The sequence below is a fragment of the Microtus oregoni genome, unplaced genomic scaffold (genome assembly GCF_018167655.1).
Source record: "Microtus oregoni isolate MIOR12 unplaced genomic scaffold, Mior012 000021F_ref0000039, whole genome shotgun sequence".
In the NCBI taxonomy this organism is placed as follows: Eukaryota; Metazoa; Chordata; class Mammalia; order Rodentia; family Cricetidae; genus Microtus; species Microtus oregoni.
The window spans coordinates 5,524,496-5,596,051 of NW_024543080.1; the positions used below are offsets into that span (position 1 = coordinate 5,524,496).

Consider the following 71,556-nt stretch of genomic DNA (forward strand, 5'->3'; position numbering starts at 1 on the left):
CGCGAGCCGAGCAAGTGCCTGGAAATTGACACACACACATACACACAGAGACAGAGACATGGGTCATCCTTGAATTCCCCAAGAATGCCAACTTGAATCAAGAACGTCCCTTTATTGTGTTCCAGGGCAGCTTATATAGTGCCCTCCCTGACCAATGCCCACACCCTAGCTCTCAGGATTTTCAGCTGCAGCCACCAGAAACCACTCCCCTGTCTCGTGCTCTGAGCAGCTGCAAACACAGGAAAACAAGCTGTTTTGCTCAGAGCAGTTACAAGGGTAGGAAAATAAGTTGTTTACAGGAAATTCAGGGTTTGGGAGTCCTCAGTCCCCAACAAGCCATAATGACTTCAAAGTGTGTGTTTGTGGCCACTACTATGTACTGCCTCTGGGGACCTACAGAACTACCTGGAAAGATGCCAGTCACAGACACGGGACATAGTTACTTCCTTGAGGTAACCAAAGCTCCACTGTAGAGTTTCTCTTTGACTAGAAAAATCTGTTTCTTAATAATGAAATTGTCAATACTTATTTTATTATGAAAAAGTCACTGAGAAGATACTGCTTTATAACTGAATGACCAGCAGAGTCAAAGACATCTGGATTCTCACATCTGCATTTCCATAAACTATACTGTGATAATCAGCTGTCAGTACAACCTCCAGGGAACTCCACTCTATGTCTTTCAGAGACTGAGACTAGAGTGTGGAACAAGTCATTTTTTCTTTAAAAAGTTTTACATTTAGTGTGTGTGTGTGTGTGTGTGTGTGTGTGTGTGTGTGTGTGTATCAGAGAACAACCTGTGGGAGCCAGTTTTCTTCCTGCACTATTTGCCCAGGGATTGAACTTAGGTCATCAAGGCTGGCAGCAAGTGTCTTCCCCTGCTGAGCCATCTGGCCAGCCTTCATACCATTTTCCTTTGCTGTAGCTATAGTCTTACAATCTACCCCTTACTGTTGTTCTCCGGCAACTCAAAATTACTATGAAATTGATAGTTACCTCCAATGTTGCACTTACATAACTTATCTCTTTAATTTGTGTCCTGCATACTTACTTCTATGAATAAAACAAAGCTAATGGCATCCCTGTGTTAGTGACAGTCATTGTGAAGACTGAGACTGTTTCCACCCACTGATGAGATTTTGTATACTTGTGTTATTAATGCTGAGTTCTTGTTACTCTCTGGTTCCTTCTGTTTCCTTTCTTGTTATTTGTTTGTCATGTAGCCCTGGCTGGCCTGAAACTCAGCTTTCCCTGCCTCAGCCTCAAGTGCAGGGCTTACAGGTAAGAGCATCCACACTCATCTGGTTTCTTCACTTTTAAATAAGTAATTAAAATTGCAACTTACAGAACATACGAGAAAATGACTTGTATTTATAATTATTGTTATAGGAAAATTAATTTTCTTACCAAGATTCTATTAATATAATTTGTCCTACAGCACTTTAGTGAATGGACAGGGGATATAGCTCAGCTGTTGATAGAGTACTTGCCTAGCACGCTCAAAGCCCCACATAAATCTGCCGTGGTGGTATACATCTCTAATCTCAGCATTCAGGAGGTATAGGTAGGAAGTTCAGAAGTTCAAGGTCATCCTCAGCTACACAGGGAACTGTAGGTGTAGAGGCTAGAGACCCTGTCTCAAAAAAGGGAAAAAGATCATTCTTGAATACAAAACTATAATATAACTTTATGTTTCCCATTACAGTATTTCAGAACCCTAAAACTGACAGTTATGATTAGGCATCTTAATATTTCAGGCTGTCACACTTACCTGGATTGGCTTGTCTTGGTCCCTGTATCTTAGTGCTGTGCCGAAGAAAGGACATGTTTGCATTGGCATTTACATTAGCTTCTCTATCTGAAAGAAACAGCATAAGGAGGAAAGTTTTATTTTGCCCTGTGGTGGTTCAGGCTGTGCTGGGCCAGAACTCCATGGCAGGAGGCACAAGTGGCAGAGAATAGTTGTCTGTCTCATGCAGAGGGGGAGTCGAGATGGGGAGAATGCTGGAAGGGATTCCAAAGACAAGCTTCCAGTGGCTTCCTTCTTGTGACCAGGCTCTGCTTCGTCCCCCCCCCCCCCATCCATTCAGAGCCTGCATGGTCTTACCATCTGTAGAAACATCGCAGCCGTCCCACCTCAGCCCTGCGCCTTGATACTCACCTAGGTGTTTATCAGTCCAGTTAGATTGGCAGAATAAATCCGCACACTGTTCTTGTTTCCAGAGAGCCAGTCACGCTGCATGCCGGGGAGCTGGAAGATCCGTCTAGTTGCTTCACGTTCACGTCTACAGGTGAGTGTTCCATGAAATCTTCAGAGGTTCCTCACGCCAAGAGAATAAAGACAGAAGTGTTTGAGCTCCCATGAACTCTACTCTCACTTCTTACAACCACCCACTCCCCCACCCCCCATTCTGGTCACTCTGTTTTACCCTCCTGGAACTGTTAATTGAACCTGCTATGCTGTCTCCCTGTTGGGGCTTTTGAGCCTACAGTGCCACGAACATTGCTAATCACCTCATCCTCTTTCAAAGGTCACTTTCCCAGCAACACTTAACTCCCATCACTCAAAAAAATCACAACCTTCCCACACTTTCCAGCTCCCCCTGCCTTTTCCACTTGTATTACACAGCATCCTCTTACATAACTTACTACTTGGTGTTGTTACTGTATGCCATACCACAGCCTGGGAAATAAAATCCTGCAGTCTCTGGTTTCCTGGCACACTCCAGGTATTTAGAGCCTTCTTGATGTAAAGTAGGTGCTAAATAAACGCTTATCGGATGGCTGTAATAAAAAGGAGAATTGAGGCTCTCCGTGTCATTTCCAATGAATTACAGGGTTGTTACAAGGAGAGCAGGCCCTTTGTTTGTCCTGGCTGTCTGGCTAACTTACACCCAAAATAACCACACAGAAACTTTATTAATTTAAACACTGCCTGGCCCATTAGCTCTAGTTTCTTATTGGGTATTTCTTACATCTTAATTTAACCCATTTTTATTAATCTGTGTATCGCCACATAACTGTGGCTTACCAGCAAGATTCTAACCAGTGTCTGTCTCAGGCAGAAGACCCATAGTGTCTCTCACTCTGCCCTTCTTCCCAGCATTCAGTTCTGTCTTCTCCGCCTACTTAAGTTCTGCCCTATCAGGCCCAAAGCAGTTTCTTTATTCATTTAACCAATGAAAGCAACACATGAACAGAAGAACTTCCTACACCACAAAGTGATTTCCATGAAAACAAGCTTCTGAAAAGAAGAGCCAGGAGAGTCAGAAATCTCAATACTGTAAACGTTACAATACTCAGACTCAGGATGGGGAAGGGAAATAAAATTGCTAGAGGGTGACTTAAAACAGAGCCAAAGAACAAATTACAGAAGGCACACTTAACTAGGAAGAAAAATTGTAGCTTATGTTAGTTTTAGAAAGCAAAGGCAAGAGTGGTAACGATTTACAGAAGAGAAAGTTATTGGGAAAGAATGAAAGTGACAGTTATTTAATAAAAACATAGTTATAAATCTGGCCAGTCCTAATGTAAATAAGGAAAAGTAAAGTATAATGTAAGAACTTCATTTATAGAAGAGTGTTGTTATAGTTAAAATCAAGACAATATATGTGTGTGTATGACTCTTTTGTGTGTGTATGCAGGTGTGTGTGTGTGTGGAGAGTGAGATCAACCTTGATTGTCATTCCCCAGGATGCCAGCCATTTTGGTTATGAGTCATAGCTTTTCACTGGTCTGGAATTCACAAATCGGGCTAGGCTGGCCACCATCAACCCCAGGGATCCTGCTTCCTCTGCAGCACCAGTGCTGAAATCTCAGTCTCATGCTACCACTTTTTTCAAACTCAGGGACTCTTGTTTGCACAAGCATTTTGCCAACTGACCTATTTCTCTAGCCCTTTGTCACTGCTATCTTAATGATTAGCCAGGACACGAGAGCAATGCTCTTGCCTTTTTAGACTGCTCTAAATGAGAACATTTGCCTTTTCTCACACATTCTGAATACCTTAGAATACTTTAACCCCATTCGGTATCCTTTTAACTTTTATACAATTTTGTTAACATAGGTTAATTATAAATATAAACACAGTTGGTTATGTCTTAGTTAGTTTTCTACTCCTGTGATAAAACATGGTTACCAAAAGCAACTTGGGGAAGAAAGAGTTTGTTTGGCTTACAGCTCCACAGCACAGTCCTTCATCAAGGGAAGTCAGGCAGGAGCTGAAGCAGAGACCCTGGAGGAGTGCTGCTTACTGGCGGTTTCCTCATGACTTGTTCAGCCTGCTTTCTTACACAATTCAGGACATCTGCCCAGGGTTGACATCACCTACCGTGATTTGGGGCTTCCCACCTCAATCATCAATCATGGTAATGCACTCGAGGCTTGACCACGGGTCAGTCTGATGGAGGCATTTCTCAACTGTGGTTCCTTCCTTTCAAATGACTCTAGCTTGGGTCAAGCTGACAAAAAATCAAACAGGACAGGGTTTGTTTGCTTGCTTTTGTTTTGTTATTTTGAGACAGAGGCTCTCTATGTAGCCCTGGCTGTCTTGGCCCTCACTCTGTAGACCAGGCTGGCCTCGAACTCACAGATCCTCTTGTCTTTGCCTCTCAAGTGCTCAAATTCAAGGTGTTTATCACCACCACCTGGCTTTTCACCACACTTTTAGTGTGGATAGTTTTTACCCCACTTAGAGTCTCTGTTATGTCTACTAAGAAGTCATCTGTAAATTTAATTGATGCCCATTTAAATGTAACATGCTTTTCCCTTCTTGTCTGGTAGCTGTAATGTTTTTCCTTTTGTTTGTTTGCTTGTTTTAGCAGTTCTTATCCATGTATCCATTTTTTCCACAAGTAGAACACATTTGGTGTTTGAAGTCATATGGTTTGGACCTAAGGAAGTCCCTGCCTGAGAGCTCCATTGTCTGGTCTCCCTGTTTACTATTAATCTATTATTTGCATTTTTTTCTTGGTTTTCTACCATGCCATCATTCCTCCTTATATGCCCCGTTAGTTTTTATTATATGACACTTCGTGGGAGATTGTACATCTGGGGTGAGACTCTTCTTCGAGACAGAATTTGTTGTAATTTTGTTATTTTATTTTATTTATTTATTTAAAATTTCTGTTTCTTCCCTGCCACCACCTCCCATTTCCCTCCCCCTCCCCCAACAAGGTCCCCCTCCCTCATCAGCCCAAAGAGCAATCAGGGTTCCCTGTCCTGTGGGAAGTCCAAGGACCACCCACCTCTATCCAGGTCTAGTAAGTTGAGCATCCAAACTGCCTAGGCTCCCACAAAGCCAGTACGTGCAGTAGGATAAAAAACCCATTGCCATTGTTCTTGAGTTCTCAGTAGTCCTCATTGTCGCTATGTTCAGAGAGTCCGGTTTTATCCCAGGCTTTTTCAGACCCAGGCCAGCTGGCCTTGGTGAGTTCCCAATAGAACATCCCTATTGTCTTAGTGTGTGGGTGCACCCCTCGCAGTCCTAAGTTCCTTGCTCGTGCTCTCTCTCCTTCTGCTCCTGATTTGGACCTTGAGATTTCTGTCCGGTGCTCCAATGTGGGTCTCTGTCTATGTCTCCTTTCATCGCCTGATGAAAGTTAATATTCAGGAGGATGCTTTTCTTTGGGTTCTCCTTCTTATTTAGCTTCTCTAGGATCACTAATTATAGGCTCAATGTCCTTTATTTATGGCTAGAAACCAAATATGAGTGAGTACATCCCATGTTCCTCTTTTTGGGTCTGGCTTACCTCACTCAGGATAGTGTTTTCTATTTCCATCCATTTGCATGCAAAATTCAAGAAGTCCTTGTTTTTTACTGCTAAGTAGTACTCTAATATGTATATAATCCATACTTTCTTCATCCATTCTTCCATTGAAGGGCATCTAGATTGTTTCCAGGTTCTGGCTATTACAAACAATGCTGCTATGAACATAGTTGAACATATACTTTTGTTGTATGATAGGGCATCTCTTGGGTATATATTCCCAAGAATGGTATTGCTGGGTCCAGGGGTAGGTTGATCCCGAATTTCCTGAGAAACTGCCACAATGCTTTCCAAAGTGGTTGCACAAGTTTGCAATGGATGAGTGTACCCCTTTCTCCACAACCTCTCCAGCAAAGGCTATCATTGGTGTTTTTGATTTTAGCCATTCTGACAGGTGTAAGATGGTATCTTAAAGTTGTCTTGATTTGCATTTCCCTGATCGCTAAGGAGGTTGAGCATGACCTTAAGTGTCTTTTGGCCATTTGAACTTCTTCTGTTGAGAATTCTCTGTTCAGCTCAGTGCCCCATTTTATAATTGGGTTCATTAGCCTTTTACTGTCTAGTTTCTTGAGTTCTTTACATATTTTGGAGATCAGACCTTTGTCAGTTGCGGGGTTGGTGAAGATCTTCTCCCAGTCAGTGGGTTGCCTTTTTGTCTTAGTGACAGTGTCCTTTGCTTTACAGAAGCTTCTCAGTCTCAGGAGGTCCCATTTATTCAACGAGGCCCTTAATGTCTGTGCTGCTGTGTTGTAGTAGGAGCGGTGAGGCTGCGTCCCCGGCACACGGCCGCCCGCATGGCTAGCTTATGCCCCGAAATAATTACATGGAAACTGTATTATTTAAACACTGCCTGGCCCATTAGTTCCAGCCTCTTTTTGGCTAGCTCTTACATATCGATCTAACCCATTTCTAATATCCCTGTAACACCACGAGGTGTCTTACCAGGGAAGATCTTAACCTGCGTCTTTGTCCAGTAGGAGAATCATGGCGACTTTTTGACTAAGCTTCTTTCTCCCAGCATTCTGTTCTGTTTACTCCGCCTACCTAATTTTATGTCCTATTAAAGGGCCAAGGCAGTCTCTTTATTTAACCAATGAAATTAACACAAAACAGAAGACTCTCCCCCATCACTGCTGGGGTTATACATAGGAAGTGGTCTCCTGTGCCCATGTGTTGTAGAGTACTTCCCACTTTTTCTTCTATCAGGTTCAGTGTTTTCGGACTGATATTGAGGTCTTTAATCCATTTGGACTTGAGTTTTGTGCATGGTGATAGATATGGATCTATTTTCATTCTTCTACAGATTGACATCCAGTTTTGCCAGCACAATTTGTTTTTTTAGACAGCTGAGGGTGTTGACAATCCTAGGCCATTATGATCAGATCAGCAGTGGATCTGATTTGAATCAGGAACTCTGGATCTCAGGGTCCTACACATTCTCATTCCTAGAGCCAGGGTTCTCTGGAGGAACAAAACCATAAGGTGTTTACATAATTGTGATTAACTTCCATGATCAGAGGCTGGATAGTCCTACAAAAGCCATCCACAAGCTCATAGAGGTGTGTGGGGTGGGGGGAGGTACTGTTGCTTAGCCTAAGAATCTTGACACTACAAAAGGGAGTAAAGGTTCTACCCCACAAGGCCAAGGCCTGGAGGCTTGCTTGAGAGTCAGGGTCAAGATGCAGGATGCTGATGTCTCCAGGGAATGGCAATATCAAAACCAAATCCATTCATAGCTGTGCCAAGTTCTGTTTTCCTGTCATTGAGGCTTTTGCTTGTGAAAGGTTTGACTTTTTTTTTTTATAAGTGCACTACACTATTTTTAGCTAATTCTTTTACCCTTGTCATTATACAATCTTAGCAAGTCCATCTGTGAAGGTTTCAGGCTCTCGTTCATTCAATTCCTCTCCTAAGAAGTCTCCAGTGCACTCCCTCCTGACTAGTTCTGCCGAGGAGTCAGTAGGCTCCACATCCCAGTACCGCTCCACCAAGCCTATCCACTCACCCGACTCTACTAAAGGTAAGAATGACCTGATATTGCTGATGTGATCGATTGGTTCTTACACAGGGAACTGCAAGACTCTGCATGCTCCTCTCATATGCAGCCTGCAGTTGGTGCTCTAAGCATGCGGTCTTCAAATTAGACAGTGACTGTTATGCTCACTCACGCATTAGGATAACGGAAGCTTAGATACTGTATATAAATGTCTTTCTACTTTTGTCTGGCACAACAGTGAACTTGTTTTCTATTTTTTTCTTTAGAGTGCTCTATGTCTAAGTGCTAAGACTTCTCCACTCTTGCTTAGTTTAAAACATGACTCTGCTTTGGCCAACACCTTTTTAAGTGTAGATGTCTGTTATACAATCTTGTACAAAATCTCATCAAAATTTTAAGTTCAACTTTTGTTTTAAAAAATAAGTGAAAAAATGATTTGTACTCAATGCCTTGGAATATTGAATTACACATAAATGTGTTGGATTGGACTTGAAATGTTTCTCGTTTTATACTGCATTAACCAAAACCAACCCAGCACTCTGGGGACTCAATCTCATTGATAGGCATAAGCCACATCTGAGTGCACTTTGAAAATCAGAGCCTGATCACATCTGAGCGCACTTTGTTCACCATTGCGTGCATTGCACTTCGTTTTCCATCTCTAAGCTCTTTGTGTTGTCTCGTCATTCAGAAGACTCAGAACGGAAGTCTTTCAAGTCCAGGACCAGGTCTACAGAGTGAATCCTGAGCCATCCGTGGCTACATAGTGATGCCCTGCCTCAAAGAAGGCAAACAAACCACAAGCAAGTGCTAAGAACCAACTTACCAACCCATTAAGAGTGACCACTAGGGGCTGGAGAAATGGCTCAGCAGTTAAGAACACTGACTGCTCTTCCAGAGGACCGGGGTTCAATTCCCAGCACCCACATGGCAGCTCATAACTGTCTGAAAATCCAGTTCCAGGGGATCTGACACCTTCACACCAATGCACATAAAATAAAGATAAATAAATCATAAAAAAATAAATAAAAGAGTGACCACTAAAGGAGGGGGCAGTATCTGTGACATCATACAGTGATAGGACATTTTCTTCCCCCATTTCATATCCTCACCAAGAACATCATGTTATTATTTCTGTTCAAATATTGCTAAGATCTTGTTTCTCATACTTTTAAATTGAAAGCCTTTTAGATGATTATGTTTAATACTATAATTATAACAAAAATGGTATTAGTAATAAAAAACTAAGTCAGCAAAAATGTTTTTAAAATTATTCATCTAGTCAGGGGCTAAGATCAAAATTCAACCCTTCTATTTGTTAATTAAGTATTTTGAAAAATTGACAGAACTCTCCCACTTCCTAAAGACAGCTTTCATGTCTCTGGGCCCTCATCAGTTACTGCTGCCACATTGTAGGTCACCATGCCATGCCAGCATCCATACAGCCTTTTCCAACACACAGACCATCCATATCAGGCATAGCTGGAGACTGTTGTTCATTTCCTGGCTGCCAAGACCCAAAATAATCACACAGAAACTATATTTTATACACCACTGTTTGATATATAGCTTTTTTTTTTTTTTTTTTATTTTCGAGACAGGGTTTCTCTGTAGCTTTTGGTTCCTGTCCTGGAACTAGCTCTTGTAGACCAGGCTGGTCTCAAACTCACAGAGATCCGCCTGCCTCTGCCTCCCAAGTGCTGGGATTAAAGGCGTGCTCCACCACCGCCCAGTATATAGCTTCTTATTAAGTAACTCTAACATCTTAAATTAACCCATTTCTATTAATCTTATTGCCATGTGGCTGTGGCTTACCAGTAAGGTTCCGTCCAGCATCTGTCTCCTTTGGAAGCTACATGGTGTCTTTCTGACTCTTTCTTCTTTTCTCTTCTATCTCTGTTTGAATTTCCCACCTTGCTCTATTCTGCCCTGCCATAGGCCCAAAGCAGCTTCTTTATTAACCAATGGTAATAAAACATATTCATAGCATACAGAGGGGAATCCCACATCACCTCCCCTTTTCTGTCTAAATAAAAAGGAAAGTTTTAATTTTAACATAGTAAAATTACATATAACAAAACAGGTATCAAGCAAGAATTACAATTACAATATTTATATCTACTTTAACTTTTATCATAACTAAGGAAAACTATAATTATAACTATCTATTCTTCAACTCCATTAAAGGATATAATATTACTAAGTTAACAGGAAGTGCATTGTAAGCAACTTCCAAAACTCTGGAATTGACAGAGACATCTTGCTACCTGGACAGTCACCCAAAGTTCTTCTGTATCACTGGAGCATCCATCTTCAGCCTAAAGGCCCATAGTGTCTGGCAGACTTTTCCATGAAGCAAAAAATTTCAAAGACAGTTTTGCCTATATTGGCAGTTTGTCAGTCATTTTATTCTGTATCCTGCAGAATGTCTGGTAGACTATTTCATGAAGCAGTAACCATGAACGACTGTTTCACCTTCTTTAGACAACTTCAGCAGTCCTTTTTTTGTGGATCCTGCATGTCCAATTTATACAGTGTATATAATCAAGCTGTCTAGGCAAGGGCAGTTTCTTGGCCAAATGGCTAGCCCTGCCACATTGAAAGAAATTTTTTTTTTTGAGACAGGGTTTCTCTGTAGCTTTGGAGCCTGTCCTGGAACTAGCTCTTGTAGACCAGGTTGGCCTCAAACTCACAGAGATCTGCCTGCCTCTGCCTCCCAAGTGCTGAGATTAAAGCACCACCACCCAGCTTGAGGGCAAATTTTATAATGAGTTTTTTCAGTGCCCATTAACCTCTCTGAAGCAATTAGTGCTGCCAGAAACAGACATGTCTTACTATCATGAAAAGTCCTAAATTCTTAAAACATTTTAAATGCCATATTTTGTACGTCTTTGAAAGATTTGGAGAATACCTATCCATCTAAAATATATCTCTGCTCATCTAGAAAACCTAACTAGCCTGACTACAAGTTTGACTATTATGGATGACTATCTATTAATCTGTATTTCTTAACCATACAGTACATTTTTAAATGAGTCACATAAACACAATACCTTAAAAAAGAGCAGAAATACATTTAACAAAATTGACCTTAAATTTGTATCAATAAACCAAGACCCATTCAAATGCAAAATATTCATCTTTGTCATATTCTCCTTTAAATGTAAACAAATATTTATAAACAATATTTGGGAATTTGGGCATAGTTTTTTAAGCTGCTTTTTGCTTATTGATGGGTGAAGTATTTGGGGGTTCACAGAGACCTTTTGGGGGGTCTTGGTCCATCAAACAACATTAGTCTGAAAGGAATTCACAGGTTCTTATCCTCTGTGGAAACAAAAGAAGAACCTCTCTTTTAAAGCAACATATCCTTAGACCCAAATTTTGAAGTTAAGATACCTTTAAAATATATATGTTGGTTTAGCTTATCAGCCTGTACAATGAAATGTCTTTCTGTACTTTCTTAGCTCATTTACAGTGAAATATTTCAAAGAAAACATAATGATACACATAGTCCAGACTCTGTGTATAGTTTATCTTTATGTGGCTTTTTTTACTCTATTTCTTTTTTTTTACAAATTTAATATTTATTTTATTATCTTTACTCCTTTAATCTATTACTGTCTGTACTCTTTTAGATTATAACTATTTATACTCTTTTTTTCTTTTTTCTCCTAAGCCTATGTACATTATTTAATATTGTGACCCATTTAGAGGTCTTTTTTATTTGAATCTGTCATTATTGTGTGTTTGTAATTATTTCTTGACCAGGAGCGCTTTTTTTCCCAATGTTAAGTAGATGTGGCTAGGACCAACTCCATGGCCCTGTCTGTTGGCTCCTCCCAGTCCAACATGGTAGAGGCATGTTCACTGCCTCTGAGAGTCATGCACATCATACCAGCTCCAGGGTCACAGTGGGTCTATGTCACCACTAAGCAATTTGTAACATTCTGCTAACAGGCCCTATTTAAGTGCTCCACCTCCTGAAAGAGTCAGAGCTGCTCATGCAACTAACATGAACCAGGAAGCCCTCCCCTATAGAGGCCACTCAGCCTTTGTTGCCAATGCTGAGTCAGGAAGACTTCTCTTAAAGGAGCCACAGCACCTCTGTTCATCAACAACAAACAGAGCCTATCCCCCCCAAAAACAAAAAAAAAAAAAAAACAGCTACCAAGAAGCTCTGCTAAACTCTGTTCTTTTGTGTCTAGAATTCCTTTTCAAGCTCTCTCAGGTTTTATGTGGACATAATTGCCCCATATTGGGCGTCGTTTTGTAAGTGGAAACCACTTGTTCTTTTCCTTACTTCCCAGACCCAAAATAATCACATGGAAACTACATCAATTATAACACTGGTTGGCCTATAGCTTCAGCTTCTTATTAAGTAACTCTTACATCTTAAATTAACCTATTTCTATTAGTCTGCATATCACCATGTGGCCTATCGGTAAGGTTTCATCTAGTGTCTGTCTTTTGGGTGGCTACATGGCAACTCTCTGACTCTGCCTTGTTTTCTCCTCTGTCTCTGCTTAGAATTTCCACCTTGCTCTATTCTGTGCTACCATAGGCCCAAAGAAGCTTTTTTATTAACCAATGATAATAAAACATATTCACAGCATACAGAGGGGAATCCCACATCACACAGGTTAAAGTCTGACACTAGAAAGTGAGCTAGTATCTGAATTAGAGCCTGCTCCTCAAACCCCAGTTGGAAAATGTAGTAATGAACTACTGTAGTGGTGGGCTGCGTTCTGCCACTCCGCTCATGCACACCGGCTAGCTTTACCCAAAATAATTACACAGAAACTGTATTCTTTTAAACACTGCTTGGCCCATTGGCTCTAGCCTCTTACTGGCTAATTCTCACATCTTGATCACCCCATTTCTAGCAATCTGTGTAGCACCATGAGGTGGTGGCTTACCGGGAAGGATCTTAACCTGCATCCATCTTGGAGAGGAGAGCTATAGCATCTTCCTCACTTCCCTTCTTCCCAGCATTCTCTTCGGTCTACTCTGCCTATCTAAATTCTGTCCTATCAAAGGGCCAAGGCAGTTTCTTTATTAACCAATGAAAGTAACACATTGACAGATGACCCACCTACATCAGGAAAATACTCAACGTTTGGTGTGAAAACTGACACAAATATGTCACTGATTTGAAGTATTCTTGTCAAGAGACCTGTTTAATACTATACAGTTAAATAATAATAAGTTGATTTGAAACAAAACTAAATAAGCTAGTGTTACTGTATTTAAATGGGAATTTTTTCATTTTATAATAATGTTTTGAAGTTTTCTTAGGAAAAAAAATTGTTTAATATATAATTTGATGACTTCTAAAAGAAATATTGACTTAGACTTTTAATATCACATCTAAGCAATTTTCTAATAGATTCACAGTCTCCGTCACTAGAAACAACAGGAAAAACATGCCGAAAACTGCAGAACAGACTGGAAAGTTTGCAAACCTTGGTAGAAGATTTACAGCTGAAGAACCAAGGTACAGTGAGGTCTCCAGGCCTGGGGACTTAGCTCAGTGATGGAGCACTTGCCTAACTAACAAAAGCCCTGGTTTCAGTCCTCAGAACTGGGGTGAAAGCTCATAAAATATATGTGCAGACATACAACATGCATGCAATGCAATAAATATTTTTCTAACAAGTATTTATACAATAAATTTAAGCATGTTAAAAATAATAGTCTCTGCTGGCACCTGTGAGTGGTACCTGGACTCAGTGTTGCTCTTGTCTTCACATCTGTGCAGGAGGGTGGGAGCTGTTGTTAATGTCATAATGAGAGCACAAGACAGGCAGTCCTGGGTCTCAGTGAACACTAGAGCTGGGACTTGATCCCTGTAATTCCTGATGCTAAAGCCCACATCTTTCTAACACACTGAAGTCACATCACATTGCTGTTGAATAAAATCCCAAGTGAATTGTGTTAACCCCAGGTCCCCCTAAACAGTCAGAAAACATTTGCTTTTAGGTTATTGAGTCTTTTTAAAAACTTAGTCCAAGAATTCCAGACAGTTTATCTTGATCACATTCCTTCCCCACCAGAACCACCCCCTCCCCCTACCAGACTCACCCCTTCTCCCTACCAGACCCACCCCTTCCCTCTACCAGATCCACCCCCTCCTCCCCTATCAGACCCACCCCCTCCTCTCCTACCAGACCCACCCCTTCCTCCCCTACCAGACCCACCCCTCCTCCTCTACCAGACCCACCCCTCCTTCCCTACCAGACCCATCACTCCTCCTCTACCAGACCCACCTCTTCCTCCCCTACCAGACCCACCCCTCCTTCCCTACCAGACCCACCCCTTCCTCCCCTACCAGACTCATCCCTCCTCCCCTACCAGACCCACCCCTTCCTCCCCTATCAGACCCACCCCTCCTCCCCTACCCACCCAACTTTGTGTCTTTTTTAACCTACCAAATATAGTTGGTTTTATCCATATTATTGTGCATTTTTTAAAAGAATGTAGGGTTTTTTTCCCAAAACTTATACCTATGCTTTGATTTACACTTCTAGTTCATCCTACTAGATCATCCTAGACTCATTCAGTTGGAAGACATTGGCATTTGTTTAATAGAAACACTACCTTGACTAGAGGCAGTACCTGGTAGGTTGACTCTTGAAGTTCTGAAAAAATAGTTTCAGATTTATCAAAATTTAAAGTATAGGTTATAGATACAGCTTGGTGTTAGGGTATTGCCTCACATGTAAAAGACCGTGGGTTCAATCCCAGCATAACCAAAGCCAAAAAAAGTACACATTTCCATTTATGTGCATGTATACAAGAGTATAGAGAAATTTTCCCCAGCTATTTACAGTACTGACTTCTGCCCCCCGCCCCACCCCCAAATGAGAGGCTGGCAGGCTTCCTGCTGTCCCTCTTTGGAGGTGCCAGCACTATGCTCCTCTTAGCTCACCCTGCTTCCCGAAGTTGCAGGTTTGCTGTCACTTCAGCCTTTGCATTGCAGTCTAACACAGCTCTGGGCCCAGAGGGAGTCTGTTGTGCAGGCTAAAGGCTCATCCTTGAACCCAAGTTGACGTTCCAATCTAACCCTATTCTATTGATATTTCAGCAATGTCTTCAATGATCAGAAATCAAGAAAAGAGGATTCAGAAAGTGAAAGACCAAGAGAAAATGTTACTAAAATGATGTCATCGCTCGCCCGCTCTCTACAAAGGGCTGGCGCCCGATGAGCCATGCTGTTACTTATAATTAGTGCCCTGGACGTTTTCTTTTTATGTGAAAATTTAATAAAAGATACCCTGTCCCATAAACTCTATTTTGAAATAAACTTCTTGAATGCTGTCATAGTAAAACCTTCAACACTACTAGCTAGATTTGAGCATATTCATATATTATAATGTATTAATTTATGCTAATTCTAGCACATTAGTTTAATTTTTGAAATTATTTTACTGGTTCTGAGATAGAGCCACTTTTTGCAGCTTAAACAAATCTTTGGAGGAAAAAAGAGTGTTCATGTGGTGTGAAGGGGTGCAGTGTCAGGAGCAGAAGGACAAACTCCAGCATGCTGGATGGACTCCAGCCTTCTTGGTGACCTTGAACTCATTGCTCTGTCAACATCGGTGATCAACAAAACCAATCAAAACTTTCAGAAATATCTCCTCTTGCATAAAACTAAAGAAAGACAATACTTGTTACTCTTTAACAAATGAATAGGTAAGTTCTAGGATGAATATAGTCTACCTTAAAATTTAATAAATTGGGGTTATTCATATGCAAACCAAATACAATGAGAAAAGAACAGACACATAAGTGTTTTACTTGTGCCAGAAAACATTAGACACAATGTGGCAAAAAGTGTATTTCTCCACTCCCTAGTACACAGTTGTCATGGAGACACAGCTGCCTAGTTGGAGGCCCTGTTGCAGTCCCATGTCCCTCGCCTCTGGGGGTGGTCACCTGACCAGTTCTCACAGGTGGAATGAACAACTCTGTGCCTTCAGGTCCAAGTGCTAACACTGCATTCATGCTTTTTTTTTTCCAAGTCATTTCCCTCCCACAAATTGGATGAGAGGATGGAGAGGGTCCTTAGGATGGTGGCACCACCAGGCAGAAGAGGGTCTGGGGGACTCCACAAGGAGGGGAGCTGCTACCCAGACGGCCAACAGTTGACTGACACAGGGGTAAGAAATCTGGGTGGTGTTCCTACCTTCCTCCATGGACGCCAGCAGGAGCCCTGACCAGGCACAGGCAGTGACTAGGAAGGCGTGCAATGCTCTCTCGGGGACCCTCATGCTGCTCTCGACGTCAGTTAGCACGCCAAGCACATCTATCCGACTTGATGGTTAAAATAAATGTGTATTTGTTAAATACACATGGTTAAAATAATGTTTCTTAAGTCAGTTGGCTTTAATGGAAGATTAACTTTTATTTCATCAGGTAATAAATAGAATTCTGGAGACTTGTTTAAATTGCCTTACTTCATAGGGATACTTGATACTTGAGTAATGGCCAGTGCCTTCTGCAGACCTTATTATATAGAAGCAGAATGTCTAAATTTCTTCTCAAAAGAGCTATGATCCCAAAGCCCGCAACAGCCTGCTATGCACTTCCTGATGCTGCTTTCATTTGGATCTATGTTTTTGTCAGCCAGAATGAAATACTCTCTTGCCAATAGACACTTTACTGTTTTTCAACACATAAAGGCTTATTTTATCTGCACCTGGAAGGTGGAAGTAGGAAAATCAGGGCTTAAAAGTCATCCATAGTGGTAGATCAAGTTCCAGGCCAGTTGGGGCTATCCTGTCTCACATAGAGCTGGGATGTAATTCGGTTGTAGAGGGCGTGCCTGGTACTGCACATACTGGCTGTGGTGGTCCACGCCTGTAATCCCAGCACTTGAGAAGTGGAGGCAGGAGGAGCAGTTTCAAGGGATTCTTGGCTACATAGTGAATTTTTGGATAGGCCTGAGCTACAAGAAACCCTGCTCCTAAAATTTAATCTTCAAATACCAACATGCTGAATTCCCTTCTATGCAAAGTTTTAAAAAATATTTAAAACTTTCTGCAAAAGAGAAACAGACTTGACATGTCATCTGCTGTCATGTTTGACGTTTGCTTTTTTCTGTATGTAAAACATCATACCGTTACTTTATATCTAGGTTATGGTGCTAAAATTGAAACAAGTAATTCAAACACTTAAGATAATACAACTCAGGATTTATTATTCTGTTATAACTTAAAGCTTAATAATTATTTCTTCTCAGAGGAAAGGTATTCTTCTGTATCATGGTCCTATAGAGATTCTCACTCATGGGTATGAAGGGAGAGTGAGGAGTTGACAGGCAGAAAAACTTTCCTAGGGCAGCCCATCAGTTGAGGCCTGGTAGAGGGGGATGGGGAAGTGAACAGAGATGCTCCAGCAGGGCACTGTGGGTAAAGAATGCATGCACCCTTTGCTGGAACCAGACTTGGACCTGTAACCCCCAGTCCTCAAAGAAGCAGAGTAAACCCTTCAAGCCACCTCACCACCTCACCCCCACCCCCACTCCACTTCCTGGGTGACTGAGCAACTCTGCTTCGGCTTTAAACCATTAAGACAAAGTCACGTCTGCTAATTCCGTACCTATCCTCGGCGTTTAAAGTGGAACAAAAGCTAATGGGGAGTCTTTCGGTGTCACTCGGATCTGACTGGTCATGGTTCCATATGGTGTCATTTTTAAATGTAAACAATGTTGCTGTAGCTGTCTAAGGAAGCTGACTGTCATCTCCCTACTCTAAGAGCTCCTACAGGCTCCACCTTGTATTTGCCCAGTTGGTTAGTTTCTCTCCGCCATAGTCCATACCTCAGTCTCAGCCCAACCAACCAACTACCCAGGGACAATCAATCCCTCAAGTAATGTGTCAGCACAAACCAGTCAGTGCAACAAGGGAAAAGTCCCAGCTCCCGAGAAACATTTCAGCATGCATACATCTTTCTACACTTTGGACAAAAGCCACACTAGCAACTCTGAGGAACTCTGATGGCTACAAATGGAATCACACTGCCTTTGAATTATGCAGTGTGCTCTCCTGCCTTAGCCTCGCGCACATTCCAAGCTTTTTTGCACAGCGAGTCAGTGAATCCCCCACCACCCGTGAACCACTTTATCCTCACGGCCAGTCTGCAGGAATCTATTGCTGCACTCTTCCCAGCGAGTAACTTCCCTGTTCTCTACCAACACAAACTTCCACTCCACCACTGTGTCCACAGGCAGGAAGACAGAATGAGACCACAGCCCGTCCTTGCAATAGTGGAGAGGGATGTATGTGCTCCAGCCCCCAAGATTCTCATGGTCTCCGGTTACTGCAATGAACTGCACATCGGTGCTTGTGGTGTAGTGCACCTGGAACTGGATGCGGACCTGCTGACGGTCCAGAGACACCGCCTTCCCGTCTGCATCCCAGCCTCTTCCTCCCACAAGAGTGCTTCTGCCATCATCCATTCCCTGACTTAGGCCCTCGAGACTGCCACCCAAACCAACATCCCCCCATGATGAGTGCCTCGACACCACCTCCCAGTCCTCGGGGCCTGCCGGGTCCTGACCGGCTGCTTTGGCTCTGTCCCTGAGGAGGCTGCAGGAGGGTAGCTTCTCCGCTGTGCCCCCAGCTGTTTCTTGTCCTTTGCTGGGTCTCCATTCTCCTACGTGAGCTTCCGGCCTTTGATTCTTTAACTCTTCTGGGTTGGCCCTGGAGTGCGTGTCTGGACTCTTTCCAGCAAGAACATTCTCTCTGGCATTGCCCCAGTCTGCTCCAGCATTCTGCAGTCTCTGTGTTTCCTGCAGGTTACCAAGCTCTTTGGTCTCGGAAATCAAATGTCCATTGCTTTCTTGAAGCTGCTCTGAGAGAGGAAAGTGTGGCAACGTTAGGTGGGGCTCACAAAGGAAAACTGAGAAAATCGATTGCTGTTATCTTTGTTTCTATGTGTAGTTCAGGTTCCTGTAGAACTCAAGTACCCATTTGCACCTTCCCAACATTGCTTTAAGAGCATGCGTGGGGAGCCCACAATGAAAACAGGCAGGAAGTCTCAGTGCACACCCTGCGAGACAATGAAGTGGCAAGCTGCAAAGTCTCCCACAGGCCAGACCAAGTTGGCAAGGCTCCAAAGTTAAATCGCTTGACTCCTTCATTAAAAAAGGGGGAAAAAATGCTGTCCAGGGGTTGGGCAAGAGTTTAGCAGAAGGCCCAGCCACAGGCACAATGGCTTTTGTGGGAAAAGGACTGCATGCTACTCGGCACCTTAGTGTACATCTGTGCTCCCTGGAAGTGAGTGCAGGCCAGGGGCCACCTCTGGAAACAGAGCAGTCAGGAACACCAAGTGTGACTGAGTAGAGTCCGGGTGGGGTGGGGGTGGGGGAACTTGAGGGGAGAGAAATCTCCTCAAAGACACATGAGGTTTTCCCACCCACTGCCCCACTGCACACTTTAAAAAACTGTTCTTAGAAACCCACAATCCAAGTCCCCTAAAGACTTGCTTTCTTTCCTGGCTACCTCAATAGTTCGCCAAGTCTGACTCCTACACTCAGCACGAGAGGAGGGGGGCACCCTTGCTTCATTTGTGAGCTTCGGAGACATCAACGAATGTTGCTCTCAATTTCCAATTTTCAGCTTAAAACATGAGGCTGGCCTTCGGGAACAGAAGAAAACAGACGAACCGTTTATCGAAAATCAGCCGTGGGAAAGATTCTCACAAATGACCACCACTAAAAATAAGTTCTGCCAGGCGGGCGACGGCGGTTTGCCAAAAAAAAAAAAAAAAAAAAAAAAAAAAAAAAAAAAAAAAAAGGCGCAGGAAGCTAACTAAGGCTTTGTGCCGGTGCGCAATGCCTGGTGCGGGGTCTCTAGAATGTAGATCTAAATTTATATGACAATCAGAGTTTGGTCCCCCAGTAGGCCGCCTGGGCTGCTGTAAGTGCACACACGGCTAGCGCACAGCCCTGGCTGACGTGACTTTCATTACCCACATCTAAGCTGGATTTTACTTTCCTGAAGAACTATCCAGACAGTAGTAAGCGAGTGCTCAACGCTCACTAGCCCCAAACTCAGATCTAACGAAGGGTGTGGGGTGTCAGGGCTTGAAGCTAGGGACTGAGACTCGGAGAATGTCCCTCCCAGCTCCATAGGAGACTGAGGAGAGTTGTGAGAAGCCTCGCACACTGCGCCAAGCGCCGCCAGGCGGAGGAGCCGGTGCCCGCTGCCCGCTGCCCGCTGCACAGGAGCTGGGCGCGGCCTCTGGAGGACCCACGTGCCTTCTCCAGGACACTACAGCCCGGGAAGGCGACAGACCCGAGGAGGGTTCAGTCCCAGGTCGAGGAAGTTGGTCCATCAGAACCCACCTGGAGAGCTTCAGGGGGCTTTCATTTCCCCTTCCCCAGTGAACTTCAGAACCCGGGCACGTGTTCCCCGAGCCCAGGGGGGAGGAAGAATACCTGGTTTGAAGACCAGCACCCGCTCGGAAGGTCCAGGGCTCAGGCCGCCACTGCCACCACCACCCGGACCGCCTCCCGGAGCCGCAGCCTCCCCTGGAGGTGCGTCCTTTTGCGGCTCCGCACCCCCGTCTTTCCCCGGGGCCCCAGGATCGCTCCGCAGCAGCCAGAAAATAAGCGCTCCCGCCAGACCCCCACCGACCAGCAGGGCGGACCAGACGGCGCCCATGGCTGAGAGGCTGCGGGAGACTACGGCCCCCGGACCAGGGCTCGGCTCACCCGCACGGCCACACCCACCCCGCCCGCCCCAGCCTTTTACGGGTCCACGATAGCCAGCCCAGACCGGCCCCGCCCCGCGCCCCGCCCTGCAGCGCGTAGCTTGCTGAATTCCCATCGACCTCCCCAATCCTCCCCCCACCCCAGGCTTCCCACGCCGGGGTCCCGCTTCAGTGGATCTTACACCAGCACTGAGCCTGGGCAAGGGACTCCGGGAGCTCAGAGGCGCCAGAGGGCTTAGGGACCAGGACTCTCGCTCGGCCGGCCGTTAGCACACGCTGGGGTAGAGAGAGCGGGTGGGGGGTGGGGGGAGCGTGGAGGCCTAGAGGAAGCGCCACTCCCGCCCACAGCTGCACCTCGCCTTCCTGAACACCTTTGTACTATCTACTTAAAGGCCCACCACCGCAACCAATCCCTTTCCTTCTTGATTCTCCTACTCCCTCCTTTTCAAGAGTCCAGACTAGCCTAGAACTCTATCTATCTAAGGCTGGTCTCAAACTCTAGAGATTCTCCTGATTCTGCTTCTCAAGTGCAGGGTTACACTTTTTGCCTCGTGTGTTACTATGCAATGAACATCCACCCATCTGAACTGGATTTTGTACAGGGATGGAGCCCCGGCAAGTAAATCCTATCGAGTATCGTACATTCAAAGTGTTTTGTGAATGAACTTAAAATCATCCTCACACACTAGAAGTCCTATGAAGGAAGATTCTGACCACACTGCTCTACTTATCTGCACATTTCCTTCAGGTTAATGAGCCAAGGATTTTTGTTTCTGGGGGCTTTCCCTTAAACCCATCCTCCCACATCCCTCTGCTAAGGCCACAGCTGGAAGCTCTGTGCCTTGGAGCTATTGCTAACCAGGGAGGATCCTCTGGGAGGACAAATTACCCCCCACTTTGTCTTGCTGGGATCAACCTCCTGGTCGGTTGCTCCTCTCTTGGTTCAGGCTGCAGCTCCTAAGATAGAAGGTAGGTAGGTAGAGAAAGCAGCAATAAAGCAACTCCTGATTTATTATTAAATTAGTGAACATTAAACTGAAATACTGCCGCACCCAAAGACGAGAGCATCACTCTGCCCTCATGGGAGAAGTTTCTTGTGGTCGATGGTAACTGACACAGACACCCACAACTGGACCGTGTGTAGAGGTGAGAGAGTCTGGAGCACTCGCCCGAAATGGGATGGCTTTATTAAACCCCTCCCTTCAAGGCTCAGGGATCTCTGTGTGAGAGGAGGGAGAAATATTCTAAGATGGTGGGTGACTCCAAGGAAACAGTGTCTTGCAGACACAACAGGGCTTGAGGCATTCATGCGCTCACAGAGATCGTGACAGCATCAGCAACACCTGCCCAGGTGCAAAGCCGACAGACTCCCAGCATTGAGAGGAGGAAGTGAGCACAAAGTCCCTCCCTAACCCAGAAGTGGTTTGCAACTGGTACCTGCCGGAAAGAGAAAAGCGGTTTCTCCAATGGAGCATCACTCTTATGCTACACTTAATTTTTGGAACTTGTCTCCTCCTCCTTTAGCTCACAAGTCCCTCAGAGGTCAGAGCATTTCGTTCTTTGTATTCCACAAAATGCCAAGGCTATCATGTAATACACCTTTTTATTGTTGCTTTTTATTGAGTGCCTAATTGATGTAATTGATGCTGGCCCCTGACTGGTGCTTCATCAGGATTAGCTCATGCAACGCCTTCAGAGGCGAGATCTGCTCAAGGTCATCCAGGGGGTAGCCGACCAGGATAGGATTTGAACCCAGCATCCTGACCCCAGGACCCCAGCTCTGAACCTCTAGCTACCCCAAATCCTGATGGTGGTTAAACCATATCCACATTTCAAGACATGCATTTTAGAAGGAGACTTATACTTCAGGGAATATTCCAGCACGAGGCTGAAGTCGCTGGTTTCTAATTCCTCTCTCTCGCCAAGCCCTGGCTCTCTGGGGGCGTACCCACCAGCACCTGTCCATTTCTGTCACACTCTGTGCCTGTGCCTCCACATGGCATTCACCGCAGGCAAACCCTCTCCGAAGATCTGTCACATTGGAGCCTCCCAGCCTCAGGTTTCACAGAGACATTTTCCAACTGGAACTCTTTGCGAACTCTGACTCATCCCGGCACCTGGCTGGACTCCAGGCTGAGTGGCTCAGAACTGATGAAACCTTTAGAAATGGAGAAACCGTGTTGGAAATGCCACTGTATAGAGAAATAGCTCGCTGTATAGAGAAGGAGGCGGGGAAGGCCGGGTTCCTTGTGCTGCATTGGACAGTAGGTGTCAGGTGGAATAAAAATCCCAAATGAAAATGGTAAAAGTGCAAGGCTAAGGGGACAAAATCCAAGACTATCACTGTCACAGTGATAGTGCCTAAGGTAGGAGGTGATTTTAATATAATCACATCCAAGGGAGGGTGCTCGACAATGTTATCAGATAGGGGCAGGTAGCTGTGCTGTCTAGGAGACAGGGATTAGTACCCGGATACCCACCAAACTCTCACACACGGACAAGAAAACAACACAAGGGACTCTCTTTTCTTCACAACTGGACTGAGCAGACAGCAGGCACCCATGGGCTGAAGGAACAAATACAGAGATGCTTGAAGCCACTGGTAAGGAGAAAAAGGCAGATTCAAGGAAGGTGTCGGTGTCTATCCCAGAAACAAACAACAGCAAGAAGATGTGATGGGGCTTCTGGAAAAGCTAATGGGCACAGGCAGAAGCCTTGCATGAAAGGAACGATGCACGCATACCCTGCCCTCCACCCTCATCAGCATGCCAGGCCTGCAGGCCACCTGGCTACACGGGAAGGAGAAGATGACTCGGTGAAATGTGGTGAAGACCTGGAAAATACTGTGCATGTCCTACGAGGTGTCCAGAGTCCTGCACAGCAAAGTCTTCACAATGCCAGAGTCAACAAATACCAGGAGTGGCAGACAGAAGAAATTATCAAAATTAATGCAAAAAATGTCCAAAGGGCTTGGGGCTTTTCTGTTGCTGATAAGGGTTTGTTATTGTTTTTGCAGTGTTGGGCATTAGACCCCAAGCCTTGTGTGTGCTGGGTAAATGCTTGGACACTGAACACGCCCAGCTTGCTTCCTCCTGCCTTTCCTCCCTTCCTCCTCTCCCTCCTGACAAGAGAATGAGGTATCAGACAAACCATGTACAGTGTGGGGTGTGCCTTGCTGCCTGCTTCTCGTGCTATTCTCTAGACGTTCTTGGTCTCGCCCAATCGCAGCACCGTAAATCTTGTCCTGTATCATGGCCTGAATGAACACATTAAGCAAACATTTTTCTCCCGTGCTGCGTAACAGCACAGAAATCTCCCTAGAACTTCATTTCTTCACACTAGCGTGGGATCCAGGCTAGAAAGTGACTCAGACTCAGATCGGGTGATTCCGTCCACTGACCTTTCCTTAATCACAATTATTCCAGTGCATTTTCTCAATCCAAAGACTTGTGAATTCAAGAAACTATCTCTCTGCGCCCCATGACAACTGCCCCAACGTACAACAGGAGGAGAGTTACAGGACAGTGACCATAGGCAGTCCTGTTCAAACAGAGGGAGCTGGGGATGCTCGGGGGTCATGGTTCCCATAGCAGCTCTGAGAACCAGGCAAGGGAATGCTAGAGGTTGCTAGATTGGGACCCTGTGTAACACAACCTGCGAACCATCCTCCACAGCCTTGACTTGCTCTCCTGGTGCTGTGCTCTGCGGTCTCTGTGCTGTGATGGATGGAAACTCAGCTGAGCTCTCCTGACCTGCTCTGTGCCATTAGAGCCTGGAGATTCACAAGGCTCTTTTCACTTTCTGCTGCCTGTGACCCTTTAAAAGAGTCTGACCTGGAAGTATTTATGTCAGTCTTTGGGAAATGATCAACATTTTCTGTGAATCTTACTGGGTCCGCATCATTTTTCTGAAGGCAAACCATCAAAGGTTGGTGTAGAAGGTTCTTCTGTTCATGTGTTGCTTTCATTGGTTAATGAATAAAAAAAAACTGCTTTGGGCCTGATAGGGCAGAACTTAGGTAGGTGGAGAAGACGAACTGAATGCTGGGAGAAGGAAGGCAGAGGGGAGAAGCCATGGATCCTCTGCCCAAGATAGACACCGGTTAGAATCTCCAGTAAGCCACAGCCATGTGGCGATACACAGATTAGTGGAGATGGGTTAAACTAATATGGAAGAGTTAGCCAATAAGAAGTTAGAGCTAATAGCCAAGCAGTGCTTTAATTAATACAGTTTCTGTGTGGTTATTTTGGGTGTAAGCCAGCCAAGTGGCCAGGACAAACAAGCAGCCCCCTACCCCTGCAACAAAAGGTTTTTAAGTAAGTCCCCCACTTTCTTAAGCTTCTGCAGTCCAGACAAGCCAGGGCTGAGCCCAGCGGGAGTGATGCAGGCTGATGTGAGGATCTTTCTGAGGGCCACAGTAACCTGGGGACCCCCCCCCATTGGCTGCTGGGACCTCAATCTGCTTTGAGTTGGTACCCAAGATTTTCTCAGTTCAGTCCTTACTCCTCCCACGCTCAGACCCACATCTTACAGTTCCCCAGCACCTGTCCACGATCCTCCTTGGAATTGGGTTCAAGGACATCTAATCCCATCTTACTCTTTGCTTCCCAGCCAACTGGAACTAAAGCACTTTCCTTTACCACAGAAATCCCTCCCCCCCCCTCCACATCAGCAACAAGAAAGCCTCTTCAGCGTCCATGAAGACTCTGGAATAACTTGTGGAAACAGCTTTAAGAGAGGGGGAATCTTTATCCCTAACACACATCATAGCCTCAACCCTTACAATCGAATGTTCCATGGACAGGGTATCAACACACAAAGACGGTGAGGAATTTGGTAAGCTGGTTGGTGCGTACTGCCATTCCTAAAATGCAGTGCACACACTTCAGCTAAGTAGTTGATTCTTAAAGGTGATGAGTAAAAACTTCACCTCTTCCTAGCTAAACAGCTGAATATTATTCTCTCCAGCTAGTTCTATCTACTTCATCTGGGTTGGGAATACTATTGGATGCTGCGCTACTTAGCTTCCGTTTGGATTTTGGAGGCCAGAGTTACACTTGCTCCTAGCCCAGAGTCTGTGAAGTTATAGGAGGCCAGGTTTAGATGTGCTGTCTCAGCTCCTTCATTCAGTAGTCTGAGAAGCTGCCACCTTTGAGCTCACCATGTCCCTCAAGAAGGCATCCCAGCCCCCCTAAGCCCACAGAACCAGTGTGCTTGAAGCATTGGCAGCTGGCAGGACTCTGAATAGAGCTTCATCAAGTCCAGAAAGAGTGCTGGGCTGGTCACTCAATGTTCTGCAGCCGAGTCGCAAACTTGGCATCATAAAACTGTTCTCTTGGCTTTTCGCTGGGCCGTAGTTAAATGCAGCAGGCTGATCCGGAGACAGGTGGTAGCCATGTGACAGGTGCCCGTCATTGACCGGGTGGGGGTTATCTGATCCGCCAACCATGGACATCAGCTAACATTCAGTACGTGAGAGGGATGTGCCAAGGTGCGTTCCCTAATCCTCACCATGTCGCTGGGGATGGGGCTGTTGTTACTGAGATCATTCCTACTGGAGATGGGGCAGCTGGAGTGGGCAGGATAACAAAGTCTGTCCCTGGTCACCCAGCTGGTAAGTGCTAGCGGTCATTAGAACCCAGGATCCCTGCCGCAAAATCCCACACCTAATTACCTAATCATCTGGCTTCTTCAAGATTGAAGACACAATCCATTGCACCCGTGTTATTCCTAACACCACGATGTCTTCCACAGCCTACCTCTCTCCCCTCCTGGGATATTCTCGAAATCCAGCTTGTTAGGATTTATGGAACCTTCTCCTTTGTCTGCCAACACCTCGCCATGTCCAAGAGACACTGGACAGTTCCACAGCACAAATCCTGGTCAGGAGTGAAGCAGCCAGGTACCCCAGGATGTGGCGAGCATCCCAGCTTTCTCAAGTCCCCCAAGAATTCAGTACCCACAAATCAGCAGGAAGCAGTCTTGAAAGCTCGACGCCCTCATTTCCTTAACCTGCCATGCCTAACTCCTCGTTTTTTATTATAAGAAAAAGATGAGAATGTTATAATTATAACTATGCTGGCCTGCTCCCGTCACCTGGGTACCCTGTCCCTTTAAGAGACAAGCTCCATCCACTCCCAATCTCCCCCTTTCCACCTAGGCAAGATGGTCTCCATTCTCTTCCTCTCTTTCTCTTTCTCTTTCTCTTTCTTTCTCTCTCTCTCTCTTTCTGCTCTTCTTCTGAAAAGGCAGCTCCCTGCCTCCATCCTTTCCCTCTCATCTTTCCTCTCTCCCCCCACCATGCCCCTACCCTCCTAATACCCACTAAATAAACTCTCCATACCCAAGCTCTCTCCATGTAGCACTTACCAGGGTCTCCCACCCACCATGAGACCTGCCAGGATCCCTGGTGCCATAAATCATAACACAACTAGCTGACTAAAGGGTCAACATAATATGATGTTAACAATATTAGCCCACTACAGCTCAATTTCAGGACGGTGCTGAAAAATCAAGACAAATTTTCCAGAACTGTAAGCATTTTATCCTTCTGTGATTTGGATGTTCCCAGTTGTCACGGTCCAGCCTCAGTGGGTTCATACATTCCAGAGTAGGGGCAGGTGGACTAGAAATGTTAGGTAAAAAGAAAAGAGACAGAGAAGAAATAGACAGAGACACAGGACAGAGCCGGGAGGAACCCAGTGAACACTGACTGCACTGGCGTTTCTTTAGCATGCGCTGTATGTATCTATACCCTGAGTTAAGCATTCTGTTGTTTAGGCAGGACATGCAATGACCACATCCTAGGCCAAGCATCCTGTAGGTAACCACACCCAGGGTCAAATCTCCTGTCATATCCTTGAAGGAGCAAGAATAGGCCTGAACTCTCTGACCTTTGGTCAGTGTGGAACAGATTCACATCCATGGACTCCAACACTCAGTAAAACTTATGTTTAAATTAAGGGTCTGTTGTGAGGTTTTAAGAGGTTGGAAACACAATCAGACTAGAATTTAGAGACAGAACATTTGAGAGTTAATTGAGGCCATAAAACTGGGGTTCTAATCCTATATTTCTATGACTTTATTAGAATCAGGCTGATAGCCAGGCGTGGTGGTGCATGACTTTAATCCTAGCACTCAGGAGGCAGAGGCAGCCAGATCTTGAGTTCGAGGCCAGCTTGGTCCACAGGGTAAGTTCCAGGACAGCTAGGGCTGTTACACAGAGAAATCCTGCCTCAAAAGAAAAAAAAAAAAGAAAGAAAGAAAGAAAGAAAGAAAGAAAGAAAATAGACCTGAGCTATGCCGTCTTGGGATTCTACAGAGTTTCACTATCAAGAAGTACGTCATGAGATGTGACCACAAGGTCTTGAACTTCCCAGCCTTCATACCATGAGCCTGTGGCAATACCTTCTAAAGCACTGGAACTTTGCTGGGCCTCCCAGTCAGGGTTAATAATAATACAAGTGACTTAAGACTTGAGGCTGCTGTCCTACTGTGTGCCCAGTCTGTTTGTTTAACCCACCCCTAAAGAGAACAATGGAACAGCCAACCTTATTTGCCTTGGATTTCCCATGTAATCAACTTTTACTGCCGAAGCTAACGCATAGATGTAATCTTATGTATTCTTCCACACCCCTCACCCAGAGTAATGCACGTGTGTTTACATGTGTATCATGAGTACTATTATCTGGGCCACTTGGGGACAATAGGAACCAGTGACTTAATCTCTTATAAAACTGTTAAAGATTTCTGTAGTGTTCCTCACTCCTTCCCTATGAGATGTTTTCCATGCTGTTCAATAAATACAGAACAAAGCCTTCTGTCACAGACAGATACACACAGTCACACACAGACTCAGATTCAGACTCAGGCAACAGAGAGGATGGAAGACAGGGCACATGAAGTAGAGAATTCCAATCTGGGCTTGGTCATGATTAAATGGCGCCAAGGGGAAGGGCTTTCTTTCCCTAACGCCACACTGATGTGTTACTGGTGATGCAGAGCTTATTATCAATGCATTCAAGCTGACCTAATCTGGGTGCTTTGTGTGAGGAAGATGCAGTGTGTTTAATCCACTCACGAGCTGAATGAACTAGCTAAAAACTTTCCCCATTTGTGCAAACAAGCAGGGCAGGTCCTGCTGACCACTCTAGCTGAAATGAGAAATGACCCGTGATGCAGGAATGGCCAGTGGCTTAATTCTGTAGCTAGAGACTTGGCCGGACCAAGAAGACAAGGCTATCGACGGGGACGTTTGAGAGAAAGGGGAGAGGCATATGGAGACTCCTTTAGAATGATGGATCTAGAGGGTGGGAGACTCTTCACCTCTTTGTGACACAATCAAAAGGCTCCCCTCTACAGGAAGTATCCAATAATCAGTGAACAGCTGAGCCAATGGCTCGGCAGCAGCGTGTGCCGCTCTTGGAGACCTGTGTTCCGTTCCCAGCACCCACATGATGTAGCCCACAACCACCTGGAAGTCCAGTTCCAAGGGATCCCTCTCCTGGCCTTTGAAGGTACCTGTACTCAATTATATTATATATATTACATATATAATATTCAAATTTATATAATATAATTTTTAAGTATTGATTTATCTTCTATATTTCAGTCACTTTTATTTACAGACATTCTAGTATCGCCCAGTGACTCATGAACACAGACTACCTATGCGCTCGGCAACTTGGATTCTCCCTCATCACAGCCACTTTGGCTGCAGCTTCTGTTGGATGTTTAGCCATGTGCTGGCAAGTTTTGTGTCAGCATGCCACAAGCTAGAATCATTTGGTTTGGAAGAGGGAACCTCAGCTGAGAAAAAGCCCCGCCATATTGGTCTTTGGACAAGCCTGTAATGCATTTCCTTGATTGATGATCGATGTGGGAGGGTTACCCCTTGACTGTGGTCCTGGTCAGTAAAAGAAAGTAGACCGAACAAGCCAAGGAGTGTAAGCCAGTATGTGACATTCCTCCATGCCCTTCGCTTCCGCTCCTTCCTCAAGGTTGCTGCCCTGCTCGAGTTCCTGCCCCTGCTTCCCTTGGTGATAGAGTGTAACCTGAGTTAGAAACTGAAATGAGCCCTTTCTCCTTAAGCTGCTCTGATCTAGCTGTTTTATCACAGCAATAGAAACTCTAAGATAGCTGTCCCCCAACTGAAACCAGTCGTGGGAACCTGAAATGGACCAGGCCCGAGTGCAGCAAAGCCAGGGACAAGATATCGCTGGAAAGATGTGGATTCTCTCCAGAGTGGCACAGCTCATCACCAAATGCCAGAATCTGAAGACTGAATGCGAAACCCTGCCCAAGAAAGGACTGGGTGCCAAAACCCTGCCCAAGGTAGGACTGGGTGCCAAAACCCTGCCCAAAGGTAGGAATGAATGCCAAAACCCTGTCCAAAGGTAGGACTGAGTGCCAAAACGCTGCCCAAGGTAGGACTGGGTGCCAAAACCCTACCCAAGGTAGGACTGGGTGCCTCCTCCACTGGTTCTCAGCAAACCCATTTTCCTTTTGGTGCCACCTGTGGGCTTCCACATATGTGAGGCTATTGCATGAGTGCAACCATGAATGACTTTGGGAAATGTAACCCTCAGCTTTCTACCCTGTACAGTGGGAAGAACAGTAGAAGGGACCATAATGGCTGCGGATTGAAGTAGTCTTCAGCAGGAAGTAATGAGTTATCTTTTGCTCAGAGTTTCTCTGGGTTTAGATTTGCTAGCTTGCTTCACAGACATCCACCCACATCAACATTTATAGACTTACTGAGTGCTTATTCACCAGCAGGGCTTCCCACTCAACCGTGGCTCTAATGAAGAAACTTGTTTGATCTATTATCATCATCATCAACATCACTACCTGCATCATCATCATCATCGCCATCACCACCACCATCATCACCATAGTCATCACTATCATCATCTTCATCATCATCACTATCATCATCTTCATCATCACTATCATCATCACCATCACCATCATCATCTTCATTATCATCACCATCATCATCATCATCATCACCATCATCATCTTCATCATCATCACTATCATCTTCATCATCATCACTATCATCATCATCTTCATCATCATCATCGCCATCACCACCACCATCATCACCATAGTCATCACTATCATCATCTTCATCATCATCACTATCATCATCTTCATCATCACTATCACCATCTTCATCATCACTATCATCATCTTCAACATCACTATCATCATCTTCATCATCATCACTATCACCATCTTCATCACCATCACTATCATCATCACTATCACCATCTTCATCATCACCATCATCATCTTCATCATCATCACTATCATCGTCTTCATCATCATCACTATCATCATCTTCACCATCACTTGGTAATTTGGAAAAGAACAAGGTCTCAACCTTCAGACCACATCAGTCTAAAATTCCTGGCATTTCTTCTGTTGCGGCCTCTGGAGTTCTGGAATACAGTCAGGAGCTTTTATGCAAAGTGCAGAAATTATTTTTATAGTAAAGGAGAAAGCAATAGCTGGCACTACGGTGCCCACGGAAGCTTACTTCAGACTCAACCTTCACTTGAGAGACAATGCTTTTGAAGTGTAGTGCCATTGCACACTCGTACCTGTGCGTTCTGCACCCTCATGGTTAAAGAGAATTGAAAATATTCAAGCAATTTTTGTCCTTATTGAACACCAACCGAGTTTTTGTCCCTCTCATTACTCCCTAAGCAGCACAGTGTAACAACGATTTCTTAACTTGCATTGTGCTGTAACGTAGCGATGATTCCATGTGCAGGGCGGGCCATATGCAGTGTCATTGTGTGTAAGGGACTTGAGAGCAAGCAGATTTCAGAGAGACCTGGAGCCAGTGCCACCCAGACCCTGAGCAATGGCTGTCCACACTGAACCAACACCTACTCTTTGTCCTGTACTCCGGCTATGCAGGTCTGAGTGAGTGTGAGGGGTGACATCAGGAGCGCCCCCTTGATGACCACTGGAACAACTGTTCCTTAGCCCGGGGACTGAGCTGTGGGTATGAAAACTTGAGAAAAGTCACCCACCAGCAGAAAACAGCAATATTAGGATGGACTTGGCAGCAATCATCACTAACTGGGTTCATGAAGAACTGGAGAGAACATTCTGGTATCAGTGAAACTTCACCAATGAGGAAAACAATTGACGAGAGTCATGGAAATCAGAGGGGCCCTTGGGGTCCCACTGTGTCTAGTATTAAAAACTCCAGTGTAAAAATCATGGAGGCACAGGCGCTTTGCGGATAAAAGTCCGGGCCATTCTACCAAGCAAGAGATCCCTCAGCCAAATGGTTGTCTAAAGAAACAAGCATGAAGGATGAGAAACGGATGAGGAAGATAGTAGAGAAATTACGCCTCCCCGCCAGTTGGGGAAATGGCTACTGTTGTATTGATGTTGTGTTTCTTTCCCACCACGTCATGTATACACACTTTTCAAAACCTTTCTTCTCAACCAAAGGTGTGTTACCAGCAATCAAACGTAAAATGGAACTCTGCATAAGACTGTTGAAATTCGAGAGGGAGGACCTGGGGAGTTGGCAAAAAGCTTGCTGTGCAGACATGAGGACCCACATTTGATTGCCAGCACCTCCGTAGAAATCCATGGTGGTCTGGCGTGTAGTCCCAGTGTTGGGGGAGGAAACAGGCATATCTCAGAGCTCACTGGCTCAGTCTAGCTGAGTTGGTGAGCTCAGATCCAAGTGAGAGAGCCTCCCTCAAAAACCAATATGGACGACTTATGAAGACACTTCTGAACTCCATATGTGCTGTCCACACACGCATGCATGGTCATGAGCATGCATACAAAAATAATAATTTCAGTTTCTAAAGTTCTTTATATTAGTTTACATTTTTATTTTATACTTATACAGATGTTTTACCTGCATGTATGTCTGAGTACCATGTGCATGCCTATTGCCCACAGACACCAGAAGAGAGCATCAGATTCATTGGAACTGGGGTTACAGATGTTTGTGAGCCACTCTGTGGGTGCTGGGAATTGAACTTGGGTCCTCTGGAAGAGCAGCCAGTGCTCTTAACCACCGTTCCATCTCTCCAACCCCGCCCCCCCCCCAAAAAATAATTTTTTAAAGTAACAAAATGTAGCGGCTGGAGAGATGGTTCAGGGTTCAGGACAGTTGCTGCTCCTGCAGAGCATCCAAATTTGGTTTCCACCACCCACATAGCGCAACACACAACTACCTGTGCCTCCAGCTCCAGAGGATCTGGCAGACTCCTCTGACTCTGAGAGTAGCCAATGCATACACGAATAAATTTTTATCTTTAAAAAGTAACAAAACATGTTAGCTTAATTTTCCATTAAATTTTTTGACCTATGACCTTCCATTGCAAGTACACATTTATTAGCAAGTCTAACAGGCCTAAGAAGAGTTAGCTTAACTCAAAATGCAAGAAAATAATACCATAAAGGAAGAAAAGAGGAGCCCATTCAAAGTTATAACAATAAAAAAAAGAGCGATTTTGCCTTTACTTATGATTTTATTCTTACAAAGAACTAATATACTTATGTAATTTTCATAACACAAAACTTTGAGGAGACTCTACATGAATTTAGATTCCATAGTTGGTAACACACAAAATGCTAAGCCACGGATGTTGGTGGGCAGCTGCAACTCTAGCCCTGAGAGGCTACTCTGGGGTTGGGGGTGACTAAGTAGAGGTTAGCCTGCACTACAGAGCAAGACTCTGCCTGAAGAAGACAACAAACAAACAAGACATTGATTGAGGGGGTTGGAGTGCCCGAGGACCTCTTCCAGAGGACCAAGGTTCAATTACCAACACCCACACAGTGGCTCACAACTGTTTGTAACTCCAGCTCCAGGGGGCTCACCAGTTCTGACCACTGAGGGCCCCTACATTCTTGTGTACACACCCCCATGCAGCATACACAACTATACATTACTAAAAATAATACAAAAATCTATTAAAGCTGATGTGGGAGTGTCATATATCAATCTGTTGATTTCATTGGTTAAGTAATAAACAAACTGCTTGGGCTCATAGCTTAGAACATAGGTGGGTGGAGTAAACAGAACAGAATGCTGGGAGGAAGAGGAAGTGAGTTCAGAGACTCGACAGCTCTCCTCTCGGGGGCAGACACCTCAGAGAGACGCCATGTTCCCAGCTCCTGGGCAGACGCATGAGATGAAGCTCCGACCCAGGATGGACATAGGCTAGAATCTTCCCAGTAAGCGCACCTAGGGGCGCTACACAGATGATTAGAAATGGGCTAAATTAATATGTGAGAATTAGCCTAGAAGAGGCTAGATAGAAATGGGCCAAGCAGTGTTTAAATGAATACAGTTTGTGTGTTGTTATTTCGGGCATAAGCTAGCCAGGCAGCCAGGGTGCTGGGGACGCAGCCCCGCCGCTCCTATTACTACATAAAGCCATTTAGAAACATTGTGTCGGGTTTTATATTTATAGATGTTGCCAGGTTGAAGTTTCCGTGTGGGCACTTACCATGTCCTACTTAATAATTAAAATAATGGAAGAAAACCCGAGTATGCAGTCAATAAAAGCTGCCTCATCTTCTCCCAGGATGCCTCGCTGTTGGCGTGAGTTTCTTAGAAGTCTCAATATTTTCAGATCTACCTTTCTCGACAGCATATATCTTCTCAAGGAACTACAGAAAAAAAAATGAGGATCTTTTCATTAGAAAGTTTTTGTTGAAAAGCTACACAGCCCTCCTGCTATAATGCCCCAGCTTAAAGACTTCACTCCCACAGATCCCCTTAAGCAAGGCAAGAGTTTCGGGTCAAGTGACAGCCCCTGTCTTCAGAGAATACAGCAAACAGTGAGAGAGGCCTGATGTCCTCCTCTGGCCTCAGTGGGCCACAGTAATAGGCGCGGTGGCACATGTCTGTAACCCCAGCACTTAAGAGTTAGAAACAAGGGGATCATAGGCTCAAGGTCACTAAAACAAACACCAAAAACAAATATACCTACATAATACACAGAAGTATATAAAATGCACAACATAAAAATATTAATAAGCATATTTTGCATACTCTACATAAAATATATATAAACAAACTTAGTGGACTTTCTATGCAGATCAAGCAGCTATCAAATGCATATGAATGGAGTATATACGTAGAGTATAGAGGAAATCTAGCCAGTGGTCTATCACTGACGCTCGGAGCTACAGGAGACACTCCATTGAACTCTATGATGGAGTGTTTGAATCCTAAATCTTCATCCCATACTCTAAATTTACCCAAAGCCAGGCTGGTTCTGAGCATGTTCAATGTGTTCATTTATTTGACATTAAACATAAGTCACCACTAGTTCTGTCCCTCAGAAAACAGAAATCCAAGCAGATGTTGCGGCATATACCTACACAGCTCGTAATTGGAGGACAGGTCAGAGGGCTCTGAAGTTCAGGGCCAGGCTCAGGTACATAGTGATTTTGAGGCTAGCTTGGGCTATCTATATCTATATAAGACGTTATCTCAAAACAATAACAAGGGGGAGACAGGGGGGAGAAAAATGGAAGAAGAAAAAAGAAAAAGAAATCTGGTATCTTGTTCTAACAATTTGAGTGCTTGGCTATTCTGTCCTCTTAAGAGCCTGAGGGACCCTATGGCAAGCTGTGAACAGCCTGTTGCTAGCCAAGACTTTGGTCCCTTATGCTTAGTGTTCAACTGTTTGAGCGCACTGGGTGTCTGGGTGTCTTAGTAACAGGTTGTGCAAGGCACGTACTGTGCACTCTACTCCATGCACTTTGGTGCCAAGGAGAGTGGACTTCGAAACATCAGAAAGACGGACCAAAGGGCTCCATCTGGAAAGCAATGCTGAGTTTGTTTGTGTTTGATTTTGAGACAGGGTTTCTCTGTGTAACAGCTCTGGCTCTTCTGGAACTCTCTTTGTAGACCAGGCTGGCCTTGAACTCACAGAGAGCCAATGGTATAGAGGAACTTTGGGTGACTGTCCAGGCAGCGAGATGTCTCTATGACTTCTAGAGTTTTGTAAGTTGCTTACTTCTCATTTACTTAGGTAATATTATATCCTTCTGGAGTCTTTGATGGAGTTGAAGAATAGATAGATAGTTATAGTTATTTTCCTTTGTTATGATAAAAGATAAAATAGATATAAATATTTTAACTGTAATTCTTACTTTATAACTGTTTTGTTATTTTTAATTTTACTATGTTAAAGTGAAAGCCTTTCCTTTTTGTTTAAACGGAAAAAGGGGAAATGATGTGGGAAGGTCATATGTCTATCAAAATGATGTGGGAAGGTCATATTCTATCTGTTGCTTTCATTGGTTAATTAATAAAGAAACTGCTTGGCCTGATAGGTCAGAACATAGGTGGGTAGAGTAGACAGAATAGAATGCTGGGAGGAAGAAGGAAGTGAGGCAATCACCATGCCTCTCTTCTCTGAGCAGCCACGATGAAGCTCCAGCCCAAGATGGACGTACGTTAGAATCTTCCTGGTAAACCACCACCTCGTGAGGTACTGGGATTAAAGGCATGTGCCACCCGGCTCATAACATTGTTTTATTTGACTGCATCCTTCCTGAGGTTTAAGGGTGCTGGGAGACGACTCTCCGATTATGTTAGGGTACTTCTCATCCCCACTGTCTTCTTCAAAGCACTCAGCAGGGTTCTGCAAACCAGCTCTTCACTCACCCTGGGCATCCTGTAACCCCTGCTTAGAATGAAGTCCTTAAAGGCCACAGTTCCGTGTAGGCCTGCAAGCAGCTCCGCCTAAAAGAGCAGATTAAAGGAGAACTAGGTGGGAGCCACTGTGAGGTCCCCCACTGTGAAGTCCCCCCCCCCCCGCCCATAGGCACTGCCTTCTCACTCTGAGGTTCATCAGCTAAGGAATGAGGGTTTTCAAAGACTTCTAATTTCAACCCTCTGCCCATTTATTTTCTTACACTGTAATAAAGGGTAAGCAACAGATTTCAGCAGTTGAAAAGTTTTGACTTCATATATCTAAAAACTGATGAGAGAATCTATCCACCACTTATAGATTTTAATTTTAACTTTTACATTTACCTGGTAAGGGAAGCAAATGAGCCATCTCAGTGGCCCCACAATTTACAGAGCTTAATTAAAAGGGCACAATAATCAAAAACAGACTTGCTTTGGTCCCAAACCCTCGGGATAGTCAAGCATCCTTTTGATTTTTTTCTTTACATTTATTTGAACTCAAAGAGTGGGTGTAGAAATCCACATACTGGGGTTCAACTCTTTTAGCTCATTTCACCACCCAAACCCAGTTGGTCAGTGAAGACTCTCGGGTTCTCGGTAAGACTGCCATGGTGGTGTTCCCCACTGACAGACCGCTGTAGCCGCACCTGCAGTGCACAGGCTCAACCCTCCCTTGGGTGCCACGAAAGTGCGACTGATCAACACCACGGCGGGCTGGGCATGGCACAACATACCTGTCATCCCTGCATTTGGGAGGATCGTGAGTTCTAGGCCAGCTTGGACTACATATGCAAGACTATGCTCCGAAAAGACTGCCGTAGAACAATTCTGTTGTTTTGACTCCTCCCTGTGTCTAGATCTCCTAATGAATAATCATCACTGTAATAATTATACCAACCACATTACCCAAATAGAAAAGATACTACTTGTTCATTAACTGACCATAAGTACTCTGACAGACACCATACATAGTTTTTTGCTGTCAGAATAAAATATTAGTTATGAATTTAATTCTCATACATTTGGGCACTCCTATACCATGCACTCAGAATTCTAAGTGTTATTTAGATTATTTTGAAGTTTATTCAAGTATGTTGTGCTAACAGAGTTACGGCATACCTCACTCCTAAAAAAACAGCTTTTTATACCCAGCACAAGGAAACAGAAAAACGATCACCCACCATATGTCTGAGCTTTCTGACTTGCAGGGCGGCCTGATAGAAAATTTCTAATGAAGTATCCACATCTGCACAGGGTTTCCCACCCAGTGTCTGGAGACACCCCGGTCTGCTGGAAATGAGAAGCCGCCCACAAATGTGCTCATCAGAGTCTGGTGGAGACTGTGCCTGTTTCCAGACCTCCCTGTTTCCAGAGCAACAGCGATGACCTTTGCTCTAGCAGCTGCATGTGCACAGGAGACAGGCGAGCACACCGCTCATCTGCGGTAGAACAGGGCCTCGGCATGGTGGTGCGGCTTTGCTGCTTCATCACCTCCAAGTGTTTAGCTTTTGTCCCCTCTCTTAGAGCTTCCGTGACGACTGGATTCTAATGAAACGTCCCAAGGGCAGTCCTGATCCTGTGATGGTCACCTCTTGCCGAGAGGAAACAAGCTCCACCCTTAGTCACCTGAAACTTCATGACATCACACCAGTTCTGAGCACTCTGGGGGTCCCTCCTGGCCACCTGCGCTTCAAACATTCATTCATAGAAACATTGTTCAAAATGGTAGCAATGGCTGAGGGCGGAGGCCTTTAATTCCACCACTCAGGAGGCACGAGGATCTCTGAGTTTGAGGCCAGCCTGGTCTATGTATGGAGTTCTAGGGCAGCCAGGGCTACACAGTGAGACCCTGTCTCAAACACAAAACATTAGGCGTGCTGTCTCAGTTCAGAGGCAGCGTGCTTACTATGAAGACAGAATTCAAGTCTTGCTCACTAAGTGTGCTACATAACTCATCTTGCATTTCCTGTTGCTGATTTTGATACATATGCCCTAGGACTTTGGGGGAACCTCTGTGCCCAACCAGGCAGTGATCATCCGTGACTCAGACAACCAAATCTCAGCACATGTACATACCTGCTCCCGAAGATGCTTTTCAAAGTTAGCATCCTGAGCTTTGTGTGAAATCTTGGGATCAACCAAAGGTTCATCCGCTCTTTGCTTCTTCCACAAGTTGGTCTTCAGATACCAGGCTCCGTACCTCATCTTCACCCGCTTTGGCCTATGAGGACTCTAGAAAAGGTAACATAATTCCTGGGTCGTTAGTTGACAGTACTTTCTTGTTTATTGATTGGTTGATCGCTTCAATAATCTAACAATAACCTAAGGCTCGTCTTATGAAAAGTGTGCCATTGCTTAGAATTTACAGCTGGTCCTTGCCAATTATTGTACAAAGTTCCAACGTGCTTTGATTTTTTTTTTTTTACAAAAGAAGCATGCCTATTCATAATTAGGAAAACAGAGTAACGCCTATGAACATGGCCTTGAATGCAGACAGATCTAGGCCTGAATCCAGTCTTTCCCTTTCTCAGTAGCTGCGAGTTCACGGGCAATACCCCTTAAGTTATCAGTTTATCATCAAAGCAGAAATAACAGATTTCTAACTCCATAAGAGTGTCCTGAGGATTATGGGAGAGAACATATGCAAAGCGGGTAGAAATCAGGTAAAAATCACATATTTCACGCTGAACAGTTTGGTTCACTGGAGTCTTTTTCAAGGTCCCAAACTGTTCAGTTAAGCTCACCAAGCCCCGCACTATGCTGAGCCCTGGGATCATGCTTCTAGCCCTCTAATGGAAAGAGAAAATACGAAGAATGAGTGGGTCTCACTCTCTTCTCTGCTCCTTCTACTGCTGTGCACCGAGGATGTAAAGACAACTTTGTACTGGCTCCCAGCCAGATGCCATAGATACAGTGAGTGCTGCAGGCTGCCTTATCACAAACAGACGACTCTTGAGCGGAACACAGAATGTGAACGCACGGTTCTGGGTCTGTCCTCACATCCATGCTTTCACGATTATTCTACATGCATGAATACTTGCCTGCACGTATCACATATGTACCTAATGCCTGTGGTGGCTGAGGAGTGCGTTAGATCCCTGGGGCCAGAGTTACAGACAGTTGTGAGCCATCACGTGGGTGCTGGGAACTGAACCCAGGTCCCCGCTGCAAGAGCTACAAATGCTCCTAAACATTGAGCCATTCCTCTAGGCCCTTATATATTAGAGGACTGGTGCCGAGGAGGCCGGAAGAGGGCATCACTTTCTCTGAAACTGGAGAACTACCAGCTAGGATCCTCTGGAAGAGCAACGCTGTTTCTCAGGCTCCTCTCATCAGCATTTAAACTATGTAATGGAAAGTGTGGGGTGTTTGGGAGTCTAAAACATCAAACACTGCAGCTGATGGGGGCAGCCCCTCCTAGGGCTGGATTTAGCACACTCTCTGCAAGCATCCTGACTTCCCTCCCCCTTCTAGAACCCGCTCATCACACTCCTGTATGGGGCCTCATGTTCATCCTTCCTATGCCCAGTTTCTGCTGTCTCTGGTAGCATCTTCCCTGACCGCCCAATTTAAACATCTGCAAGCCTCACATCACACCTTGGCTTCTTTGCCTGCCCCAGTTTTCACGGCAGCACTGGCCACTGCCTGATATACTCTGTATAATTTCATTGTCTGCATCTCTTTGCGCCCCCTGGAACGCAAGCTTTGGAGGCTGTTCCCCACTGTACCTCCCTAGCTTCGGCGGCATGTAGGACATAGCAGGTGCTCTATAAATATTTGCTAAATTACAGGGCTGTTTCTTAACTCTGCCACTATTGACATTTGGGATGTGATCATTCTTTGCTGAGGTGAGGTGGCTGACCTCCTCACGGTGGGATATTTAACAGCCAACATTCCTGGCCTCTATCTTTGAGATGCTAGTGGTGCCCGCTGAGTTAGGACAACTCAAAATGCCATCTGCAAACATTTCCAAATATCTTTGGGGGAAGGGGGAGAAGGGTTCAGAGAACTGTTGAATTAAAAGAAGGGAAACTGGAATGGGGTGAAGGAGTAGGGACAGAAGTGTGGCCCAGCTGAAGAACCGAGGTTGCAGATGTACTAATGATCTTCTATGCTTCCACACAACATAATTTCTTCTTTGAAGCCTTTATTGAACCTGCCCACACCCTATGCTTGTTGGATCGGTCATTTCTTCTTAATGTGTATGCATGAGACATCATTCTGTTGCAGTTAATCACTTGCCCGTTGACTTTGCTAGACCGTAAGTCCTGAGTGCATGAAGTACTCCTCCAGTTTTGTGTCATTTGCTACCAACACCTTTGAACACACAGATGCTCAGAAATGTTTGCTGGGTGAGTGAATAGGCAGACAGGTGAACTGGCAAACAGAGAGAAGAGAAAATAGAAAACTAAGGGCACACAGTGCTAAGAGGGGTGGAAAATAAGAACACAATAATCTCAACCAATTTACCTATTGGTAATCTCAACCAATGTACCTAGACGAAAAAGATACCACAGCAAAATTAACACAAGCTCTCATCTAAAAAGAGGCAGAGATCCTCGCAGGGAAAGGGGAACTTCAGACCAAATGCACGAGCAGAGCTACGGTGGACGGGGAAAAACAGATTTAAAGAATAACAGAGGGCAGAGCACAGCAGTGCTGAGAACTGGGGAGCAGTAAACCAAAGGAGGGGACTTGCATTTCCAGAATACAGATTGACTTTCTCTCCTCCTTTCCGCATTTGGAGCACAGAAAAGAAAAAAGAAAAAAATTAGCCTGCAAGACACTGGGCCTCAGTAACCAGGACAGTAATCCCTGGGAGGGAAGGGACAAACAAAATAAGTGCCATAATTGCCTGCTGACTACATAGAGTCCCTAGGAAGGGGGAGGGGAAGCCCAGAAGCAGCCCAAGGGACTCACCGGACTGAGGGAGCAGAGGGATCAGGAGCCCAAGGATACCCAGGCAGCAGAAGTTTACAGCCCACCGCACAGAAAAGACACGGGCTGCAGAGGGTGGGGTGGGGTGAGGTGGTTGTCCCCTCTCTGCACATGCAAAGGAAACCCCCCAAGATCAGGGGAAGAACCAGTTAAATGCACCAGAGGGAAAGGGCCTTGTAGCTGCACAGGGCTGGGGCCAGCTGCCTCTTCCTCCTGTTCTCAGGACCAGAAGAACAAACTGAAGGTTTTGCTCAGAACTACGAAATACACAGCCTGAGACTCTCAAGGAATCTTTAAAGCAAGATCCCCAAAGACCAGACTTTCCTAAATAACTCGATTCTATCCCAGAACAAATTCCAAAAATATTTATAAACATGCCTAAGTGCCCCAAACACTCATTCCGGTGAAACCCATAATGCTTAGCATCCACTCAAAAAACCAGTAGACATGGAGCGATGCAGGAAATCATAGCGCATCTCGAGGACATAAGCGAGTTCATGGGAACTGACACAGAGCAGACACAGGGTTCTGACAAAAAGACATCAGAGCAGGTTCTCAAACTGGACCTCGTGTGTTCCAAAATAATAGGTGGAGGCATGGAGAGCCAACGCCCATCAGACGTCTAGACATGAACATTGTAATTATGAGACAAAAATCACCGATGTTTCAGGGAAAGAAATCACAGAATTTAAAGCTCTATCAACAGAAAAACATGAACAAAGGAGAAAAACACAGAACAGAAGCAGGGAGCTGGGACACAGCATCAAGCCTCCTCATGTGCCATTCAAATGTAGGGGAAACACTGAGAAGCCAAAAACAGACTTGAAGAACTAATGGTCAATTTTTTTTTCAAAATTCATGAAAGAAGAACATTATACACATGTGTGAAAATGTCAGAACACATCCATCATTTTGTACAAATAGTATATACTAATAATTTTAAAAATCAAAAAAATCCATGAAAATTATAAGTCCAATAGTCGAAGAGGCTCAGGGAACTCCTAGTACAATAAGTCTGAAAAGAACGGTATGTGAGTGTGTGTGTGTGTACATGTGTGTGTGTGTGTATGTGTGTGGGTGAGTGTGTGCATGCATGAGTTTGTGCATGTGTGAGTGAGTGTGTGCATGTGTGTATGCATGTTCAAAACCACTGACAAAAAGAAACATCTAAAAGCGACCGAAGAAAACAGCACATTGGGAAGCAGAGGTCAAGCGTCTCGTAAGATTCATCAGAAATAACTCAGTCGAGACGGTGGAGCAACAGCTCCGTAGTGCTGAAGTAAAGGCCAAAACTGTGAACCTAGAATTCTGCACCTACTAAACATTGTGTGTGTGTGTGTGTGTATGTATGCGTGCGCACACGTGAGAGTGTTGTGCAAGCATGTGTGTGCAAGCCTGCGTGAAGTGCATATGCTTCTGCACACACGTTCAGGGCACAGGGACAGCTCTGCACCAGCCCTCACTTGTTAGTGCTGAGGAAGGGTCTCTGTTGCTCACTGCTGAGAGGCCAGGCTAGCTGGCTCTAAGTTTCTGGGAATCCCCCAAACCCCTGATGCCACCATGTCACCATAGGAGGAGCTGAAGTGTCAGACATGTGCTCCTGTGTCTGGCTTTGGACGGGTTCTCAAGATTTAAACTTAGCTCATTCTGTTTATGCAACAAACATTTTATCTACCGCGCCATCTCCTCGCCCTGAGAGAAGTCTTCTGTTTTTCTCTTCAGAGAACTAAAACTACATAGTAAGATGTGTGAAGAAAAAAATTACAGGTAATTCCGAGCTAATTAGAGATAATGTGCTGTTTTTGACTCTGAAGAAGCCACTCCCTGCTCACACAGGCACTGAAGTCTGCTGCTCACCCAATGAGGCATGCGTGTTTATTTACACTGGAACAGAACAGAAAGTTAAAAAGACCGCATCGTCAGGGCTCCCCATGTCACTTCTCTTCAAAATGCTGCTGTGATTCTTCTTTCTTCAGGCCTGCTTCCGAGTTTGCGAGGAGGAGATCCCGAAAGGAGCTGTGGTGGAGAACCGCTCAGAGGGTAAGAGCACTCACCGCTCTTCCAGAGGACCGGGGTTTGTTCCAGCACCCGCCATGTTCTCTCAGGGACGGTCGGCCATCGATGAAGGGTTTGTCCTGCAGAAGGTTGACACGGACTCGTAACCACCTGTGATGCCAGCTACAGGGGATCCAATGCCCCTGGCCTCCACAGTCACCTCCCGTCATGTGCATATATCCATACATAGACACAGACACACACACACACCTAAAAAGTGTTTTAAAACTTCTTAACGAAAACCATGTGCGGTCAATTCGATTCAAATAAGAATTCATTTGGGCATAAGATTTACAGTGTTCACAATCACTGTATTACTCTTGGTTATAAATAATAAGCATTCATTAATATTCTCATTAGATGTTACAGTTTTAACATAGGAAACACTTTAAAAGACTCTCTGAAAGTGGGGAGTCAGTAACAGTTTCAAATGGTATGTCTTCTTCACATAAACCACTATCATAGATATCAAATATCAATTCTCTAATCAAATATTTACTAAGTATGATAACATCCTGAGAGGTCGGCTTTAAAAGGCCAGAGCCCCAGAGAGCCAGACTTCAAGAGCACATAAGGCTTTAACGTAACTCAGTTTCCTTAGATTGTTGGCTTGCTTTCCTGTGGTCACCTGTGCTCTCCAGAGTCGCCTCTCATGGTCTGGTTTATGGCACAGCTCTGCCTCCTGCAGTTGGCTCAGGACAGAACGCTTTTCGGCTCTTGTAGCAGGAAGCACAGCACAGCAGCGTCTCGTGTGATAGTCAAGGTCAAACTGCTGCAGGATGAACTCCTCCTCGAGGGGCGAACTTCCCTGCAAGGACACGGCAAGACATGAGAGGAGGGCAGGAAGAGGAATCGCCAGCAGAAATGAGGGAAGGCATGGGAGTCAAACAGTCCTACACAATCCTACGGACCAGCAGTGCCGTGGGTAGCAGGGAGTAGGCATCCTCTCCCTAATTGTAGGGATTAATTCTGACACAAACACATGGTCCACACAGAAAGCCCTGGACTGGGCCTTGTTGAAGAATGGTTTCTCTCTCCCCACCAGACCTCACACTGGTACAATGCAGCCTTAATTTTGGCGATGACTTCTGGTATGTGTTGGGGGAAACTTGAGAGTAAAGTCAGGTAAAGAGGCCAACAGGACTTGAGAACAGCGCCTAAAAGCAGTTCAGCATCTAGACCTCATTGGGCCTCACTCTCCAAGTGCTTCTGGGTAACTCTCCTTTCTCCCTTAAACCCATCGAATTATATTCGGGTCTGGAGGATAGTCCCTGCTAATGTAATAGGACTAGAGAGCTACATTAACCAGGGCTGGAAATATCGCTCAACTGGTAAAGGTGCTTGCCAACAGGCTAGATAAGCTGAGTTTGAACCTCAGGACCCACATGATGGAAGGACAGAACCAGCTCTCACAGGTTGTCCTCTGTCACTGTGACATGTACATGCACACACGCGCACACACAAATACATAATTTAATAAATGTAATGAATATGTATATAAAATATTTTGACTAAAAATTTTCGTATAGGTTTAATAAAACGTTGATTGGTCAGTAACCAGGCAGGAAGTATAAGTGGGGTGACCAGACTAGGAGAATTCTGGGAAAAGGAAAGGCAGAGACACAGTCACCAGTCAGACACAGAGAAAGCAAGATGAGAATGCCGTACTGAGAAAAGGTACTAACTCATGTGGTTAGACATAAATAAGAATTATGGGTTAACTTAAGCTGAAAGAGCTAGTTAATAATAGCCTGAGCTAGTAGGCCAGTTTGTAGTTAATATGAAAGTTTGTAGTTAATATAAGTTTCTGTGTGATTACCCGGGACTGGACAGCCGGGAAATGAACGCACAGCCTCTGGTTACAAGTCACCGCTAACTTACAAGAGCCTTGGCCCAGTCACAGAAGTCTCGGACCCCTCTGCGCACGTTGTCATGAAGGAGACTGTCTTGATAGAGAGAATTCACCTCGCTTGGCTTTTCTTCGCAAAGCCACTGGCCTGAACGTGACACTGGCATCTTCTTGGGGCTAAAGACAATGAGATTATCAAAGAAAGAAGGATGAGGTTCAATAAATCCAAGTGAGTCTCAACTGGTATCATTGGGAAATGAGATCAGACTTCTCAAGGTCTCTAAAAGGTCATGGTCAAAGATCACATATCCCCATCGGTGCTAGAAATACAAGTGTGTCATGGCTAGTCACACTGAGTAAAGCTTAAGAACATTAGATCCAGGGTCATGACACTCAAAGTTATGAGTATCATGTATTAATACATGTGCCATCTAGAGCCACTACAATCTCTGACATCCAGCCCATCAATGTCTGCTTCTCTGTACTACTGTGAAAGGCTCTCACTGGTGTTTCTGCATTGTCTATCTATTCTCCCAATCCCCAATTCTTTATCTAAATTTCAGGCCAAGTGCTCACTGCTGAATGTAAGTCTGAGTGTGTCAAACCCAGTCTCCCAATATCCAACTCATAAGGTTGAGGTCCACCACAGTAGAGGAAGAACCTTAAACTTCGGACCCTCCCACCTGCACCTCATAAATACTTAGATTACAGCCATGTGCCTCTGAATTCTGTTTAGCTGGTCCTGGAGATTAACCCCAAGACTTTGTGTGCACTAGGCAAGCACTCATAACAACTGAGTTACAACCTAGCTTCATATCCCTTCCTGAGGAAGGCATCCCCACATAGTTCCCCAAACCTACCGTCTTCTTCATATATCCACAGATTAACTTGCCTTCCAATCAGTTAAGAAATACTTCCTAAGCACCAAATATGGGCTGGAGATGAAGCATTAGAAATCAGTCTTCAACTGTAAATATAACCAAAATTGCTGTCTTCACTTGCCTTCAACTGAGCAAGGACAGATTGACAGGCAGACCAGCATATGCCAGATACTCAGGAACAAGATAAAGAGAAAGTAAATGGGGGAAGGGCTGGAGAGGATTCCAGAAAATAATCTCATTTCTACAGAGAAAGTCTCTCCCCTAAATGACACTGAGCACAGACCCGGAAGAGGAAAGCACTGGACCTGCTAAATATCAGACCAGGCAACAGCCTTGGTGTGGATGCACAGCACGTGCAGTCCAGTGTGACTTTTGTCTGCACTAGGAAGCATTAAGGGAAGGCTGAGCGCAGGAATGATGCCTAAGTGTGTGAGACATCGGGTTTGCTCTGAGGACAAGCAGACTTCGGGACCAAACAGCTTTGCTGCTGAGTGCACCTTAGGCCAACCTTAACCCACTCAGCTCAATGCCCAAGGACCTGAAGATGGAGAGGGCCAACCCCTACAAGTGGTCCTTTGACCTCTTGTCAAAAGGTACGCATATAACCCACACACACTAAAGTAAATGAAAATGTAATTGTTTTAATTTTAAAAAGAGGGGAATGGACTGGGGAAATGGCTCCATGGGTAAAGCGCTTGCTGCACAAGTATGAGGTCCCAAGTTCAAATCCTCAGAATCCTCAGAAAGCACACAAAGCCAGGGTGGGCAGCACAAGTCTGTAATCCCAGTGATCTCCCACGGAGGGAGGAGGCAGAAACAGGAAACTCCCTACAAGCTCATAAGCCCGGTGCAAACCACCAAGAGACCCTGTCTAAAACAGGGTAGAAACACACACACACTCACAAAGAGAGAGAGAGAGAGAGAGAGAGAGAGAGAGAGAGAGAGAGAGAATGAAAGTAGGGTTTAGGCTTAGAGGCCATGAAACCAGTTGTTTCAGTTACTGTTCTATTGTGACAAAGAAATGCTATGACCAAGGCAACTCTTATAAAGTATTTAATTTGGGCTGTTTACATCCTGATCCACAGGCAAGAGGCAGAGGGAGAGGGAGGGAAGAAGAGAGAGAGAGAGAGGAAGGGAAAGAGAAAGACTGGACCTGGTGTCAGCTTTTGAAACATCCTAGTGACACACCTTCTCCAACAAGGCCACACCTCCTAACCCTTCCCACGCTTTAGTGACTGAGCACTCAAATATATGAATCTATGGGGGCCATTCTCAGAGCCACCACACAAATTAATAAGCTATTCTGATGATACAAACAAGAGACAGTGGAACAGACTAGCAGTGTTAGCGATGCTAGGATTACTAATAACACTAGTAAAATAGAGTGCTTCAGATTTCACAATGACCATTTGTTGGCAGATTGCTGTTATTCTGGAAGCAACTGGTTACTAAGTCCTCACTATTTCCTGAGCTGTGAAAGGCAGAGGAGGAGTACAGAGAGAAGTGAAGAGTTTGGTTTCCATCTGTACAGTCCCTGGTGTTAACTGCAGGCCCAAGGACAAATCCTGGATTGTCCACTTGAAAGTGGCCAAGATCACTTGGGTGTGAATGTACAGAAACTGAAGTACTTTAAGGTTTAAAACTCAAAACAAACAAACAAATAAGACAGCTAGAGCTACATAGGGAGACCATGTCTCAACATAAATAAATAGATGGATGGGTAGATAGATAGATAGATAGATAGATAGATAGATAGAGATGGATGGATGGATGGATAGAGAAACCACTCAAAGGAAATCAAATTGAGGACAATAAGAAAGCAAGGAAAAAGAATGTTCCAGAAGCTAAAGAAAGACAGTGGTTCACATTGGTAATCCCAGCACTGGGAAGGAAGAACGATTGCCACAGGGCCAGCCTGGTCTATAGAGTGAAACCCTGTCTCAGAAGGAAAAAAAAATAGTGTTAAAGGGAAAGTCATCAGTTGTGTCGGTTGCTATGGAAACAGTTGTGTGCTAGTGCGGTAGAAACGCAGATCCCCTGCCCCAAATGACAGTGCTGGTGACAATGTTTAGGAAACAGAAGAACTTTGGCCAAGTAAAAAGAAAGATTATTAGGTACACAGAGGCTAAAATTCAGTTTCTGTTGACCAGGAACCCCAAGGCCGACTCCCTCTGGCAAGGACATCTAGTTCCCAGTCCATCTGAACAGCCTGCATCAGCTCAGAGCCCCCATCCTGTTTGCTGTTACATCAAATCCGCTTGCTTTTCCACCATGTTGCTCTTCTCTCTGCACCCCCCAACCCAGAGATAGCTTTGGCAGTTTGATGCCCAATTAAACTTCCCTACCCATGGAGCAGTCTAGACTGGTGCCTTCACTGTGTCCTCGATGACAGTGTGGTGGCCAGAGAACACTTGTATAATTACTGTTAGCGTCTAAATGGGAAATGTACCGCATAAACTCAGATGTTTAGTACTTGGTCGTTAGCTGGGTCTGCTCAGATTATGGAACTTCTGGAAAGAAGGTAGAAAAAACTGTTTGGGGCAGGGCTTGAGGGTTATAGCCTGACCCTGCTCCTGCCCCAAACTCTCTACTCTATGTTGGGTTTCAGGAAACGGGCCCCTGGAGTACCTTCCTAGTGCCTTGGCGGTGAGGCTGCCCTACCCCCATGTCTTCCCCACCATGATGGACTGTACCCTCTGGAACGGTGAGCCAGAACAAACCCTTTTCCCTGACACTGCTTCTGACACATATTTTGTCAGGACAATGGGCAAAGTCACTGATGTGGCAGAATAGATGTCAATGTGACCTTGACCAAGGGCAAGGTCAGTGGAGTTCAGTGGGTACCGAAGAGGAAGCTTGACTGCTGTGGGATCAAGAGGGAATGTGTTTGGATGCCGCCTTCAAAGGCTCTTCTCAGAGGGAAGGCTAGGGTATCTGGCCAAGGGAGCTTGTTTTCAGGAGGGGTGGTGTCACCTCATGCTCTGGGAGGGCCATGGAGGCCTCTAAAGAGATCAAGTGCTAATCCTTGGAGCTTGGGGTTCTCCACTTTTTAAGAGTCTTCGCAGGTGTGATTCATCCACACTTCTGAGACTGGGAGATTATCTTAGATTATCTTGCTGGGTCACACATACCATCACAGGCGTCCTTGAAGGACAGAGAGGGGTGGACCTGACACACGAGAGCAGGCGACATGAGGACACCAGACAGAGACACGAAGCTACTGGTCTTCAAGTTTGGAGCAATGTGGTCACAAGCCATGGAACTCCAGCAGCCACTAGAGACCGAAGGAAGCAAGGAGCAAATTTCCCTGCAGCCTCTGGAGGGAACACAGCCCTGCTGACATCTGATGTCAGCTGACTATAGGCTCAGAGCTGTTAGGAAACGTTGGAAGAACATGTCCATAAGCCACCAAGTTTGTGTCAAAATTCCCCAGCAGCCAAAGGAAACAAATGTATATGCTAACAGCCAAGCTCACCTCTTTGAAATTACACGTTTCCTTTATGATATGCTAACATATTAATATATTACGGCTGGACTTCTTCTGAGTGCATGGGTGATCAATGCCCACTTGTGTGCAATGTCTTACCTTAGAACACTGGTTCTCAACCTGTGGGTCGCGAGCCCTTCGGAGATTCACATATCAGGTATTTCTATTACAGTTTGTAACAGTAGAAAATTATAGCTATGAAGTAGCAATGAAATAATTTTGTGGTTGGGGTTCACCACAACAAGAAGACCCATATTAAAGGGCTGTACCATTGGGAAGGATGAGAGCCACTGCCTTAGAGATTGTTCAGGGTTAACCATGTAAACTGCCCAAAGTGAAAGACAGATGCTGCCTTTATTGTCTTACTATATCATAGATTATGTCTCCACGCATAATGTTCCTCTCTTCTGCATGCAGGTTCTGCTCAACCTGAGAGACAATATAAACAGTGAAGACAGAAGCCAAACCATCACTTTTATGACAAGCGGCTGCCAAGTTAGAGGGCGTGGCTTTATGTCCAAGAGGACTTGTTCATGGATGACCATCAACTGGCAGATTCCTCCACCCAGTCCCCACCAGGGGTGACCTTCCCTCCAGCACGGACAGGGAGAAGAACTTGTGCACCCCACAGGTTCTCTCTCCAGTGGGAAGGGCAGGAGTGAGGTGAGTCCCTCTCCCTGATATACCAGAGAGCAAGCAATGCAGCAACAGTGCTTATCACCTTGTCACCGCGGTCTACAGATCAGCCTACCTACTTCAGCACCCATCAGTGAGCTCACCCAGTTTCAGAAGTAAACACGTTTCATCCCATGCTTATGCTGAAACTTACTTATGTCAATCAACATCTACATTATTAAATAATATGGGATTGCAGGAGCAAGAACGGGGTACAAAAGAATTTTTAATTCTAAAGTTTAATTCTAATTTCTAAAGTTTCATGCTTTAGAAAGATTCAGAGAAGGAAGCAATTATGGGCATGGTTTATGTAAAGATGAACAGAGCCTCCAAAAATAAAAGATTTTATAATTGCTTTGGATGACAAGCAGCAGCAAGGTGTCGTGGCCTAAGCCTGTAATCCCAGCACACTGGAAATAGGGGCAGGAAGATGAAGAATTTCAGGACAGCCTGGGCTACCTTAAACCCTGTCTCAGAATAGTAAGAATGGCTAGCGAGGGCATCCTTGACAATTCCTTGACATAGGTGCACACATGTGCATATAATTATCCAACCAACCATTGGCCTACCATGTTGAATAAAGTCAATTCATCAGGCCTTTTGCCATCCTCTTCTCAAATAAAAGCTAGATGGGTGCCCATGTTTATTTATTGACCAGAGTCACGACTTGTCTTCTGCCACAAATCCTTATTGCCATTGCTTCTTTAAAAAGTATTCTAGATGGCCAGGTGTGGTGGCATGGGCCTAAAATCCCAGTCTTGAAAACACAGGGAGATCAGGCATCTGGTCATCCTTAGCATCATGACAAGATGGGGGTCAGTCTGGCCTAAATGAGACTGAGAGGGTTTTTTTGTTTTGTTTTTTTTAACTAACAAAACCAAGCACCCAAATTAGGAAAATTGTTCTAAATACGATAAGAGCATCCTAGGATGTTCATCAGGGCAAAGACGTCAGCAGTACTCACAGGCACACCTGAGAAGAACATTTTTCTTCAAGTTCTGTGGGTCCCTTCAATAATTTTCTGGTATCCCGACAATAAGCCCACGTCTCCTCCAAGTTCTTCTCAGGGTCGAGTACCTCCAGCACCTGCAGTAAGAGCTGCAAAGAGAAAGCAGACTTGGGGTACGGTAGGGTGAGCACTGCAGGAAACGGGCTCCCGATTCTGTAACAAAGGGTACCAAGTCGCTTCTCTGATGTTCCTTTTCAAATGCCATTCATAGAGCCTTGTACTGGGTACTGCACTGCAGGCTGTCTGTCACCTGGACACTGGGTGCTCAGGCTGTGCTATGATTCCATCTCCTCTAGAAATACGCCTGTGAGCCTCCCCCAGACCCCTAAGGACCCAGAACTTGGAGTGTCTCTCCTTGGATTTCCGTGGTTCTTGACTGCTGGCGTCTCAGGCATCACTCTTGCCCTATGGATACAGTGTCTGCATTTTCCTCTGAAGAACCACCTCACGAGCTGGGGGAAACAGCACAGCCAGTAAAGTGCTTGCCTTGATAGCAGGAGAACCTGAGTTCCACCCCCAGAACTCATACTAAAAAAGAAAATCTGGGTGCGGTGCACACTTATAATCTTAGGGCTTAAGTAATAGAGACCTGCCTGTGTACCCAGCTTGGTGAGTCCCCGGACAGTAGGAAACATTGTCTCTATAAAACGATGGTCGCCACCCAAGGAACTACAGATGAGGTTGTCTTCGTCCTACTACACAGGCACACATATCTCAACATACACATGACCCTCCCCTACCCCCACACACACCAAGATCCACCTCTCCCTCCTCCCCCTTTCACTTGGTCCTAACCACACCTCCATTCTTGCAAGACCACACCAGAGCCACAGTGACTAGCTTAGGGATGCAGCAGGCTCGTGAACCAAGTGGACCACGGAAACTAGACTGCGGGTTTGGATTTTTCTGGGATCACATGAAAAAGAAGTGTTGTTCCTTTGCTGCAGTTGTGAAGTCAAACCTGAACTGGAGACCCAGGTCAGCACCATAAGGGGACCCTGCCTCACAAAAAAGCTTATGAAACCTAGGTAGGGAAATCGGACAGGGGAATGAGAACCACGCTCCAGTGCCATGGCCATGCGCCACGAGATGCGGTAGAACCACCTCTTTATTTGAAACTCCGGGAAGAAAAAAGCCATGTAGAAAACCGCTGATCAGAAATTGCAGCTGGAGCGGGATAAGAGCAGCAGATAAGAGGGTCCCCAAAGCCAGGCAGGGGCTTGGCTCCACTGAGTGAGACGGGGTTCTGAGCAAGGGAATGGTGCACCCGTACTTGCCTGTTTAGCTCGGGACAAGCTGCAGGGGTGGGTGTAGAGAGCCACTCCTGCTCACCTCCTGCCGAACCCCGTCTGCCTTCTTCCTCAGATCTCATACAGCCCAGGATTTGTTTAAGGCTGTGGTGGTCAAGTAAGAAACCATTTCTAAGCTTTCTAGCGGAGGTCAAATGAGGAAGCCATTCATAGAAAAACTATCATTAGCTTAGTGAAAAAGGTAGCCATTTCTTCTTTTTTTTTTTTTTTTAATTTATTTTTCGAGACAGGGTTTCTCCGTAGCTTTTGGTTCCTGTCCTGGAACTAGCTCTTGTAGACCAGGCTGGCCTCGAACTCACAGAGATCCGCCTGCCTCTGCCTCCCGAGTGCTGGGATTAAAGGCATGCGCCACCACCGCCCGGCCATTTCTTCTTTCTTGCTGGAAACTGGGTGCCGTTTTGAGATATAGAAACAGGGTAAATGTGCCAAGGGCTGTGAAGACAGATTAGGAGCAGCCTGGGACACTGGTGACACCACAGAGTTCCTATTCAGGCCTGGCCTGGAGGTTACTGTGAATCCTGCTCCTCTCCCCATGCCCTTCAGATTCTCCCGTCTCTACCCTTCTGTTAGCGAGTTCTTAAAAAAAAAAAAAATCTCTTTGCCCTGGGCTAAAGAGACCTAAGTGAGACTGGGCAGTTCCCTGCATGGCGTCCTGTATCTAGAAAGTCTCAAGGCAAAGTCAACAAAGAGGGTTTGAGAGCCCAAACTGCCTGTGTGGGACGCTCTGGTGAGCTGAAAGACTGCACAGGAAGCTGGGGGTATGGCCTCCTTTCCTATAACATGCACCCCAGGGCCTCCTGGGCGCCTGGAAAGAATTCTTTTCAGCCCCTCCCCCGACTGCACCTCCTCAAGCCCAGACAAATCACCTCAGGGGGCAGAGCTTCTTCCAGATGTGGGTAGAGAGCCAGGGGGTGCAGGGCCATGCTATCTTCCACACCCTCTAGGAATGCCTTCCTCATCTGTGGAAGCTTGGATAACAGAGCAGCACCCTCAGGCAGTCCATTCTGCCTCTTCTTGGGGGTAGCTTGGGGAAGTCTGTGATGAACATGAGGCAGGGAGACATTCTTGGGGTGCTGGTGTCGGGGACAGCCTTTCCTGAAGTCATCCAGTCCCTCTCTCACAAACACCCAGCGCCGGCTGTTCACAGGTCCTGGGAACCTCAGCTTCTTGGGCTTCATGAAACTCTTGGAAGGCAGGGTCTCCAGGTGCCTAGAAGATACAAGTCAGGTGATATGCATCCCAGGACCCGGGTGGGAGGAGGGGGTGAGGAGGCTGGCCTCCATCTATTGTGGGTGGGGGGGAGCAGGGGTCAGAGGAAGAGGCAGTCACAGGAGGCTGAGTTAACCATGTTCTGCAAGCCCCATCCTTGTGTGTCCTGCTGTGTCCCCAGGACCTGCTCCCATCACCCACTTAAGCAAAGCCACTGTTGTGAAGGGGACCTGTACCTTAGCCTGCACAATCCTTATAGCATCAGTTATCCCTGAGTGCATGTATTCTGAACGCAGATGCTGTTTTACTGAGTACCCTATTTCAAAGTCTTACCTGTGCCATCCATGACACTGTATTTTAAAGGCCCCTCCATGTGTAAATCGAAGTATTCGCTATTCTAACTACTTATGCCACGTTAAAAAAAAATCCATTGTGTTTGTGAAGAAGAGTCAGGCCGGTTCCCCTCCCAGAGACAAGGGACAGCAGTGTGGCAGGGAGAACTGGGGTCCCAGTGGCAATGCAGCTGTTGTGATGAAGAGTTCACTGTCAGCTTGACTGGACTTGGAATCGCCTAGGAGACACACTCCTGGGCACGCCTATGAGGACATTTCCGGGAGGGCAAGCTGAGGAGGGTGAACCACCTAGCATGTGAGTAGTGCCATGCCACGGACTGGAGGTGGGGACTGAAGAGAGGAAGCGCTGGTATTCTCCATTCGGTGTGGAGTCCCAGCTGCAGGATTCACACCCTGAACTCAGTCCTGCCTTTCCCACCACAACAGCCACTTCCACCTCAAACCCTGAGCCCAAAGAGATCCTTCCCGCATGTGTGGCTTTGCATTGGTATTTTTTCATGGGGATGAGAAGGGTAACTCATGCAGCCCCTCTGTAACTGAATGAATTTGTGTGTTAGATACCCTCAGTGGGCCCTTGTGGTGGTTTGAATGAAAATGGCCCCCACAGGCTCACAGGAAGTGGCACTATGGGGAGGTGTGGCCTTGTTGGAGGAAGTGTGTCACTGGGGGCAGGTTTGGGGGTTTCAAATACTCAAGCTAGTGTCTCTTTCTCGTCCTACTTCCTGCCGATCCAGATGTAGAATTCACAGCTACCTCTCCAGTGCCATGTCTGCTGCACGCTGCCACCATGCTTCCCGCCATGATGATAATTGAGTAAATCTCTGAACCTGTAAGCCAGCCCCAATTAAACGTTTTCCTTATAAGAACTGTTGCGGTCATGGTGTCTCTTCATAGCAATAAAACCCTAACTAAGATAGGCCTGGTTTCCCCTTTCAACTCAGGAGGAAGGCTGGGAAATGGTAGTCCATGAGCTGCATGAAACCCACAACATGTCAGTTAGATCTCTGTGTGTGTGTGTGGGGGGGGGGGGGGGTACAAAGCCTGACAGGCGGCTCTGTGGGCAAAGGTGCCTGCTGACCAGCCTAATCCCTGGACCCACATGGTAGGAGAGAACTGTTTCCAAAAATTGTTTTCTGACCTACACGCACACACACGATGACTTCCGTGTGCAAGAACGTGTGTGTGTGCACACACACACACACAAATAGATAAATTTTCTTTAAACAGTTTTCCTAACAGCTACACAGTTGGAGAACTCCCCACAACACGGGAACTGCTTTAAGTGCTTTCATACATCAGCCTATTTAAATGTCATAACAGCCCCATGTAGTCAGTACTAGTGTTATTCCTATTTATAGCTGACATGAGGCACAGAGAAATTAAACACAAACATACATGCACACATACGCACACACATCAAAAGCAACACAGGTGTAACTCGCTCCAGGGAACCCAAAGCCCCTGGCCTCCATGGGCACATACACTCAAGTGCACATATCCACAGGTGCTCGCGTGCACGCACACACACATATACACAAACATAGAGGGGGGGACTAGAAACATTAAAAATAAATTCTAGATAAAAAGCGCTATGGTTAAGAGGTGGTAGGCCTGGGATTTCTAATGCAGTTCAAAGCAGCAGTGAATGGCGGCTAGCTGCACGCTGGAGCTGATCATTTTTGTAATTTTCTCCTGCGTTATCTGGCATCTCAGGTCCCCTTAGAATCCAAAGGTTTTCTAAGTTTTGGACCACTAGATGCATATTTTCATGGAGCCACAGGTGGTCTTCCACTGTTTACCTCAGGTGAACCACAGACTCATGTCTGACTTTCACACAGCCGCTGTCTCTCTGCTTCCTTCCCCTCCAGGACCCCACTAGGACGGAGCAGTCGGGTCACAGAGATGAGATGGAAGGGACAGATGGCACACGGGAAGGAAAATGATACCAGATCTAGATACACAACCAGTGATAAAGGCAGGCCTCGGAACCCGGGCAGCTGAGGGCCCTAACTAATGTCAGCCTGCCTCAGACATTTTGACAGCTATTGTCTTCCCTTTTTTGCCTGTCCTGTTTTATACTAAATCCAATCTTTGCTCTAATCATCGTCACACATTTTTAAGAGATTTTAGCCTGGTTCTCAGTGGTTTCCAGTGAACCCTAGAATCTTCTTTGCCATATGTAAATGTACAGGTGTGTTTGAGGAGCTTAACTTCACTGCATTCTAAAAATCTACATGAAAGGACCAAAGAAATGAGTTTGCAGAAAGTTTCTCCCTGTCCTTAATAAATCACTCTCCAGGGGCTGGAGAGATGGCTCAGTGGTTAAGAGCATTGCCTGCTCTTCCAAAGGTCCTGAGTTCAATTCCCAGCAACCACATGGTGGCTCACAACCATCTGTAATGAGGTCTGGTGCCCTCTTCTGGCCTGCAGACATACACACAGACAGAATATTGTATACATAATAAATAAATAAATAAAAAAAAATAAATCACTCTCCAAACGGCTCGATGTTCGGGTGTGTTGAACCACATCTCATCTTGGGGTTTATGACCAGTCAGCTCTACCTATTAGCAAATAACCCTCCCCATTAATAACTATCTTTATAAAGCTCATAGTCTATATTTATAACTAACTTAAACACCCAAGCGCTTCCTAAAATCATTAAACAAATTAAAACAATAAATGTCTTTGTTTTAGTACAGCCATACATCTCAAAATGGGAACTGCATAGTACCTAGTTTGAGACTCAGAATTCTGAAACTGGCAGGAAGCCTGAGGGAAGCTGAGTCTCCCTAACCTCCCTTTCAGTTCTGAGAGGTGCGTGGATGTAAGAGGAAGGGCTTTCTTCTACCCCATCTTCTCATAGATAAAAGCTGAACTCTGCATTTTCTTTCTGCCTTTATTTAGTCATACATTTTGAGAGACAGCTTCCTATAGCCCAGGCTACTCTCAAACCAGCCTTGTAGAGGACACCTTGAGCCACCTTCAACTTCTGAGCCTCTTGCCTCCAGCTCCTGAATGCCACGATTATAAGTGTGAGCCATCACACCTAGGTTTAGGGTGCTGGGGGTTGAACCCAAAGCTTCATGGTAGGTAAGCACTTTGCAAACCGAACTACGCCTCCAACTTCAACTCTCCATATCTGCTTAGGCCCACAAATAATCTTGCTTAACCAATGATATAAAACTAGAACCATTTTCTCCTGAATGTTTGCTATTTTCACAGACATTCATATATGGTACATTGACATTTACCCTAAGGAAATGAAAATATATGTTCTTCCAAAGTCATGTACATAAAGGTTCGTGGCAGCTTCGTTCACAATAGTCAAAAACTGAAACTAGCCTGGATGTCTTCAAGTGCATAAAGAAACAAACATGCCACAGGGCACGCTCCTAAGCAACCAGGTGAACAAATCATTGACAAGCACAGCATGGACGGATTGCACAAGCTTTATGGGTGAGAAGAGTCGGTATCAAAAGAGCATGACGTATGTCGTTCTAGCTTGCTAGCACTATTTTTTATTTTTACTTATTTATCATGTTCCCTGGATTTGGAATTACAGGCACTTGTGTGCTGCCTGATGGAGGTGCTGGGGACCCAACTCCAGTCCTCAGCATCTTCCAGAGTATTAAGAATAAGAGTATTCTTAATTGCTGAGCCAGCTCTCTAGCCCCTAGGTAACACTTTTAAAATGCTCAAAATTACAGAACTGGGGAACAGATTTGTGGTTGGTCAGGGTAAGAAAGACTGACAATGAGGGTCCCACGGTTGTTCCTGTGTGGTTGGTTGATGTAAAATGTCCCCCAGAGGATCTCATGTTTAAACACTCGATCTCCAGATGGTGGCGCTCTTTTTGGAGTTTATGGAACTTTGGGGGACATGAAGCCTCTCTAGCCCTCAGGGTAAAACTCCTGCTCTGCTTCCCACCTATCTGTGCTCCTGATCGCCCACGATGTATGCAGTCTTGCCAAGAGCTCTCACCTCCGTGGATAAGGCTGTCTGGGCTGCCCACTTCCCTCACTGGCAGAGACCAGTACCTCCCAAAAAGATGAGCCAGAGCCAGCCCTTCTCTGTTTGGGTGAGCTCTTCTTCCACAGCAATGGGGAAGGTAATTAATCCTGATTGTGAAGCAGTTTGGAATCTTGAAGTATACATAGGGAAATTCTACAGACGTGAGAGCTGGTAAATGCAGAGGTCTTGTTTAACCACTTGGACCTTGTGCCAAGGTCACTTTCCTGGCGTGGTGGCGGGCTGTAGACACACAAGACAGTGCCATCGGAAGCCACTAGGGAAGGCGCTGTAGGACTTTGGACATTCGCCATCTCCCCAAATCTACAATTATTTCAAAGCAGATAGGTTTTCAATGCAGGGGGTGGGTGTTAAGACTTCCCAGGCACTCATAAGGGCTCCTAGAGATACAGAGAGCCTTGTATTCTATGTGTGGTTCGTCCCAAGGGTCCTCACGGAACTGCAAGGCTGATTCACTAACATTTCTCGTTTCACAGTAAGAAAACAAGAGCCCAGATTGCTGGGTTTGGTTGCACACCTCAAATCATGCATTCTGGAGGCTGAGGCAGGAGGACCACCATCTTAAGGCGAGCCTAGGCTACGTAGTGAGCTTCTAGCCTTTCTGATTCTAGGCCTGCTGCCCTGTTCATTGCCCATTGAAAGGCCTCTTTACTAACCAGAACTCACTCTCAAGCAAGTGGAAAATAAAATCCTTTTCCCTGCTCACCAACCCTCCAAGTAGTGACCTGTCTTCCCAGGACTTCAAACATCTCCCACCAAGGGTTCTGCTGGGCCAGAACCTCCAACTGAAGGGCTACAGACTCCAGGTACTGCGGATGCCATGCGCTGAACCAGGGGTCTGTTGAAAGAGCTAGTTACTCCCCAACTGTGTGTGGAAGGCTGGAGCTCAGAGGCCTGAGGTAGTACAGACTCCCTAGAGGCCTCTGTGTGTCCCTATCTGGCCTGGGACTTCAAAGGACTTCTCCTGGGCTTGTGGCAAAGGAACCCAAAAGGCTGTGCTCTTTCGGGACAGCACTGGTCTTTTCACTCTATAGTAAGGGCACAGAGGACACCGCGAAAGGCAATTCCAAGCAGCAAGGCCCTTCCCCGCCCAGCCCAGGGGATCCAGGCTTCCCTGAACAGCAGTTTCTTGAGCCCCAGCGGCACGAGTTTACCAGGGCCCGCAGTTCCGGTTCTCCTGCAGCAGCTTGAGAGGCAAAGTCGGGAGCTGGAGCCTCTGCCCACGCTCCGCCATGGTGTCGCCAGCTGCAGGACCACTGCCGGTTCGTGGGTGGCATGTTACCCCACGGCTGCCCGAGTCGCTAGGAGACCAGCAGAGCCCTGCTCTGCCCAGACCTGCCCAATCTACCCTGCAGCAACTGAAGCGCCCAACAGTACAGGGGCTGAGTTGACTTTATCTTGAGTGCACTGGCCTGAGGGGAAGGAGTCAGGCCTAGATTTAGTCAGATTTTCCTGGTGGAAAGGAGCGTGCATCTCCTACGGAGAAATTTACTAGAGACTGGAGAGAGAGGGGAGAAGAAAGGGAAAGGGGAGGAGGGGTAGGAGAGGGGGAAGGGAGTTAAGAGAGGGCAGTAGCTAACTCGTAGAGTCTTTGGCACTTTCCCCCGTCACAGGTATTCTGTGTCTAGCCACCAAATGATGTCCAGCCAGCGTCCCTTTCAGCTCTTGTGTTTTTAAATTCATCAGCTTTAAGTCACTTGACGCACCCAGCGTTACCATCCTGCTGGCCTGGTAAGCAGGGTGTCATGTAAACATCAATTACAGGAGAATTTTATGTTTGCTTGCTGCTTCTTAATAGTCCTGATTTCCTGAAAAAGGGTTCCTACCTCAGCTGTCCACTGAAGTCTCCTTCATAGGTTGGCTGAACTCTAGAATTAGCTGGGAACACACAAACTCTTCCTTAATGGGTGCTTCCTAGGCTCAGGTGAAGGGAGACGGTCCCCCTGGGAAGGGTTAGCAGAAATGCTGACCACACAAAAGCCAGACAAAGCTACTTTAAACAACACAGAAGCAGTGATCATGTACTCTTCCTTTCGAGTCACAGAATGACTCGAAATCTTTTGTTTTAAGATTTATTTTCATTTTATTTATGTGTCTGCTTTTGTCCTTGCCCATAAGAATATTCCCAAGGTGGCCAGAAGAGGCCACCAGCTCCCCTAGAGCTAGAACTTCACTGGCTGTGGACAGCACTGCCCTGAGTGGTCTCAGCAAGAGTAGCGAATGCTCCTTTGACTGCTGAGGGGTCAGCTGGTCTCTTGGTCTTTCCACCATGAGTGAAAACACCCTGAGGCCCTCATCACACGGCCACCATCTCTCAGGCTGCAGCCTCTAGAAGCACAGGACAAAGAAAACCACTCCCCTGGATAAGTTGCCTGGTCTCAGGTCTCCTGCGGTAGTAACAGAAAAGGACTAAGACTAAACGGTGCTCTTAATTCCGTCACCTTGGGGGTCAGGGTTTGGATTTCAACAGATTAAAGGGGTGGGGCCCCTTTAATTCAGACCACAGCAAGAGGGAACTTTCCGGGAATTTCTACAAATGCTGGTTAAATTTGGGTTTCATTTCTACTAACTTAGGGAATGGGACCAGGACACTCAGAAGTAAGTAAAAGTTAGCCTTGGTCACACATATTTGCACTGTTGGTCTTTAAGCCATCTCAGGCTTCACCGGGTGACTTTGGGGTCTAACCTGTGCTCATCACATACTTTCCTCTGTCAGTTCATGACATGGCACGAGCATAATAGGAATCCCAGATGTGGTCACATAAGACAAACAAACAAATAAGAACCCTTTTCAATGGCCGCAGGTCCTTTCTCAAAATAAAACAAAATCAAGCCAGGTGGTGGTGGCGCACACCTTTAATCCCAGCACTCGGGAGGCAGAAGCAGGCGGATCTCTGTGAGTTCGAGGCCAGCCTGGTCTACAAGAGCTAGTGCCAGGACAGGAATGCTACGGAGAAACCCTATATCGAAAAATCCAAAAAAAACAAACAGACAAAAAAAAACCAAAATCAATTTCTTATGACAATTATACAATGATTTAGACTGGAATAGCCCACATGACAGGCTCCTATGGGTTTAGGGTAAGCAATTTCATCTCTCCAAACCCTTCTGGTATGCTCTTGGTTCCAGCCATGCTCATCTGAGTCTCTTGTTTTGAGGCCACGGGGAGGCAGAAAGGCACCGTGAGTAAGCTACTAACCTGGTAGCTAGGGCTCCAAGCCAGGGAGACACAGTCATGTGACTTACTTCCTCTGTCAAGTTCTGTCTTCTAATAGTCCATTCTACTAGGATTAATTAATTGGATCAGAGCCTCATGTTGCAATCAGCCCTTTGTTGTGCCACTATCTGGGGACCAAACCTTCTACACCAGAGTCTTTGGAGGATGAGGGAGTCAATTCATGCGCTGTTAGGTATGGAAAGAGTGGATTGGGACCCGCGCCTTCCCTCCAGCCTAGAGCGCACATGGCTTCCGACTGCATTCCCTGAGCCTCTTTGGAATTTGCAGGGAATCATGGCGTTGGCTTGAGAGGCATGGTTAGAGTCTGTGACTCCTGGGGCACTTTGTGCCTTTCAGTTCCCAAGACACCAAGGCACCCCCTCAGGCAGTGAGCATTCAGAACACCAGAGTTTCTCCCTATTCTCTAGCAGTCAGCGAAGCATTTGCAAATTTGCCTGAATAATTAGTCTTAGACATTAATCTTGTGTTCCCTGTATAGTCTGCAGACTGTAACCTGTCAACTACAACTGTATTCTTCCTGGCAACCTCCATTGTATTGTTTCTGATAAGGGGATAAAAAATCTGATCGCTTGCAACAAAACAGGCTCTGACCCAGCCTGATTGACAGTCCTTCCAACCATAATCAGGGGACCCTGACTCAGTAGTTGTGGTAGTTTCAAAGAAAATGGCCTCCATAAGAAGTGGCACTATTAGGAAGTGTGGCCTTGTTGGAGGAAGTGTGTCACTGTGGAGATGGGCTTCAGGTCTCCTAAGCACAACTTTTCTCAGTGTGGAACGCAGACTCCAGCTGCCTGCGGATCAAGACGTAGGACTCTCAGCTCCTTCTCCAGCACCATGTCTGCCTGCACGCTGCCATGTCCCACCATGATAATAATGGACCTCAGAAACTGTAAGCCACCCCAATGAAATGTTTTTCTTTTATAAGAATTGCTATGGCATCTCTTCACAGCAATAGAACACTGACCAAGACAGTCAGATTGTACTTGGTTATCTTTAAAACTGTTGATCGGGTACCTTGTGTTCTGCTTGTGTCCCATGGTAGAGTACTTGCCCAGCATCTACCCAGTAAAAGAAGAGAAGCAGGAAAGGAGGGAGGGAAGTAGACAGAGATGGGGTGGAGCAGCTCCAGTATAAAGAAATACTCTCTCAGCCTCAATGAAGCATGTTACAGAACCTTCAGGATCGGTGAGAGCTTCAACTGCCTTGCATCCTACCTTGAGCTGGCCCATGCATGGCACTGGGTGTTCCACCTAGCATCAGGTGGGACCCCAGAGGGAAAGAGCAGAGACAGTACCTATACCCAAGTAAACATTTTCCTGTTTGGATTAAAGCTAGAGATAAATTCCAAATATGTAAATTATTTTAAAGAAGTTTGGTGCTTCAAAAAATGTTAAATATAGTTACAGCATGCTGGCAAGTCCATTCCTTCATATACAAGCAAAAAATAAAAAAAAAAACACAATGCCCATACACATGAACTCACATCCAGTGGAATATTATTCAGCATTAGAAGGAAGTGAGTTCTGATAAATCTTTCACACAGTAGCCAATTCAAAGAAGCCAGACATCAAAGGTCACACACTGTGTGAAATATACAAAATAAGGGGATCTTTGGGGGCAGAAAACAGATAGTTTGGCTTTCAGAGAGCAGAGGGGTAACGTGATGGTACAGAATTTCCTCCTTGATGGTTTTGGAACCATGTAGCGATGCTGACTGACACCTGGAGATTACTAAAGGCTACCAAAGCACTCACTTTTAAATGCTTTTATTTCACAGGGATACAAGCGCAAATCAATGCAAATCCTGGGATAAATTTAAGGATGGGAGGTGGATGAGAAGGAAATGTACGGATATAAATGCTCTGTGGATTTTTCTCCCCTTTCACAAATATGATTTCTGTTTTTAGTGATATTCCCTGTTATGTGAAAATTCAGTTATGGGGAGGATCTCTGCCGGAGAATAAGAAGGGTTGGTCACCACAGGAGCGTCTTGTGTTATATAATAAGCAGGATGCGCAAGCGTGGTCTGCATGCTCGCCTGGTCTCAGCTGAGACCCCAGGCGTAGAGAGTAGAGACAGTACTTAGACCTAGCCACTCAGCTTCCCAGCAGGCTAGTGACTTCATCCTTGTCCCCACTACTTCCTGTATGGAGTAGGGGCTGAACAACCCATAGCCCTCAGGTCCTTAGATGTACGATACTTGACTGGGACAACCCTTATCCCTCAGGTCCCTAGATGTAGGATACTTGGTCTGGACAACCCTTATCCCTCAGGTCCCTAGATGTAGGATACTTGGCTTGGACAACCCTTATCCCTCAGGTCCTTAGATGTAGGATACTTGGCTTGGACAACCCTTATCCCTCAGGTTCCTAGATGTAGGATACTTGGTCTGGACAACCCTTAGCCCTCAGGTCCCTAGATGTAGGATACTTGATCTGGACAACCCTTATCCCTCAGGTCCTTAGATGTAGGATACTTGGCTTGGACAACCCTTAGCCCTCAGGTTCCTAGATGTAGGATACTTGGCTTGGACAACCCTTAGCCCTCAGGTCCCTAGATGTAGGATACTTTGCCTGGACAACCCTTAGCCCTTGGGTCCCTAGATGTAGGTAGAATATTTGGCATTTCTCATCAAATCTTGTTTTTAAAAAGGGAGCGGGGTGAGGATATATATTATTCTCTAGATATAATATATGAATGTACATACACACATAAACACACACATGTACAAATATTCCTTTATGGACAAGCCTCTTCTGATACCTGCTTTAAGGAGGGAAGAACCCATCATGTCATGCTTCAAGAAGCTTCCCAGGATCCCGTGTGCTATAAAATGTCCCACATGAGCCATTCATTACTTGCAAATGCCTGATGAATGCAGAGGGGGAGACGCAGAAGAGTCAGAGAAGTAAGAAAAAAATCCAAAGGGATGGTCAGAGCCAGTGAGGGACTGGGCTGTTGTGGGCTGATAGTGATAACTTAGGATTCTGCTCTTGCTGGCATCTCAGAGGCAGGGGACTTGTTTACAAAGCAATATTCTTGGGAATGGCTCTTGACTGCTTGAGAGATACTGCAGAGTTACAAGACATGCATATTTACTATGCCAAACCCTTTTTAGTAAATGCCCAGCCCAAGGTTGGGGGTCTGAGCACAGGCTGTCCAAAGGTTGGTGACACAAAATACAAATGTCCAATGCCATCTTGTGGTTCTTCCCGTGCCCTCTTCAGTGCAGCATCTCTCTTGCCGTCTCTTTACTCTTTTTCTGCCTTCCAGTTTTGTCCTGGAAAGGACCATACAGTTTTCTATCAACATCAAGGGGTGTGTGTGGTTCTTTGGATTCTTTAGGGTCTACAACACAAACCTAGACCTTTCTTACTACTGTTAAAAATCCTATCAAGGCCTCTGACTTCTCACTCAAAGTTAAATAATATGGAATGTACTCACCCATAAGTGAATATTAGGCATAAAGTAAAGGATGATGAGCCTACAGTCTACAGCCCCGGAGAAGCTAGGTAACAAAGAGGACCCTGAGAGATATGTGCCTGGATCTGCATAGGAAGGGGAACCGGACATGATTTCCTAAAACCTTCATCCGATAACTGATGGAAGCAGACGCAGAGACAGAGACGCAAATGCAGCGTGGTTAGCTGTGGAACCAACCACTGGGCAGAACTCCCGGGGTCCTGTTGAAGAGAGGGAGAAACGATAACATGGGCAAAGGGGTTAAGTCCATGATGGGGAAATTCACTGAGATAGGAACACTTTCCAGCATGATCGAGTCCAGACAGGTGGGTCCATCAGACGGACAAACATTTTGTACTTCTTTCAAAGACTGTCTGTAGCACTCCAACACCACAGTTTTGTGCTACATGAAAGGCATGGTTTTGGGGGAATGGAAACAGATGCCTGGTGATAAAAGCTAGCTTTTTGTACAGTCCAGCTTTGGAGCCATGTGTGTTCCATCCAGTGAGGAGATCCTATAGTTGTGGGTTGAAATGGCCCTCCATGGAGGCACTATATTTATTGAACTCACAGATCTCTGGTCTCTCATCCCCAAGAAACCCATCCACTTACTCCCCAGACACACACAGTGCTTGGGAGCAGAGTCCATGGGAAACAAACTGCCCTCGAGCATTTCTGGACGATTTCTGGTTTCTCGTACACTACGGAAGTGTCTGAGAAGCCCACATTCGTGCAGTCCTACTTAGCCAGAAGTCTAAGAGGAGAATAAATAGCCCATGTGCTAAGGGAAGATAGCAGGATCCTGTAGAATCCAGAATTAGTATTCTATCCAGATCCTGAGCAAGGAATATTGCCAGCACCTGCAGGGTCCTCTAGGACCGTAGTTCTCAACCCTCCTAATGCTGTGGCCCTTTAACACAGTTCCTCATGTCGTAGTGACCCCCAACCATAAAATTATTGTGTTGCTAATTTATAGCTGTAAGTTTGATACTATTATGAATCATAATATAATTATTTGATATGCAACCCCCAGGGGGCCGTGACCCACAGGTGGAGAACCTCTGCTCTAGAAGCAGGCAGTGACATCTGGTCCTTTACCCCATGCCTCTGCTTCCTGCCTGATTCTCCTCATTTACACTCTCCTCCTCCTGCTCTTTTTCTAACCCTTTGCTACTTAAAATGTGTTCCCAAGACACAGCGTGTCAGAACCACCTGGGAGTTCACTAGAAATAATCTCTTGGGCCCACGAGTGTGCCAGCTGCACCCAAACATAGGTTTGACCCAGATCTACATATGAGCTGTGCTCTTAAACCTGAGGAGGTAAGCTGTGTGGCCCATCTTCCAGGCTGAGTTGAAGGCCTGCATTTCCATGAGTCTCTGTCAGTAGCTGTCATAGTTGGTGTTTGGACTCTGTCCCTGGCTTCTACACACTCGAATTTACACAACACTGTTGTTGGCATCCTTTCTCAGATGAGTGGCATATCCCAGGACATTCAGGTTTGCTCTTTGGACAGCTACCTTGCCTCGGGAGATTCTTTCATCCCAGATCCTGAAGATACTGGGGGGAAGTGGGATTAAAATAAACATCTCTGAGGCTGGGAGTGTAACTCAGCAGTAGAATGTGTGCTTAGCATGAAACCTGGGCAGATGAGAAAGGAAACAGCTTTGTGACTGAGTAACCATTAAACCCGAGAGTGAGGAGCAGCACAGGTAATCTGCTAAGGAGCCGGCAAAGACAGAAAGAAATCTGACCATATACCCAAGCAGATAAACCCCCAGCACACATCACCTTGGGTAACCTGACTCGCCAGCATCGTTTGTCACACAGTTCATCCTAAATGCACCTGGTAATTGCACTGGCTGTCTGTCTTATGTAGGCGGAGACGGCTCCTTTGTTTCCTAGCTGCGAGACGCGAATAATCACACAGAAACTGTATTAATTACAACACTGTTCGGCCAATGACTCAGGCCTTTTTCTAAATAGCAATTACATCTTGAATCAACCCATTCTATTTATCTGTTTATAGCCACAAGGAGACGGCTCACTAGAAAGGTTCCAGCAGGGTCTGTCTCCTTCAGTCGCTACATGGCGTCTCCCTGACTCTGCCTACTGTATCTCTGTTCTGATTTCCTGCCTGGCTTTACTCTGCTAAGCCATTGGCTGAAACAATTTCTTTATTAACCAATGGTAATAAAACATATTCACAACATACAGAGGGGAATCCCACACCATCTCCCCTTTTCTGTTTAACTGAAAGGAAGTTTTTTTTTTAAAGATTTATTTACTTATTATGTACACAACTTTCTGCCTTCATATATACCCACATGCCAGAGGAAGGTGCCAGATCTCATTACAGGTGGTTTGGAGCCACCATGTGGTTGCTGGGAATTGAACTCAGGACCTCTGGAAGAGCAGACAGTGCTCTTAACCACTGAGCCATCTCTCCAGCCCCGAAAGGAAGGTTTTTAACTTCAACATAATAAAATTACTTATACAAAATGGTTATCAAGCAAGAATTATAGTTATAATATTTAGTTCATTTACATTTGGCAAATTAAGGAAAATACTCTATTATCTATCCTAACTTTGTGAGTCTAAAGTTTTATATCTAATTTATCCTTTATTATAACTAAGGAAAACTATATCTGTCTTTAACTCTTCAAAGACGCCAGAAGAATATAATATTACCTAAGTAAACAGGAAGTGCATTGTAAGCAACTTCCAAAACTCTAGAAATGACAGAGACATCTCATTGCCTGGACAGTCATCCAAAGTTCTTCTGTACCTTTGGGGCATCCATCTTCAACCTACAGGCCCATAGTATCTGGTAGACTTTTCCATGAAGCAGGAAATTTGAAAGACTGCTTTGTCAATATAGGGCAGTTTGTCAGTCACTTTCTTCTCTGTCCTGTAGGGTGTCTGGCAGACTCTTTCATGAAGCAGAAACCCTGAAGGACTGTCTCACCTTCTTGAGGCAAGTTCAGCAGTCATTTTTTCTGTGGGTCTTGCATGTTCAGTTTATACAGCAGCTCAGGCAAGAGAAATTTCTTGTCCAAATGGCTAACAAATTCCCTAAGGAGCCCCTTTGATGCCTATCATCCTCTTAAAGTAGATTGGTGCTGCCAGAAGCAGATGTGTCTCACTGTCAAGAAAAGTCAAAGTTCTTAAAACATTTTAAATGCCATATTCTATAAATCTTTGAAGTGTTGAAGATTATCGATCTAACTGAAATGTATCTCTGTATGTTTAGAAAAACCTAACTAATATGACAACAATTTGACTATTATAGATGACTTTCAATTAATCTATTTTTCTTAATTATATATTACATTTTAAAATGAGCTGCACAACATAGTGCCTTAAACAAGAGTAGAAATATACATATAACAAAATTCACCTTAAATTTGTATCAATAAACCAAAGTCCATACCAATGTATATATTTCTATATATCAGATCCTTATTTAAATGAAAACAGACATTTACAAGCAATCAGTTTGGAAATTTAAGTGTAGTTTTCTCCAAACTACTTTTTGCTGTTTTTTGGGTGAACTATTTTTAGGGTTCACAGAGACCTTTTGGTGGGGGGGTTTTGTTCCATCAAACCACATTAGCCTGGGAGGAATCCATAGGTTCTCATCTTCTGTGGAAACAAAAGCAGAACCTCTTTTCCAAAGCAACATATCCTTAGACCCAAATTTTGAAGTTAAGATACCTTTAAAATAGATGTGCTGGTTTAGCTCAGCTGTTCATACAATAAAATGTATGTCTCTCTGTTCTTAGCTCATTCACAGTCAAAAATTCAAAGAAAAAACAATTATTATACATAACACAGACTGTGTATATTCCATCTTTACGTGACTTATTTTTCTGTATTCCTTTAATCTATGACTTTTGTACTTTTATATTATTTTTACTGTCTCTTTAAAACTATTTACTTCTTTTTAACACTGTCTGTACTCTTTCCTCTCTCTCCCAATCCTGTGTACATTTATCCAGCGCTGTGACTCATTCAGAGGGCTTTTTCATCTGAATCTGTCTTTATTGCTTATCTGTAATCATTTTCTGGCCAGGAGAATTTTTGGTTTTATTTTTTTAAATGCTAAGCTGGCAGGGCTAAGGCCAACTCCACAGCTCTGCCTGTTTGTTCCGCCCAGTCCAATATGGTGGAGACATGTTTACCACCTCTATGAACCATGCACACTACCCCTGCGAGCCATGAACACTGTCCCAGCTCCAGGGACACAGTGAGTCTATGTTGCCATTAAGAAACAAGTAGTACAATGCTCACAAACCTCATTTACATGCAGGACTTCCTGAAAGAGCCAGAGGCATTTGTGCCACCAGCATGAATCAGGAAGCCATCTCTTAAAGAAGCTGTTTACTGCCGAATCAGGAGGCATTCTCTTACTGAGTCAGGAAGCCTTCTCTTAAAAGGAGTTGCACCTCTGTTCACCACCAGCAAACAGAACCCACCTGAGAAAAATGCTGCTACCAAGAAGCTGTTGTTTTGTGTCTAGAATGCCTTCCCAAGCTCTCTCAGGTTTTATGTGGATATAGTTGCCCCACTTTGGCACACCATTTATAGGAGGAAACAGCTCCTTTGTTTCCCAGCCACTCAGACACAAATAATCACACAGAAAGCATATTAGTTAGAACACTGTTCAGCCAATGACTTGGGCATATTTTTAAATAGCTCTTACATCTTGAATTAACCCATTTCTACTTATCTGTGTATCCCCACGAGACTGCATCTTACCAGAAAGGTTCCAGTGGCGTTTGTCTCCTTAGGCAGCAACATGGCGTCTCCCTGACTCTGCCTACTCTCTCTATTTCTGTTCTGATTTCCCTCCTGGTTTTACTCTGCTAAGTCATTGACCAAAATAGCTTCTTTATTAACCAATGGTGACAAAACATATTCACAGCAGAGGGGAATCCCACATCAGTGTTAGCTAATTCCTTTGCCCCAAAGGAAAAACAAAAGAGACAAAAGGTAGTTTTTTAAATTGGAGCCCTGGGGGCTGGAGAGATGGCTCAGCGGTTAAGAGCACTGGCTGTTCTTCTAGAGGTCCTGAGTTCAATTCCCAGCAACCACATGGTGGCTCACAACCATCTGTAATGAGATCTGGTGCCCTCTTCTGACCTGCAGGTATACATGCAGGCAGAACACTGTATACATAATAAATAAATAAATCTTTAAAAAAAAATTGGAGCCCTGGTACCTGCAAGTTAGGTTTCTAGTCTCCCACAGAAACTGGGAGTCAGGGTACCACCTTTTCTCAACACTCTGTCAAATTGTTGATCCTCGAGAAAAGACATTTCTGGCCTGTAAAGTCAACCAAAGACCTTTAAAAGGCTCTTAAGATTCTATGGTGATATGCAAAATATTCATCAGTATGGCTACAGGATAGGATCGTTTCAGGTTCCCTATCTTCAGCTGCCCCTGGAACAACCTCGCCTTGGGCACCTGGAAGCCCCTCTAGGTCCAAGTCGATGGATGGAGATAGAGACAGAGACCCACACTGGAGTACTGGACTGAGCTCCCAAAGTCCCAATGAGGAACAGAAGGAGGGAGAAGACGAGCAAGGAAGTAAGGACCAAGAGGGGTGCACCCACCCACGGAGACAGTAGGGCTGATCTATTGGGAGCTCACCAAGGCCAGCTGGACTGTGACTGAAAAAGCAGGGGATAAAACCGGACTCTCTGAATATGGCGGACAATGAGGGCTGCTGAGAAGGACAATGGCACTGGGTTTTGATCCTACTTCATGTTCTGGCTGTGTGGGAGCCTAGCCAGTTTGGAAGTTCACCTTCCTAGACCAGGATGGTGGGGGGAGGACTTTGGACTTCCCACAGGGCAAGGAACCCTGACTGCTCTTCAGACTTGAGAGGGAGGGGGAGAGGAGTGGGGGGAGAGGGAGAGGAGTGGGGGGACGGGGAGAGGAGTGGGGGGGGGAGGAGTGGGAGGCTGGGAGGAGGTGGAAATTGTTTTTTTCTCAATAAAACAAAAAGAAAGTTTAAAAAAAAAAGGCTCTTAGCCGGGCGGTGGTGGCGCACGCCTTTAATCCCAGCACTTGGGAGGCAGAGGCAGGTGGATCTCTGTGAGTTCGAGACCAGCCTGGTCTACAAGAGCTAGTTCCAGGACAGGCTCCAAAACCACAGAGAAACCCTGTCTCGAAAAACCAAAAAAAAAAAAAAAAAAAAAAAAGGCTCTTAAGACTGTATGTGCCTTACAACAGTGGTTGTCAACCTGTCGGTTGTGACCCCTTTGAGGGGGGGGTCAAATGACTCTTTCATGGGTTTGTCTAAGACCATGCTACATATCAGGTATTTATATTATGATTCATCACAGTAGCATACATTAGAGTTATTAAGTAATTATAATAATTATATAATTAAGTAATTATAAAATAATTTTATGGTTGGGGTCACCACAAAATGAGGAGCTATATTAAAGGGTCACAGCGTTAGGAAAGTTGAGAACCACTGCCTTACAGGGTAGAGAAGTCAATTGTGACTTCAGCCTGTTAGTTGTCTTCTTGTCTTTCTGCATTCTCCCCCCCTCCCGCCCCCATGTAACCCAGACTGGCTTCAAATCTGCTTTAAACCCCTTCTCCAACCTCAGGGGTACTAGGATTACAGGCATGTGCCACCACACCTAGCTACAAGCTTGCTAAAGTAAATGTTCTAGAAAACAAAAAAACAAAAAAGTCAGGGGTGGGAGTGGGCATAAAGGAGATTCTCTTTCTCTCTCGCATCCGTGTCTTAGTCAGGGCTCCATTGCTGTGACGAGACACCACGACCATGGCATCTCTTGTAAAGGAACGCGTTTACTTAGGGCTGGCTTACGGTGTCAGAGGTTTGGTCTGTTACCA

The 71,556-nt window shown here is 45.4% G+C and overlaps 3 protein-coding genes across 3 annotated transcripts in view; 1 reads left to right on the plus strand and 2 right to left on the minus strand.

The window, feature by feature from the left end:
- Ccdc158 (coiled-coil domain containing 158) overlaps positions 1 to 14,928 on the plus strand; it is a 63,246-nt gene extending 48,318 nt beyond the window's left edge. The window contains exons 21-24 of the mRNA XM_041671536.1: positions 2,224 to 2,291; positions 7,630 to 7,788; positions 13,154 to 13,261; positions 14,852 to 14,928. Coding sequence (XP_041527470.1) covers positions 2,224 to 2,291; positions 7,630 to 7,788; positions 13,154 to 13,261; positions 14,852 to 14,928 — 412 coding nt within the window. The remainder of the gene's footprint in view (positions 1 to 2,223; positions 2,292 to 7,629; positions 7,789 to 13,153; positions 13,262 to 14,851) is intronic.
- Positions 14,929 to 16,940: 2,012 nt separating this feature from the next.
- Positions 16,941 to 20,445, minus strand: Stbd1 (starch binding domain 1). The gene is made up of 2 exons (XM_041671470.1): positions 20,210 to 20,445; positions 16,941 to 18,621 (listed from the first exon to the last, which is right to left on the minus strand). Exons 1-2 carry the CDS (start codon positions 20,433 to 20,435, stop codon positions 17,858 to 17,860), a joined length of 990 nt encoding a protein of 329 aa, XP_041527404.1. The 5' UTR covers positions 20,436 to 20,445; the 3' UTR covers positions 16,941 to 17,857.
- A 13,359-nt stretch (positions 20,446 to 33,804) lies between these two features.
- Positions 33,805 to 59,251, minus strand: Fam47e (family with sequence similarity 47 member E). The gene is made up of 9 exons (XM_041671554.1): positions 59,137 to 59,251; positions 53,255 to 53,597; positions 51,034 to 51,167; positions 45,059 to 45,203; positions 43,806 to 43,985; positions 43,177 to 43,257; positions 38,261 to 38,416; positions 36,158 to 36,235; positions 33,805 to 34,146 (listed from the first exon to the last, which is right to left on the minus strand). The coding sequence occupies exons 1-9, from the start codon at positions 59,214 to 59,216 to the stop codon at positions 34,048 to 34,050; spliced, it is 1,296 nt and encodes a 431-aa protein (XP_041527488.1). The 5' UTR covers positions 59,217 to 59,251; the 3' UTR covers positions 33,805 to 34,047.
- Positions 59,252 to 71,556: the final 12,305 nt, after the last annotated feature.

Coding starts and splice junctions, on each gene's coding strand:
- Stbd1 (XM_041671470.1), bottom strand. CDS start 20,435: ATGGGCGCCGTCTGGTCCGCCCTGCTGGTCGGTGGGGGTCTGGCGGGA. Junction 18,622..20,209: donor GGTGCTGGTCTTCAAACCAG/GTATTCTTCCTC, acceptor TTCCTCTCTCAG/AGCAGCTTCAAGAAAGCAAT.
- Fam47e (XM_041671554.1), bottom strand. CDS start 59,216: ATGGCGGAGCGTGGGCAGAGGCTCCAGCTCCCGACTTTGCCTCTCAAG. Junction 43,986..45,058: donor GTGACTGGGCCAAGGCTCTT/GTAAGTTAGCGG, acceptor GTGTCCTTGCAG/GGAAGTTCGCCCCTCGAGGA. Junction 34,147..36,157: donor GGGGTTACAGGATGCCCAGG/GTGAGTGAAGAG, acceptor TTTTTTCTGTAG/TTCCTTGAGAAGATATATGC.